Source organism: Callithrix jacchus, chromosome 5 (assembly GCF_049354715.1).
Source record: "Callithrix jacchus isolate 240 chromosome 5, calJac240_pri, whole genome shotgun sequence".
Taxonomy (NCBI): Eukaryota; Metazoa; Chordata; class Mammalia; order Primates; family Cebidae; genus Callithrix; species Callithrix jacchus.
Window position 1 is genome coordinate 102326547 of NC_133506.1, and position 70782 is coordinate 102397328.

The 70782-nt window shown below is 46.2% G+C and overlaps 1 protein-coding gene, 1 long non-coding RNA gene, 1 other non-coding gene and 1 pseudogene across 5 annotated transcripts; 2 read left to right on the forward strand and 2 right to left on the reverse strand.

Annotated features, from left to right (window-relative positions):
• Positions 1 to 1910: 1910 nt before the first annotated feature.
• Positions 1911 to 2913, reverse strand: LOC118153805 (uncharacterized). The gene is made up of 3 exons (XR_004743392.3): positions 2765 to 2913; positions 2499 to 2590; positions 1911 to 2023 (listed from the first exon to the last, which is right to left on the reverse strand). It is a non-coding gene; the product is annotated as an uncharacterized LOC118153805 (long non-coding RNA).
• COPRS (coordinator of PRMT5 and differentiation stimulator) lies at positions 2745 to 11217 on the forward strand. 3 transcript variants are annotated; one of them, XM_008997129.4, is made up of 5 exons: positions 3108 to 3311; positions 3551 to 3690; positions 5471 to 5537; positions 9891 to 10109; positions 10892 to 11217. In XM_008997129.4, the coding sequence occupies exons 2-5, from the start codon at positions 3661 to 3663 to the stop codon at positions 11059 to 11061; spliced, it is 486 nt and encodes a 161-aa protein (XP_008995377.1). In that variant the 5' UTR covers positions 3108 to 3311; positions 3551 to 3660; the 3' UTR covers positions 11062 to 11217. The 3 variants fall into 3 exon arrangements, with proteins under 3 accessions (XP_008995376.1, XP_035156764.1, XP_008995377.1); XM_008997128.4 differs by lacking the exons at positions 3108 to 3311; positions 3551 to 3690 and adding an exon at positions 2745 to 2960; XM_035300873.3 differs by lacking the exon at positions 3551 to 3690 and having other exon boundaries at positions 3022 to 3311.
• Positions 11218 to 16411: 5194 nt separating this feature from the next.
• LOC118154104 (U2 spliceosomal RNA) lies at positions 16412 to 16592 on the reverse strand (annotated as a pseudogene).
• Positions 16593 to 18594: 2002 nt separating this feature from the next.
• LOC118154145 (U4 spliceosomal RNA) lies at positions 18595 to 18734 on the forward strand. Its single transcript, XR_004744042.1, has one exon. It is a non-coding gene; the product is annotated as a U4 spliceosomal RNA (small nuclear RNA).
• The last annotated feature ends 52048 nt before the right edge of the window (positions 18735 to 70782 follow it).

Genomic DNA, 70782 nt, shown 5'->3' on the forward strand with positions numbered 1-70782 from the left:
ACTAAAGCCTTAACTTCTAGGCTCAGGTGATCCTTCTGCCTCAGCCTCCTGAGTAGCTGGGACTACAGGTGCACACCATCATACCTAGTTAATTTTACATTTTTTTGTAGAGTTGGGTCTTGCTAAATTGCCAGGGCTGGTCTCTTAAACTGCTGGACTCAGGCAATCCTACATCAGCCTCTCAAAGTGCTGGTATTACAGGCATGAGCCATTGTGCCTGGCCAGAGTTTTGGAGACTGTTGCCCATGCTGCGTGCAGCGGCTCACTGCAACAACCTCCACCTGCTGGATTCAATTGATTCTCCTGCCTCAGCCTCCCGAGTAGCTGGGATTACAGGTGCCTATCACCACGCCTGTCTAATTTTTTGTATTTTTAGTAGAGACAGGGTTTCGTCATGTTGGCCAGGCTGGTCTCGAACACCTGACCTTGTGATCTACCCGCGTTGGCCTCCCAAAGTGCTGGGATTACAGGCAAGAGCTACTGCACTGACCCAGAGTTTTTAGAAATATATTAAGTATATGAATGTCTTGTTTTTCATTTGTTGCAAATAATTTTACCTTTTTTTTTTTTTTAAAGACGGGGTTTTACCATGTTGGTCAGGCTGGTCTTGAACTCCCGACCTCAGGTGATCCACCCGCCTTGGCCTCCAAAGTGCTTGGATTACAGGTGTGAGCCACCACGCCCAGCAGTGCAAATAATTTTACTCCCAGCTTTTTTTTTGTGGTAATTTTTTTGTTTTTGAGACGGAGTCTCGCCCTGTGGGCTAGGCTGGAATGCAGTGGATCCAGTGGAGTGCATCTCACTGCAACCTCTGCTTTCTGGGTTCAAGTACTTCTCCCTCCCTCAGCTTCCCAAGTAGCTGGGATTACAGGTGCCTTTTGTGGCAATTTTTGATGCCCTGGGGTATTTGTGTGTGTGTGTGAGTGTGAGCGCTTATGTGCATATGTGTGTGCGCGTGCACCTGTGATATCTGTTTTTAAAATGCTTGAAAGTTCTTTCTGGTGCTGATAACAACTGTCTTTTTCGCCAAGCAATTAATTTTTCCAACACCGTTTGGCTGGTTATTTTTCTCTCTGCTGATTTGTAATGTTAACATTACATTACAAATAAATAAATAAACACACAAAATAAAGGTAAATTATTTTATTTGTGTGTTTATTTATTTATTTATGGAGACAAGAGTCTCACCCTGTCGCCCAGGCTGGCATGCAGGGGCGCCATCTCAACTTACTGCAACCTCCATCTCCTGGGTTCAACCAGTTCTCTGCCTCAGCCTCCCAAGTAGCTGAGATTACAGGCACGCGCTACCATGCCTGGCTAATTTTTTTGTATTTTTAGTAGACAATGGAGCTTCACCATGTTGGCCAGGCTGGTCTTGAACTCCTGACCTTGTGATTCACCTGCCTCGGCCTCCCAAAGTGCTGGGATTACAGGTGTGAACCGACGTGCCCAGCCTATCTTTATTATATATTAAATTTCTTTGAATATTAGAGTCTATTTTGGAACATTTGTATTTTGAACTTTTGTACTGTTTTCTTGTCATTTGTTTTAAAATAAGAAAAAAAATCCTCTTTTTCCTCTCCCTTAATTAAGTCTTTGGAAGTTTCACATTCTAAATCTTATTTGGAACTTTATTTACAAGAGAGATATGTGTTGTACAGAGTAGGGAGCAAAGAGGATAGTGGTAGTCTCCTTAACACAAGGCTATAAAGGTGGCCACCTGGTGTCATCACATCCCTATATCTGATTCTAACTATTGCAGGTTATGACAATGCATCTAGCTGGTAAACCTAGAGTTGCACTGTTAGAAAGAGTAGCTCCTATGCACATGTAGCAATTTATTACAATTACTCAGTTTATCATTCACACTGGTCACATTTCAAGTGCTCAGCAGGTATATGGTTACCATATTGGACAGCACAGATAGTATAACTTTTATTTCCACCATTAAAGAAGGTTCTACTGGACATTAATGACCTAGAGGCAGTTCGCCTTGGGGACACTGACTCCTGTGTAGGAACATCTGCATAGAGAAAAAAACATAAAATTGAACATTGTGTGTCAGTTTTATGCTAAATTTTTACAGATGCCGTTTGTACTGTACAAACAATAGTCTTTGAGGGGATGAAGGAAGAGGGTCTCTCATGTGTTGATGGAATGGGCACACTTTAAGCTGATTTGTTTGAGGTTAGGTACTGTGGGAAAGGCAGGGAAGGCTGTCTTTCCATTTGGGTTGTTCCTAGCTCAGGCCCTGCCTATCCCCAGAAGCCACCTTTCGAGGCAAAAAGGAAAATAATGAGGTTGTCGAGTATCAGGCGTTGAGCGTCAAAATACAGGAGCCCCGAATGTTAGGGTTATGAGAAGCGTCGTGGCCTGTATTCTGTGTCCACCGCACATTGTAGTTTGTGTTTTAATCATCTATCGTGGTTTCTAATGGATTAACTTCGAAGACGACATTAGCTCAAGGCAGAGGTCACTAGGTTGCTGATGTGTCTTACCCACACGAGGTTTTAAAGCTGGAGCACACCCCGAGGGGCCGCGTAGGACACGCTTGGCGTTTCGCTCCCAGCTAGTCGTCCAGCCTTAGGATCTGCACGGGGAGGTGTTACCAAAATCAGTCCGGGAGATTGTTTCACATTTCGCGCGGGAGAGGGAGGGGAGGGCTCTGTGAGGCCGCGCGCCCCGCCTCCTGCGCCGCCCCGCCCCCGTTTCCTCTTGACCCTCCCCCTGCGCCCCGCCTCCTCAGCCGGGACCCCCCCCCAACCTGATTGGCCCCTCTACGGCGGATCCTCAGGGCGGTAGCCGGGCCGGTGCGTCACGTGGGCCACGGCGTCCAGGGCGCCGACCCGTGGGCAGCCGGCATGGACCCTCAGGCCGCCGGGGCCCAGGCGCAGGGGGCCGCGGAGCCGTCTCAGGGCTCGCCGCTGCAGAGCGCGCGGGAGGCGACCCCCAGCCCGGAGGTGAGCATCGCGTGGGGGCTGGGCGCTACAGCCAGCCGCAGCCTGGGGCTGGGGGTCGCGGGGCTCACGGGCCGGGCTGGGCGGGGGCCGCCGGGCGGGGGAAGCGCCTCAGGCCGACCTCGGGCCGCCCCGCGACACCGAGCGCCGTTTGGGCTCGCGCTCGAGCTGAAAACGGCCAGGCCTAGGGGCCGCGGTGTTGCGGGACTGGGAACTCAGAGGCCGTGGGTGGGCGCGCTGGGTCGGGAGGGAGGGCTGTCCCCCCGCCGGGCTCCGCTGCAGATTTAGTAAATGGAAGGGGACGCTGGTGACCGAGAGCCGGGGCCCGCTGCCAGGAGCCTGGGCGAGGGCCAGGTGAGGGCGGTGAGGAGAGGGACTTGAGTTGACGGACCTGTGGACCTCTGTCCGTTGGTGGGAATGTCCGCTAACCCTGAGCCCCAGATGATGTCACGTGCGCGCTCTCCCTTCTCCTTACTGAAACCAAAAAGGCCCTGTTTGACGCAGGGTTTCCAGAAACTTGTTTTCATGTACGTTAGACAGCTCACGGTTTTCCCGAGACCGTTATTACAGTCATCACCTGTCCTTGTTTACAGTCAGTTCCCGACTGATGGTGAGCCGCTGGACAGTAGGAACCCTCTGTTAGGGCTGTTTGTCCAGCCTAGCATAGTGCCTGGCACAGGAGATAGACATACTGACTGGATGAATGATGCCTCAAAGATGGTACTCAGCCAAAGTAAGATATGAAAAATGCAGCGACACTTATAAAGCAAATTACTTTGGAGTGCAGAACAGAATGGGACTAATTTTGTCAGGGCACAGCAGGAAGGGATAAAGGTGAGAGGCTGGTGGTGTTTGCAGAGGCGTGGAGATGAAAAAGTGCAGGGCACATGGCTTGGAGTTGGGTCCCAGAGCATGCAGAGCACTATGTTCAACAGGTTGATGGGAGTGGGGGAGGAGGGGACGTGTGAATGCCATGGCTAATTCTGTGCTCCCTCAGTGGAGGGCTGTTGAAGGTTTTGAGCAGAGTAATGATTAATTTTGTAACGCTGGGCCAGATGACTGGATGAGAAGATGGTTAGAAGGCCGTGGCAGTGATTTAGGTGAGAGGTCTGACTTCTCCTTGGGCTGCAATGACCAGCGGTTGTCACTGACTACAGGGGGTGGAATTGAATGATTAAACACAGACATGACTACATAATGAATTCTGATTGGAGCAGGTGCCAAGTGCAGTTCAGATGTAGCAGAAAAGGTGAATTTAAATTCAAGAAATGTTACACTCTTGCTACATTCCATTTTTCATAAATGGTACCTCATCAGCCCCCTGCAGGGTTACAACAGTCATCCCCAATTTCTGGAGAAGCAAACTTAGGCATGGTAATTGAAGTGATGTGTTCAAGGCCACACTCTGAATGGGTGGCAGGGCTGTGATCAAAATCAGGTCTCTTTTTTTTGAAACGGAGTCTCTGTTGCCAGGCTGGAGTGCAATGGCATGATCTGGGCTCACTGCAACCTCCACCTCCAGGGTTCAACTGATTCCCCTGCTTCAGCCTTCTGAGTAGCTGGGACTACAGGCGTGCACCACCCCCCCTGGCTAATTTTTTTAATTTTAGTAGAGATGGGATTTCACCACCATGTTGGCCAGGATGGTCTCGATCTTATGACCTTGTGATCCACCCACCTTGGCCTCCCAATGTGCTGGGATTACAGGTGTGAGCCACTGCCCCCAGCCAGAATCAGGTCTTTTTATACAGGTGGAAATATTTTGTTTTTCTTTAGAAAGAGGTCTTGGAGGTCATAGGGTTCCAAGAACTGAGTGATGGGAGCAGAGAAGCATTTGGTTGGCTGTGTGGGAAGGTCTTCAGTTAGATTAGAAATATTGCCTTCAGTGCTCAGCATTGCAGAGGAACTAAAGCTTCCCCACCTCAATGTGTCAGTGAGGAAACAATTTGATAGAGTTGCTATAAAGTTATTAAGTAACTGAAAAGGTAAAACATGGAAATGGAGGTGGCAACTGCCGGGAACAGCTACCAACCCTGTGGCTGAAGGAACAAAGAGATGAAGTTGATTAAAATTTAAAAGCTTAGAGTAAAGGCTCTGCAGAGCTGAAATTCCAACCTTTAAGGAGGAGGCACTGCCCCAGCTGGTGTAGGGGTCTCTGAGCTTGGAGGAGGGTCCTGGGACCCAGACCTTTAAAGAAAAGGCTCAGTGTTGAGGCTGGCTCTGCAAGAGTTCTCAGAACTGTGTACCGGATTCTGTGGCTGCTATAGGAAGGCATCCCTGCCACCACAGTGAAGTGTCCTGAGGTGATGCCTACATGACTAGAAAGGAACAAGGCCCCTCTCCCTCCAGCCTTGCCCAGTTTAACAGGGCAAAGCAGAAAAGTGGGTGGCAGAGTCCCAGCCCCGCATCACCAAGGGGAGTATGGAAGAGTGGGTGAAGTTGAAAGACAATAGCTGAATACTGGGCATCTCCCAGATACCCAAGTCCTTGGTAATCATTTCTTCTTCCTGCAGGCTGACTTTGCTACAGTTGACTACTCCAGTCGGGAGAGAGAGACTGAGAAGGCTATGGATCGACTAGGCAAGTAGATGGCAGAGACAGTGGAAGTTGGGGAGACCAAGGACGTGAGGAGAGGGATAGTCCTCTGTCTCATTTACCTCCTCTTTTAGCCCGTCTTCTCTGCTGCTTAGTGGCCTTTTCTGCCCAGTGTTGAACAGTACCCTCCTTTGGAAGCCTTACTTGGCGCTTCCTTAAGGGAAGTCCTGGACTTTCCTTATGTTCAAACGCATCCTTCTACCAAGAGAAACAGCTTGAAATGGTGAAAATAGTACACCAATTTCCCCTTTTTCCTTGGGGGTACATTCTAAGAACCCCCCCAGTGGATGCCTGAAACTGCTTTATTTCCCTGTATATACTATCTCTGATGAAGTTTAACTTATAAAGTATGCATATGTGGTTAATAACAATGAGAATGTGGAACAGTTATGCCAACATGCTGTAATACAAGTTAGGTGAACGTGTCCTCTCTCAAAGTATCTTACTTGTACCTTACCATGGATAATTGAAACCATGGAAAGCAAAACTGAATAAACGGGGAGATTACTTTATAGGCTTTGGAGCCAGGCAAATTGTTTTTGGTTTCCCTGCTGGGTCAGAGAGTCATGGGCTTGATTTTTATGGCCTTAGATAACTCACTTAGCCTTTCCCATCTTTAAAATAGGGCTAATACGTGCCTCATTGGGGTCATTATGAGGTTTGGGTGAAAGTATCTAGAGCGATACTATCTAATAGAATAGCCATTAGCCACTGATGCTATGATAATTATAACTTAATAAAATGAGAAATTCACTTCCTTGTTTGCGCTATCAACATTTCTGGTGCTCAGTAGCCACGTGTTGCTAGCACTGGCCTGCTGGACAGCACAGCTTATAGAATACTTCCCTCATTGCAGATAGTGCTGGTCTAGATCAAGCACATAATATAGTCATGGGAAATAATGCTTATACAGGACTCACTATGTGCCAGGCACAGTTCTCAGTGTCTCTTTCTCTCCTTTTTTTTAGAGAGAGCCTGTCTGTTACCCAGGCTGGAGTGCAGTGGCATGATCTTGACTCACTGCAACCTCCACCTCCTGGGTTCAAGTGATTCTCCTGCTTCAGCCTCCCGAGTAGCTGGGACTGCAGGCTCGCATCACCATGCCAGGCTAATTTTTGTGTTTTTAGTAGAGAGAGATGGGGTTTCACCGTCTTGGCCAGGCTGGTCTCAAACTCCTAATCTTGTTATCTGCCCACCTGGGCCTCCCAAAGTGTGAGATTACAGGCATGAGCCACCATGCCTAGTCCCCTCCCTGGCTTTTTTCTTTCTTCCTTTCTTTTCTTTTCTTTTTTTTTAAGACGGGGTTTCACCATATTGGTCAGGCTGGTCTTGAACTCCTGACCTCAGGTGATGTGCCCGCCTCAGCCTCCCAAAGTGCTAGGATTACAGGTGTGAGCCACCGTGCCTGGTGTTCTTTCTTTTCTTTGTTTTTTTTTTGGACGGAGTTTTGCTCTTGTTGCCCAGGCTGGAGTGCAATGGTGCGATCTCGACTCACTGCATGCAACCTTCACCTCCATTCTCCTACCTCAGCCTACTAAGTAGCTGGGATTACAGGCATGTGCCACCATGCCCGGCTAATTTTTGTATTTTTAGTAGAAATGGGGTTTCATCATGTTGGCAAGGCTGGTTTCAAACTCCTGGCTTCGCATGATCCTTCTGTCTCAGCCTCCCAAAGTGTTAGGATTACAAGCGTGAACACCCGGCAACCCCCCCTTTTTTCCTTTTTTTTTTGAGATGGAGTCTTACTCTGTCGCCCAAACTGGAGTGCAGTGGTGTTCAGTGGTGTGATCTTGGCTCACAACCTCTGTCTCTTGGGTTCAAGTGATTCTCGTGCCTCAGCCTCCCGAGTAGCTGTGATTATAGGTGTGTACCACAGCGCCTGGCTAAGAGATTTTTGTATTTTTAGTGGAGAGGGAGTTTCACCATGTTGGCCAGGCTGCTCTCAAAATCCTGACCTCAGGTGATCCGCCCGCCTCGGCCTTCCAAAGTGCTGTGATTACAGGTGTGAGCCACTGCGCCTGGCCTTTTTTTTCTTTTAAAGCAACTCTTACAACAACCAGGAATGGTGGCTTATACCTGTAACCCCAGCACTTAGGAAGGCCAAGTTACGAGGTCAAAGATCGAGACCATCCTGGCCAACATGGTGAAACCCTGTCTCTACTGAAATATAAAAAATTAGCTGGGCATGGTGGCAGGCACCTGTAGTTCCAGCTACTTGGGAGGCTGAGGCAGGGTAATCACTTGAACCCGGGAGGCGGAGATTGCAGTGAGCGGAGATCGCACCATTGCACTCCAGCCTGGGTGACAGAGCAAGACTGAGTGTCAAAAAAAAAAAAATCATGGTAAAAGATACATAGCATATATTTACCATTTAACCATTTTACAGCATATAATTCAGTGGCCTTTTAGCACAATGGCAGTGTTGTGCAACCATCACCACTGTCTAGTTCCAGAATCTTCGTCACCCTAAGAGGAAACCCTGTGCTCACCAAGTAGTCATTCTCCCTTTCTTCCTTCCCTGAGCTCCTGGCAACCACTAATTTGCTTTCTGTCTCTGTGGATTTATCTATTCTGGATAGGCAAATGTGAGTTGCCTATAAATGGAATCATAACCAAATGTGGCCTTTTGTGTCTGGCTTCTTTCACTTTGTATATTTTCAAGGTACATTGTCAGCACTGCATTCCTTTTTATGGCTGAATCATTCCATGGTTTGGATATACCGCATTTTGTTTATCCGTTCATCCATTAATGGACATTTGTGTTGTGGTTACTTTTTGGTGATTGTAAATACTGCTGCTGTGAGCATCCTTGTTTTATTTGAACACCTGTTTTCAGTTCCTTTGGGTATATGTTTAGGACTGGGATTGCTGGGTCATATGGTAATTCTATATTTATGTTATGGAACTAGTTAAGTAAATTTCAGCTCAGTCACACTTTTTTTTTTTGAGACAGGGATCTCACTGTTGTCCAGGCTGGAGTACAATGGCACGATCTTGGCTCACTGCAGCCTCTGCCTCCCAGGCTAAGTGATCGTCCCACTTCAGCCTCCTGAGTGGCTGAGATTACAGGTGTGTGCCACCGCACCCAGCTACGTTTTTGGAATTTTTTGTAGAGACAGGGTTTTGCCGTGTTGTTCAGGCTGGTCTTGAACTCCTTGAGCTCAAGCAATCCACCCACCTCGGCCTCCCAAAGTGCTGGGTTTACAGGTGTGAGCCACTGCACCTGGCCCAGTCACATGTTTAGTAATTGACAAAACAGGAATTTGAAACCAGACAGTCTGTCTCTAGACCCCTTGCTCTGAATTATCACTTTATCGCTTATCACAGTTACTGTTGTTTCAGTATTCAGAGCATGGCTGTTTTTAGGCTGAATGTCTTGTCTCCTGGGACCTGGCATCACCATAGCACTAAGTGCTTGGAAATCCATTATCTTTTCCCAGTCTTTCTTCCATTTTTATGAGGTCTTTTGAAAATGTACCTTCTGGCCTCCCCGATGTCAGAAGGAGCCACTAGGTACTGCCATTGTGACTAGACAGGCTCTGGTCTTCTGTCTGCAGTGCCCCTGCTCCCCTTTGTCCTTGTGCTCACCTTTAACATGCTCTTTGAGGCAGAAGGGAAGAATAAAAGAGCAAAAGCTCAATTCAAGCTTGTATTTTGAAAGTGTGTTATTTATTAGAGGCCCTTTGCCCCAATGACATGCAAACCACCTGAAAACATAAACTGTCCCTGGCTTTCTTTGTAAATTAAAGGACTTGACAATTACTGGCCTTATATAAGACAAAACATCTTATTGAAAATAAATTATCAGCTCTTCTAAAAACATACACGGAACAGCATTTTTTTTTCGGGGGCGGGGACAGAGTCTCGGTCTGTTACCAGGCTGGAGTGCAGTGGCACGATCTTGGCTCACTGCAACCTTTGCCTCCTGGGTTCAAGCGATTCTCCTGCCTCAGCTTCCCAAGTAGCTAGGGTTACAGGCTTCTGCCACCATGCCCAGCTAGTTTTTGTATCATTAGTAGAGATGGCGTTTTACTGTGTTGGCCAGTCTGGTCTCAAACTCCTGACCTCAGGTAATTTGCCTGCCTTGGCTCCCAGAGTGCTGGTATCACAGGCATGAGCCACCGTGCCCAGCCCAGAACAGCATTTTTTAAGAAGTGCTCATTCCTGTTGCATTCTAAAGAATTAAAACAAACAAACAAACAAAAGGTGCTCATGTGACTAAAGAACACTCTATACACTTGCTTACTACCTTCTTAGTAAGTTTGCCAGAAATTTACTGAGCACACAGCAGGTCCTCTTTGGTTTGGCACTAAGGCTATCTTCTCTTTGATTTCTTAGCCTGCAGAGCACAGAGCGTCCCTAATGACAGTCCTGCCCAGGGTGAGGGTACCCATTCTGAAGAGGAAGGCTTTGCTGTGGATGAGGAGGACTCTGATGGAGAACTGAATACCTGGGAGCTGTCAGGAGGAACAAATTGTCCACCCAAGGAACAGCCTGGTGGTCTTTTTCATGAGGACTGGGACTTGGAGTTGAAAGCAGATCAAGGGAATCCATATGGTAGGTGTGGAGTCTCTGGGGTCCTGAACTGGTCTTCTCAGATACACCTATCAGACTAGCCCTGAAGGCAGACAGTTTGGAACAGCGGTCCACATCTATGAGCTTAGGCTGGTATCTGTTACAGGTCTGCAATTTCTGTGACATCTTCTCTTTTTTATTGAAAACAAACATATATGCAAATTTTGCCTTTGACTCTGTGATGTATCGCTGTTTTTTTTTTTTTTGAGATGGTGTCTTGTTCTGTTGCCCAGGCTGGAATGCAGTGGCATGATCTCGGGTCACTGCAACCTCTGCATCCCAGGTTCAAGTGATTCTCCTGCTTCAACCTCCCAAGTAGCTGGGACTACAGGTGTGTGCCACCACACCCGGCTAATTTTTTGTATTTTTAGTAGAGACGGGATTTCACCATGTTAGCCAGGATGGTCTCAATCTCCTGGCCTTGTGATCGCCCGCCTCAGCCTCCCAAAGTGCTGGGATCACAGGCATGAGCTACCGTGCCCGGCCATTTATTGCTGTTTTAACTTCAGAACTATTACTCTCTCCAAAAATCTCTGCTATGACTTGAGCAGCTGCAGATAGAAGTGCTGTGTTATCCAGTTTGCTTCCTCTCCACTGCTAAGAACCCTTGTCTGAGAAGCACAGCTTCTCAGCTGTTCAGAATGAACACATTTACAATTCTTCAGGAAAGGAGGATTCTGTGTTTTTAAACAAAATAAGTCCAACGTTTTGGCTGTCCGTTTTTACCTTCCTTCCCTTAATCTGTCTTTTAAAACTGCCTGCAGATGCTGATGACATCCAGGAGAGCATTTCTCAAGAGCTCAAACCTTGGGTGTGCTGTGCGCCACGAGGAGACATGATCTATGACCCCAGCTGGCACCATCCGCCTCCATTGATACCCCATTATTCCAAGATGGTCTTTGAAACAGGACAGTTTGACGATGCTGAAGATTGAGTGTGGAGCTTTCTGCCTTGTAGATGGGTGGGCCTCCGTGTCAGGATCTCTTTTCCTGTCTTGGAGGTGAAAAGCTGTATCTGAGAAAATGTTCACGGTGATCCCTAGTCTGGGGTACACAGACCAGTGTTCAATAAGGCCCCATTGTTCTCCTCAGTCTGTTGCTGTTCTTAATGGGCTCCTCCTTGGAATGTGTGTGTGTTTGTGTCAGAGGAGTTGTGTTCTTTGTAAATAAATGTTAAAAAAAAAAAAACCAGTATGCTTCGTCTGCATTTTTCCCATTTATTTATTTATGGAGACAGTCTCACTGTTGTTGCCCAGGCTGGAGTGCAGTAGCGCAATCTTGGCTCACTTGCCACCTCTACTTCCTAGGTTTAAGCAATTCTTGTACCTTAGCCTCCTGAGTAGCTGGGACTATAGGTATGCGCCACCATCCCCTGGTAATCTTTTGTATTTTCAGTAGAGACAGGGTTTCACCATGTTGGCCAGGTGTGAGCTGCTGAGCCTGGCCTGCTTTTTTCCCTTTTAATTAGATACTTCTGAGTAGTCCCTCCATCCCTCCCTTTCTTTCTTCCTCCCTTCTGTCTTGCTCTGTTGCCCAGGCTGGAGTAGTGGTGCAGTGTTGGCTCACTGCACCCTCTGCCTCCCAGGTTCAAGCAATTCTGCCTTGCCTCCTGAGTAGCTGGGATTACAGGTGCCCACCACCATGCCCATCTAATTTTTGTATATTTAGTGGAGACTGGGTTTTGTCATGTTGGCTGTGTTGGTCTCGAACTCCTGACCTCAGGTGATCCAACTGCCTTGGCATCCTGAAATGCTGGGATTTACAGGTGTGAGCCACCTTACCCGGCCTTCACTCCTTCACTTAAAGTCCCTGAATGACATTTTTTTTTTTTTGGAGATGGAGTCTCAATCTTGCCCAGGCTGGAGTGCAGTGGTGTGATCTGGGCTCACTGCAACCTTTGCCTCCTCAGTTCAAGGGATTCTCTTGCCTAAGCCTCCCAAGTAGCTGAAACTACAGGCTCGTGCCACCATGCCTGGCTCATTTTTTGTATTTTTAGTAGAGATGGGGTTTCACCATGTTAGCCAGGATGGTCTCAGCCTTCCAAAGTGCTGGGATTACAGGTATGCCCTGAATGACATTTTAAGAATTCAAACGTTTGGATGCCTTAAACAACTCTGTGAAAGAAAAAAATTTAGTTTTGCTTCTGTAGATCTAGCACTGTTGATCAAGGATGGGAATCTAGGAGACATTGGTGATTTTTGTAGCTGGTTTATTTTCCTGTTCATAGAAAATGGAACATATACTTAGTTAACAGGCTCCCTAGGCCGATAAACTAAATGGGAAATTAGTTAAACCAGTGGTTGCATAATCCTTAGTTGACATGAAACTCAGTTTTTCATTTAATCTTTTTTTTTTTTTTTGAGATGAAGTCTCGCTTTGTCACCCAGGCTGGAGTGCAGTGGTGAGATCTTTGCTGACTGCAACCTCCGCCTCCCGGGTTTAAGCAATTCTCCTGCCTCACCCTCCCCAATAGCTGGGACTAAACGTAGTGTGCCACTACTCCCAGCTAACTTTTGTATTTTTAGTGGAGATGGGGTTTCACAATTACTTACTTGCAGTTCCTCTTAAAAATTTACCTCATTTTAGAGATGGGAATGAAGACTCAAAATGTTTTGACCAGGCCGGGCATGGTGGCTCACACCTGTAATCCCAGCACATTGGGAGGCTGAGGCAGGTGGATCACCTGAGGTCAGGAGATTGAGACCATCCTGGCTACATAGTGAAACCTTGTCTCTACTAAAACTACCAAAAATTAGCCGGATGTGGTGGCACGTGCCTGTAGTCCCAGCTATTTAAGAGGCTGAGGCAGAAGAATTGCTTGAACCCGAGATCATGCCACTGCACTCCAGCAGGGGCAACAAGGCAAGACTGTCTCAAAAAAAATCACACAGTGAGCAGCAGAAATAGGACCTAGATGCACATGTGACTCAAGGTCCGTTCTTGACCCTGCATATGTGCGAAGATAGCAGCATGGTCTGGGCCACGCCCTGGCAGGTCTAGGATACACTAGAGTAAGTCACCTTTGTGTCTCACAGGCTCAGGAATTGTTTCATATCTTCCTGCCTCCTTATTGAAGCTGACTCAAGAAAAGCTTTCAGATAAGAAATTTTTAGTATACCCCATAGCAGTTAATTGAGCATTTAACTATTTAAACTGTTTTTCTTTCTTTTCTTTTTTTTTGTGATAGAGTCTCACTCTGTTGCCCAGGCTGGAGTGCAAAGGTGCAATCTCAGCTCACTGCAACTTCCACCTCCCAGGTTCAAGCGATTCTCCTGCCTCAGCCTCCCAAGTAACTGGGATTACAGGCACCTGCTGCCACACCTGGCTAATTTGTATTTTTAGTAGAGATGGGGTTTCACCATGTTGGTCAGGCTGGTCTAGAACTCCTGACCTCGTGATCCACCCACCTGGGCCTCCAAAAGTGCTGGGATTACAGGCATGAGCCACTGCACCCAGCCTCCTTAAACTGTTTTTCAAAGGTCCTGCAAGGGGTATGAACAAGGCAGAACCTTGTGAGGGAAGGCAGTGGCTTTGGCGGTGAGGGGAGTCATGGCCAAAGCTGTCCTAGGGAGGAAAAAATGTCCCTTCCACTGTCTTTGCTAAAAGGGCAGTGGTAGATCATATCACCATACCCCCCTTTCCTCCTCCTCTCAAGGTCATAGATGATGAGACCATGAGTATGTCTGGCATGAAAAGGTAAACTTGAGAAATGGAGCCAGGAGATATTAGGGGCTTGAGGAGGATGGCAGAACTGCTGAAATGGAAAGGTCATGTTGAAAGGTAGTGTTGGTCCACGTGTGAGCAGGAGCTATGAGACGGCTGAAACTGTGAGTAAAGGTGGAAGTTGTGAGTTGGGGTATTATATATATAGGTGGGCGGGAGGGAAAGAAAAAAATAGAATGAAAAGCATATGTGCATGAGTAGCTAAGCAAATAAAATTCACACAGTGTTAACTGCTGTGATCTGTGGAAGAGTTGTGAATTTAGGACTCTGTTTTGCTTTTTATTTTTTATTTACTTTTTTTTTTGAGATGGAGTTTCGCTCTTGTTACCCAGGCTGGAGTGCAATGGCACAATCTCGGCTCACCGCAACCTCCACCTCCTGGGTTCAGGCAATTCTCCTGCCTCAGCCTCCTGAGGAGCTGGGATTACAGGCACGCGCCACCGTGCCCAGCTAATTTTTTGTATTTTTAGTAGAGACGGGGTTTCACCATGTTGACCAGGATGATCTCGATCTCTTGACCTCGTGATCCACCCGCCTCGGCCTCCCAAAGTGCTGGGATTACAGGCATGAGCCACTGCGCCCGGCCTTTATTTACTTTTTTTGAGACGAAGTTTCGCTCTTATTGCCCAGGCTGGAGTGCAGTGGTTCGATCTTGGCTCACTACAGCCTCCGCCTCCCAGGCTCAAGCAATTCTTCTGCCTCAGCTTCTCTAGTAGCTGGGATTACAGGCGTGTACCACTACGCCTGGCTAATTTTTGTATTTTTACTAGAGACAGGGTTTCACCCTGTTGGTCAGGCTGGTCTCAAACTCCTGACCTCGTGATCCTCCCGTCTTGGCCTCCCAAAGTGCTGGGATTGCAGGCATGAGCCACCATGCCTGGCCTGTTTTGCTTTTTAAAAGTTAATCTTTGCTGTACCTCCTTCTGGTAGTTTCTGTCGGGGTGGGTAGGAGGGAAATAGGGTTTACTGGAGTAAGAAGGTAGGATTTTTTTTTTTTTGAAGACGTAGTCTTGTTCTGTCACCCAGGCTGGAGTGCAGTGGTGAGATCTTGGCTCACTACTGCCTCTGCCTCCTGGGTTGAAGCTATTCTTCTGCCTCAGACTCCTGAGTAGCTGGAATTACAGGTGTGTATCACCACGCCTGGTTAATTTTTGTAATTTTAGTGGAGATGGGGTTTTGCCACATTGGCCAGGCTGGTCTCAAACTCCTGACCTCGAGTGATTCGCCTGCCTTGGCCTCCCAAAGTGCTGGGATTACAGGCATGAGTCGCCAAAATATTTTCTTAAAAAGGACATTAAGGCTGGACGTGGTGGCTCACACCTGTAATCCCAGCACTTTGGGAGGCCGAGGCAAGTGAATCACCTTAGGTCGGGAGTTAGAGACCAGCCTGACTAACATGGAGAAACCCCGTCTTTAAAAAAAAAGAAAGACATTAATGGTTTTTATGGTTGAAAGTTGAGTGTTAGGAGAACAAGAAAAGAGGAGAGGAACTAACCAATTGTTTTTTTTTTTTTTTTTTTTTTTTTTTAGATAGAGTCTCACTCTGTCACCCAGACTCGAGTGCAGTGGCACCATCTTGGCTCACTGCAACCTCCACCTTCTGGGTTCAAGCAATCCTCCTGCCTCAGCCTCCTGAGTAGTTGGGACTACCGGTGCATGCCACCGTGCCCAGCTATTTTTTTTTTTTTGTATTTTTAGTAGGGACAGGGTTTCACTATATTGCCCAAGATGGTCTTGAACTCCTTACCTGAATCAATCTGCTCACCTCAGCCTTCCAAATTGCTGGGATTACAGGCATGAGCCACCACACCTCGCCCAATTGTTCTAATTTGAATATTGTTCTGGTGCCCTACCATTGGGTGATTCAATGAAGAGAAAAAGGTAGAGTATTGGTTATCTGAAGGGGATGAGGTGGGAGTAAGAAAAAAAAGTAGTGAAATGGAAAAATACTAATGATATAAGACGTGAAAAGGTGACTCTCAAACTATTCTCATAATATTGCATATATGAATTAATTGCATGTATACGTATAAAGGTTAGAAGCTATGATGGATGGGTGGAAACGATTTGATGATGAAATTGTGACAATTTTGCTTTTACCTTTTTGTTATCTTAAAATTTTGCAAGTCGAGTACAGTGGCTCACGCCTATAATTCCAGCACTTTGAGAGGCCGAGCTGGGCAGATCATGAGGTCAGGAGTTCGAGACCAGCCTGGCCAACATGGTGAAATCCCGTCTCTACTAAAAATACACGAAAAAAATAGGTGTGTGTGGTGGCGCGCACCTGCCATCCTACTACTCAAAAGGCCGAGGCAGGAGAATTGTTTGAACCCAGAAGGCGGAGGTTGCAGTGAGTTGAGATAGCACCATTGCATTTAAGCCTGAGTGACAGGGCGAGACTCCATCTCAAAAAAAAACAACAAAAAAAGATTTTGCAATTAGGTATTATTTTTAAAAATTTCAATAATTTTTGGGGGACAGGTGGTTTTTGGTTACATAGATCTTTAGTGGTGATTTCTGAGATTCTGGTGCCCCCATCACTGAGCAGTGTACACTGCACCCAATATGTAGTCTTTTTTTTTTTTTGTCCCCTGAGGGGTTGCACCATTCCTAGAAGTACTGCAATTCCATCTCCCTGCTCCAAAAATCCATTTAGTATATTGTCCTCGGATAGAGATATTAGATATTAAACTGATAAGAACAGATACTACACTTGATCTTAGCCAAAAGGCCGAGAAGCAGTAATGTGTAGTCCTCACCTCTCTGTGTTTAGGTATTTAAACAAGACCTTATTCTTTTTTTTGTTGTCTGAGACAGGGTCTTGCTCTGTCTCCTAGGCTGGAGTGCAATGATATTATCTTGGTGGCTCACTGCAACCTCTGCCTCCCGGGTTCAAGCCATTATCCTGCCTTGGCCTCCTAAGTAGTTAGGGTTACAGGCATGTGCCACCACACCTGGCTCATTTTTGAATTTTTTTTTTTTGAGATGGACTTTCGCTCTTGTTGCCCAGGCTGGAGTGCAGTGGTGGGATCTTGGCTCACTGCAACCTCCGCCTCCTGGGTTCCAGCGATTCTCCTGCCTCAGCCTCCCAAGTAGCTGGGATTATAGGCCCTCACCACCATGTCTGGCTAATTTTTGTATTTTTAGTAGAGATGGGGTTTCTCTATGTTGGTCAGGCTGGTCTGGAACTCCTGACTTCAGGTGATCTGCCCGCCTCGACTTCCCAAGGTGCTGGGATTACAGGAATGAGCCACCACGCCCAGCCAAGACCTTATTTGTAAGTGTCCTCTGTCTAGATTTCCCTGTTCTCGCTGACAGACATCACAATGGTTATCTTACTCTCCTGTGATCATTGGCTCATGGGTCTGCTTCCTCTTTAGGCCAAGAGCTCTTTGAGGACAGGACTATGACTTACTCAACATTGGTGTTTCATAGCATGGGGCCCAGCATGAAAATGTTCAGTAAATATTGCCACAAATTCATTTTCCTTCAGTAATGGTGCAGTATTTGCCTTGACTGTATTCAGGGTTGCCTGATAACATCCCAGGCTGGTGATGAAAAAAGGGGCCGGGTGCAGTGGCTCATACCTGTAATCCCAGCACTTTGGGAGGCCAAGGAGGGTTGATCACGTGGTCAGGAGATCAAGATCATCCTGGCCAACATGGTGAAATCCTGTCTCTACTAAAAACACAAAAATTAGCTGGGTGTGGTGGCTCATACCTGTAGTCCCAGCTACTTGGGAGGCTGAAGCAGGAGAATCGCTTGAACCCGGGAAACAGAGGTTGCAGTGAGCCAAGATTGCACCACTGCACTCCAGCCTGTCGACAGAGTGAGACTCTGTCTCACAAAAAAAGAACAAGATATTTGAAGAACCTTTAAAAAGTCTTTGTGTTGGCCTAGGGTGGTGGCTCATGACTGTAATCTCAGCACTTTGAGAGGCTGAGGTGGACAGATCACCTGAGGTTGGGAATTTGAGACCAGCCTGACCCTGACCAACCCAGAGAAACTCCATCTCTCCTAAAAATATAAAATTAACTGGACGTGGTGGCACATCCTCTTCTCCCAGCTATTTGGGAGGCTGAGGCAGGGGAATTGCTTGAACCTGGGAGGCGGAGGTTGTGGTGAGCTGAGATTGCACCATTGCACTCCAGTCTGGGCAAGAAGAGCAAAACTTTGTCTCAAAATGTTAAATCGAATTTGGATTTAATTAGAATTCCTTATCTGTTACCTTCCTATCTTTAAAAACAGTGTTTGGGAATAGAATGGAGAAAAATGTCCAGAGGCAGTTGGTGTGTTTGCAACTGTGCTTTAATCTGAAAGCCTTCAATCAGTGACCAAATAGACTTTGTTCTGTAAAAACTAGAGTGTATGTATAAGACAAATGACTTTGTAATGCAAAGTATGGCCGGGTTTGGTGGCTCACGCCTGTAATCCCAGCATTTTGGGAGACCGGGGCAGGTGGATCTCCTGAGCCTGGGAGTTTGAGACTAGCCTGGGCAACATGGCGAAACCCTATCTCTACCAAAAATACAAAAAAAAAAAAAAAAAAAATCAGCTGGACATGGTGGCACATGCCTGTAGTCCCAGCTACTTGGGAGGCTGAGGTGGGAGGATTGCTTGAGCCCAGGAGGCAGAGGTTGCAGTGACCCGTGGTTGTGCCACTGAACTCCAGCCTGGGTGACAGAATGAGACCCATCTCAAAACAAAACAAAAACCCCAAAAAACAAAGTATTTGATAAATAAACAGCTTTGCGCAGTGGCAGTATCGTAGCCAATGAGATTTATCCGAGGAGCGATTATTGCTAATTGAAAATTTTCCCAATACCCTGTCTTGACGACTTGAAATATAGGTGGCATTGGCAATTTTTGACAGTTTCTACAGAGACTGAAAAAAAAAGATGAATAAATCATGATTGTTTAAAAAAATCGAATAAAAAGGAAATATCACAATGATTTCTAACCAGTGTCCTATATTGAAGAATTGTAATTTTAGGTACTCAATTAAAAAAAAATCTTTCAATTACCTGAATCCCTACTGAGCTGAGAAGTTTCAGTCTGAGAATGGGGGAAAACATAGACGTTTAGTTTGGCCTTGTGCCATCTGCAGAAATCCGCCATGCCTACTTCTAGTCACAGGGATCTCACTGCCTCAGAAGGAGCCCCCTTGTTGTTGGCTAGTGCTGTTTGTTAGAAAAGTCTTCAGTGGAGGCTGGGTGTGGTGGCTCATGCCTGTAATCCCAGCACTTTGGGAGGCCGAGGCAGATGGATCACCTGAGGTCAGGAGTTCAGGAACAACCTGGCCAACATGGCAAAACCCCATCTCTACTAAAAATACAAAAATTAGTTGGGCATGGTGATGTGCACCTGTAATCCCAGGTACTTGGAAGGCTGAGACACGAGAATCGCTTGAACCCAGGAGGCAGAGATTGCGCCACTGCACTCCAGCCTAGGTGACAGAGCAAGACTCCATCTCAAAAAACAAAAGTCTTTAGTGTGCTGAGCTGAAATCTACCCATTTGGGCCTGTCTGCTCTGTGGTCCTGACACTCTTTCAAATACTGAAAATTATCCATTTTATCCTCTCCCTGGCTTTTTGTTTTCCAGGCTAAACAGTCAACAGGCAGTTGCATATATGTGTATAGAGTCGGAGAGACAGAGGGATGCTGGCGGTGCGAATTTGGGAATTGTTGAGGTCTCAGTAGGCGTTACAATATTGTGAGAGGTTGAGGGTGTTCAGTGAGTGCACGCAGTGAGAGAAGGGGGCTGAGGACAGAAACTTGGGGAGCAATGGCAGTGAATGGGTAGGTGGAAGGATCTGGCCACAAAGGCAGGCTGTGGCAGCAGAGGAGGAAGACCAGGTGGGTGGAGGTGACTTTCAAGCCAAATCTAATAAGAGTAGGATTTTTAAGGAAGTGGGAGTGGCCATCTTCGATAGATGCCAAGTAAGATGAAGGCTAAAAGGGGTATTTTGGGATGTAGAAATAAGGAAGTGCTCACATGTGTCATGGTTGGGAGTAGGGACAGGGATATTGTGGGCTGAAACACGGGGATGTGTATGGCCACCTGAGCTGCTGCCTTTGTCATCATTTCTTCTCTTTGTTTTTTGAGACAGAGTCTTGCTCTGTCACCCAGGCTGGAGTGTAGTGACCCGAAGTGCTCACTGCAACCTCCACCTCCGGGGTTCAAGTGATTCTCAGTAAATTACTTACTGTAATCCCACCTCCCGAGTAGGTGGAATTACAAGTGTTTGCCACCATGCCCGGCTAATTTTTTGTATTTTTAGTAGAGACAGGGTTTCACCATGTTGGCCAAGCTGGTCTCACACTCCTGACATCAGGTGGTCCACCTGCCTCGGATGTTGGGATTACGGGAGTGAACCACTGTGCCAGGCCCATTTCTTCTCTTGACTGGGGCAATGGTGACTTCTGGCCAGCTCCTCTCAGAATGTCAGCCTGAGAAGAGACAGTGATGGGAGAGAAAGGGAAGGAATGGGGAGAAGGTCAAAGGTCGCCAGAGGCGGTTGAGAAATATAGGTACTAGGGGCCTGTTAGGAGGAACAAAAGAGTAACTTTTATTCTAACTTTTCTTTCAAATGATATCGTTTATCAAGAAAGAAATCACAACTGAGCACCGCCAAACTCTTGAGTGACGGGAGAGGAAATGTGTGTGGATCAAGCATCTGGGTGATCATTTGAGATGTGTATTTGTTTTCTCTCCTTCATTCCCCTCTCCATGCAAACAGGCAGTTGGCTCTGTCATTGCCTGAGTGGAGGCACGCGCAGAGTTGAAAGCAGCTAAGAAATCTTCCTGGCTTTTGTTTTACAAAATGGATTTACTCATTTGTTTTTTGGTAAGGAGGCAAAGAGGTTTTGGGCTAACAGACTGTGCATCTTGAAGAAATTTGGAAGGAAATAGTTTTCTCCAGCAGCCCCCTTGCTGCAAAAAAACCCCAAAAAAACACAAAAAACCATATCTTGGGTTATGAGATATGGTAGAGAAGACAGAAGAGAGAAGATCGGGCAATGCTAAGGGCAGATGGAACAGAAGCCCTGCTTCTTGGAGTGTCCTGGGGGAGCCAGGTCCTCAGAGAGTGATAGATGTTAGTGCTTGTAGGCAGTCAGGACTATCTTGCAAAAGATGCCCCCAGGCCTTGGCTGGGGACAGTGGCTCATGCCTGTAATCCCAGCACTTTGGGAGGCTGTGGCAGGCGGATCACTTGAGGTCAGGAATTCAAGACCAGCCTGGCCAGCATGGCGAAACCCCGTCTTTACTAAAAATACAAAAATTAGCTTGGCATGCTGGTGGGTGACTGTAATCCTAGCTACTCAGGAGGCTGAGGCAGGAGAATTGCTTGAACTCGGGAGATGTAGGTTGCAGTGAGCCGAGATTGCACCACTGCATTCCAGCCTGGGCAACAGAGTGAGACTCTGTTAAAAAAAAAAAAAAAAAAAAAAAAAGCCCAGGCCTGAGAAACTGATGGACCAGAAGGGCCCAGGAAAGACCTCTGAAGATGGTTGGTGGATGACCTGATGCCCACCCCGGCTTACCTCCCTGGCACAACTCGGAGTAAGTGAGGAGAACCCAGAAGCCCTGGATGGAAGCCCAGGGGCAGAAATTAGCATAGTTAGGAGGACAGAGTTGCTCCTTGTGAACCCCCAGGATGCAAGAGATGCCAGGTCACAGAAGCCTGGACATGAGTGTTACAGCTGGGATCCTGGGGGTGTCATCAGCTAGGTTGAGATGATATATTTGAGGTATCATCATTGGTTGATTAATACCAGTATGCTAATAATTTTTCTTTGTTTTTATTTTCTATCTTGATGAAAAACTTGCAACTTTTGTACTGTAGTGGAACCAACAGAATTGCACTGTTCACAATTTTTATATGTAGTTTTATGGCTTTTTTTTGAGACAGTCTCGCTCTGTTGCCCAGGCTGGAGTGCAGTGCTGGGATCTCAGCTCACTGCAACCTCTGCCTCCTGGGTTCAAGCAATTCTCCTGCCTAGGCCTCCTGAGTAGCTGGGACTACAGGCGCCTGCCACCATGCCTGGATAATTTTTGTATTTTTATTTATTTATTTTTTAATTTTTGATACAGAGTCTCACTCTGCTGCCCATCTGGAGTGTAGTGGCACGATCTTGGCTTACTGCAACATCTGCCTCTTGGGTTCAAGTGATTCTCCTGCCTCAGCCTCCTGAGCAGCTGGGACTATGGGTGCCTGCCACCATGCCTGGCTAATTTTTTGTATTTTTAGTAGAGATGGGGTTTTACCATGTTGGCCAGGCTGGTCTCAAACTCCTGACCTCAAGTGATCCAGCAGCCTCAGCCTCCCAAAGTCCAAGGATTACAGGTGTGAGCCACCGTGTTGGGCCTTTATTTTTTATTTTACTTATTTATTTTTGAGTTGGAGTCTTGCTCTGTCACCCAGGCTGGAGTGCAGTGGCCCAATCTCTCAGCTCATTGCAACCTCTACCTCCTGGGTTCAAGCAATTCTCTTGCCTCAGCCTCCCAAGTAGCTGGGATAACAGGCGCCCACAAGCATGCCCTGCTAATTTTTGTATTTTTTAGTGGAGACAGACTTTTACCATATTGGTTAGGCTGGTCTTGAACTCCTGAACTCAGGGGATCTGCCACCTTGGCCTCCCAAAGTGCTGGGATTACAGGTGTGAGCCACTGCTCCAAGCCAATTTTTGTATTTTTAGTACTGACTGGGTTTTGCCATGTTGGCCAGGCTGGTCTCGAACATCTGGCCTTAGGTGATCTGCCCACCTTGGCCTCCCAAAGTGCTGGGATTATAGGCGTGAGGCACCTGTTTTATGTATATTTGATGGCTCCTACTTGTTTCTGTTTTATGGCTTTTTTCCTTTTGGGAAATTCTGGGGCGACACAGCCCTTCATCCTGCCCCTAACTGAGCTTGCTGCTGCGTTTCCAGTGGGGTTGGTGGTCATGAGACCTCTAGAGGGTATGGTGAACGGTGCTTCCTCAAGCTTTACTCTCCACACTTGTGTGCCTGCTATAACAGGCCTTTCCAGAAAGGCTTTCTTTTTTTCTTTCTTTATTTTTTGAGATAGAGTCTAGCTCTGTCACCCAGGCTGGAGTGCAGTGGCGTGATCTCGTCTCACTGCAAATTCCGCCTCCTGGTCAAGTGATTCTCCTGCCTCAACCTCCGGAGTAGCTGGGACCACAGGCACATGCCCCCATGCCTGGCTAATTTTTTGTATTTCTAGTAGAGACGGTGTTTCACCGTGTGTTTCACCAGGATGATGAAACTGTTTCACTGTATTTCACCAGGTGTTTCACCAGGATGTGTTTCACGGTGTTTCACCGAGATGGTCTCAATCTCCTGACCTCGTGATCCGCCCACCTCAGCCTCCCAAAATGCTGGGATTACAGGTGTGAGCCACTGTGCCCAGCCTCCAGAGAGGATTTCTTTGCTTTCTCAGAAAGACTGTGTAGAGGCTGCAGAGACCACACTGTGTCCAGAAGCAACTGGCTGGATTCAGCAACGCGCTGCTGCCCTGAGGAAATCTGAGACTGCCTCCTCAGGCGATGGAAGTAAACTCATGGGCTAAGTAAATATCTTGGCGGTGCACTGCCCTGGGTTTTCCTGAGTTTGCATTCTTGGGCCCAACTTTTCACGGGATGGTTGGAATATGGAGAAAGAGAAAAAATAACCCTGGTGTGGCCCATCTGGATTCTGCCTCCCAGTTTTCCCAGATCAGATTTTCCATCCAAATGACTGAAATGGAGGACTCGTGTGTGTGTGTGCGTGTGCGTGTGCGTGTGTGTGTGTGTGTGCGTGCAGGCCAAGGAGAAGAACCACCAGGTGGAGGGAAGAGAAGTTGGAGGGTGGAACAGGAAGGCAGGAGGCAGGGCTGGCTCCCACTTTGTTGACTTAGCAAGTCTGGCTGCAAAGCCAAGGCCTTTGGAAAGAAGGGCCTCCCTGCTTCGGGCAGTTTTCCAGGACTGAGCTAGATCCTGCCTGGTTTACGGGCAGGACAGTTCTGTTGGGTTCCTGCGCACCAAGGTTTGGAAAATGTCACCAGGATTTGCCCTTTGTGATGGCCCGTGGAGTAAAGCACCACCATGGTTTTAAAAGAAGATACTCCTCCCACCTCACAGGGTTTTCCAGTCCTTCTAGCCTTTGAGTCAGGAAGAGAAATTTCCCCTGGAGGCACGCACCACGTTGCAACCTTTGCAAAGTGCAGTTGTTTTTCTTTTTCTTTCTTTTTTTTCTGATATGGTAGTCTTGATTTCAAAAACGATCCCCTCTGACACCCTCTCATTAGCTGTTGAACAAATGTGGCAGATGTAAGTTAGACCCGGGCATTTGGCAGCTCCAGGCAGGCGCCTGAATTTCTCTGGGCTGCTGCCTGTGGCCTTATCCTATTTTTCCACCAGGTGGCAGTAAAGACCCACTGACTCCGCTGTCTCCGTACGAAACACCGACTCCGCAGTCTCCGGGACATCCAAGGGCTTCGGAGGAGAGGCTGAGGCTGACTCATCGTTACCTTCCTGTTAGTTGCCGTCCTGCCGTCCTGTGAATCCTCAGGATTTACTCCGGATTTACAGCTGAGTTTTCTCAGACGTGGTACTGTGAAATCTAGGGTCAGGGTGATCATCATTACTCCCAGCACCTGCCTGAATCTGGCACGTGGTAAGCGCTTTATAAGTGCCTGCTGACATCAGCCAAAGTGTATGCACATGGGAAGGAAGGTGGACGGCATCGTGCTGAGTCCCACCTGCCAGGCAATTGTTGTTATGAAGTAGGGTTTATAATTCCCACTTCAAAAAGAGAAATCGGGGCTCAGGGAGGTGAAATAACTGACCAAAGGTCACAAAGGTAGGATGTGACCCAACTCATCTGACTCCACGTTTTCAGCCTTGTATGCTGGCTGTACTGAGGCGGGAAACATTTCGATTCAGCAAGGGTCTAGGATGAACTTAGTTTCAGAAAAGCAAGGGAGTCTAGCATAGGTGTGATCTTTATTCATCAACATTTATCTCAGCACCTGCCACATGCTGTGTACTCAGGAGGAAGAGGTAGAAGCCATAGTTCCTGTTTTCACGGAGCTCAGAGGGGATGGGGAGATGATGGCACACAGGTCATTACAACACCATCCATCCATGAACTATGGTAAGGGTAAGCCTGGGGTGTGGGGGGATCCCAGAAGGGGTGGGGGATAAAGGAGGCCCCTCAAAAGAAATGGCCTCTCAGCTGAATTCTTTTTTCTTTCTTCTTTTTTTTTTGTTATGGAGTCTTACTCTGTTCCTTAGGCTGGAGTGCAGTGACATGACCTCAGCTCATTGCAACCTCTGCCTCCCTGGTTCAAGCAATTCTCCTGCCTCAGGCTCCCGAGTAGCTGGGATGACAGGCTTCTGCCACTATGCTTGGCTAATTTTTGTAGTTTTAGTAGAGACAGGGTTTCACTATGTTGGCCAGGCTGGTCTCAAACTCCTGACCTCAAGTAATCTGCCTGCCTCGGCTTCCCAAAGTGCTGGGATTACAGGCTTGAGCTACTGCGTCGGCCTCAGCTGAATTCTTTAGGACTTGCTAGGCACGTAGTGCTGGGGGGTCATCTAGGCAGAGAGAAGCTGTGTGTGCAAAGATCCCAGGAATGAGAGGACTTGAAGTGTTTGGAGGAGCTGGCAAGGGAGGGGGTGAGCAATGACGTCCGGTAATCACGGGGCCTTGGAAGTCATGCTGAGGGGCTTGAAAAGTTTTTAACAGGCATGTGACGTGGGCAGATTTTCATTTTTGGAAGATTCTTCTAGTTTCTGGTGGGGAGTGGCAGGAAAAGGCTGATACTGAAGGTAGGGAGGCCAGGCTGGGGGCTGTAGTCTATTGAGAGGATGGTGACCTCGACTAGGGTGATGGTTATGGAGATGGAAGGAGGTGGACAGACTGGAACTATTTATAGAAGGCAGAGATGACAGGAGTGGGGTTAGATTGCCTGTGAGGGGAGGGTGAGGGAGAGAGAAGAATATGGGATGACCTTGAGGTCCTGGGTTGGGCAACCAGGTGGATGGAATAAGCTTTTATTATTTGTTTGTTTGTTTTTTGAGATGGAGTTTCACTCCTCTTGCCCAGGCTGGAGTGCAGTGGTACAATCTTGGCTCACTGCAACCTCTGCTTCCCGGGTTCAAGTGATTCTCCTGCCTCAGCTTCCCGGGTAGCTGGGATCACAGGCATCTGTCACCGAACCTGGCTATTTTTTTTTTGTATTTTTAGTAGAGATGGGGTTTCTCCATGTTGGTCAGGCTGGTCTCAACCTCCTGACATCAGGTGATCTGCCCGGCTTGGTCTCCCAAAGTGCTGGGATTATAGGTGTGAGCCACTACACCCAGCTGAAATAACCTCTTAAGTGTGAATGATCTTTATAATTTATATGCACTTTCACATCCACTCTTTCAAGAGGATGGCACTCCATGTTCCTACATTCTTGGGGTCTGGAAGACCCACCCCCACCCTCAGGATGGTGTAGCCCTCAGCCTTGACCTCGTGCAGGTCTTGCCTCTAGGGTACTGTTTTTCCTATGCTCTCCTCTCTCTCAGAGCAGATGTTTAGGGAATGGCACTTTTCTTGCACAGGGTGCCTGGAGTGGAAACTCTGCTTGCCTCTCCCATATCCATTCCCCTTCTCTTGGTGACCATACCTTTCCCAGGCAGTCCATGAGCTTTGGGGAAAGCTAATTCCCCCTCCTGCCACACATAGGGGCAGGGCATAGGGCTCAGGACTCAGCTAACTCTCATAATTGAGTCCTTGTCTTCTGCGTTCATTTCCTAGGCCTGCCATAACAAATTGCCACAAATTTAGTGGCTTAAAACAACAGAAATGTATTCTCCCATGGTTCTGAAGGGCAAAAATCTGAAATCAGAGTATTGGCCGGGCTGTGCTCCCTCCAGAGGTTCTAGGGGAGTTTGTTTCTTGCCTCTTCCAGCTCCTGATGGCTGCTGGCCTCCTTGGCTTATGGCTGCTTCCAATCACTGCTTCATGTTTACATGGCTTCCCCATCTCTCTTCTCCTCTATCTCTTATAAGGATACTTGTCACTGGATTTAGGGACCACTTGGGTAATCCAGGATGATCTCATCTTAAGACTCTTAATTATACCTGGAAAGACCATTTTTCCAAATCAGGTCACATTCACAGGTTCCAGGGGTTAGGAAGAAAACATAACTTTGCAAGGGTGTTGTATCAGTCCATTCTCATACTGCTAAAAAGAACTGTCAGAGACTGGATAGTTTATAAAGGAAAGAGGTTTAATTGATTTACTGTTCTGCAGGGTGGGGGAGGCCTCAGGAAACTTACAGTCATGGTGGAAGGGGAAGCATACACTCCTCCACATGGTGGCAGGAAGGAGAAGTGCCGAGCAAAACGGGGGAAAAGCCCTTATAAGACCATCACCAGACCTTGTGAGAACTCACTATCATGAGAACAGTGTGAGGGTAACTGCTGCCCCCATGATTACATCACCTCCCACCCGGTCCCTTTCCTGGCATGTGGGGATTATGGGATTTACAATTCAAGATGAGATTTGGGTGGGGACACAGCCAAACCATATGAATGCCATCCAACCTTCTATAGCCTTTGTAGATGGCAAGATAGGACAAAATTGGGACTGTGATGATACTCTTGAGCCCCTGTCAACTAATCCAGAAGACTGCCTGCTTCAGGGCTTTGAGTTATTTAACAACAAATCCTCCTTATTGCTTTAAGCCACTTTGACACAATCTGCCACGCCCCATCACTGGCTGCTGAATGAGCCCTACTGAAACACAGCGCCCCTCTGGAGTCCTGCAGGCAGGCAGTGGCATGTGGTGGAGATTGGAATTCTTCTTGGTTGGGCTCTGTTGTGGACACTCTGTGTGACCTTGGGCAGACCACAGCTTTGCTGACCATCAGTTTGAATATATAAATGGGCCCTTGTCCCTGCAAAAGGCTCTTCAAAATGGAAGCCTCTGTGGTTTCTGTTGTTATGGCTTCTGCATTCCAAGAAAGACGTAATAGGACTGGAAAAGGGCCAGACAATGGAATGATGAAGGGCTTTTACCATGAGGGCAAGCTCCACAATTAGAATTCTCCAGCTGGGAAAGATGGAGGCCGAGCAGGGAGCATAATTAAATCCTTTTCTATGGTACAGCATATCCACAAGGCAGGCCGGACTCATCCAATTCTGGAATCCTTATCATATTCATATATATATATATATGTATAGTAGCCAAATACAGCAGCCCAGCCACTATATATATATATAGTGTGTGTGTATAATCTATATAAAGAGAGGCACTTCTGAAAGTTCGAGAAGTTGTTTTAGGGTAAACAATAGAAAGTGCCATGTTCCATGGTGGGGCTGAACTCTAGGCACTCGGACAGCTTGGTGTAGTGCACCTGGAATCGGGGAGACCTCAGCTCCACTTCTGGCTTCAGTTGTGTGACTGTGAGCAAACCCCTTTTCTCCCTGAGTCTGAGATTGTGCGTTGGTAAGCTGGGGGTAATAATTCTGGTAACAGACCAGAAGCGAGCTGCCACAGATGCCCACTGTTCTACCCACCCACCGGCACAGGCCGCCCTGTGCCTCCGCCTCCTGCTGGTCCTCTCAATGGCCAGCGAGGATCTCCCCATTCAGGCGTGAGGTCTCATCCCCTCTCCCTTGCTCAAGGACCACTCAGGCGATTCTCCTGTCTTTTCCACACCATCTATTACCCACTCTCTGCTAGATTACTCTCACATTTGCAAAAACAGTATTACTTCTTCCATCTTAAAACCACCCTCCTGGCCGGCCATGGTGGCTCACGCCTGTAATCCCAGCACTTTGGGAGGCCAAGGTGGGTGGATCACAAGGTCAGGAGTTTGAGACCACCCTGGCCAACAGAGTGAAACCCCGTCTCTACTAAAAATACAAAAACTAGCTGGGCGTGGTGGCAGGTGCCTGTCTGTAATCCAAACTACTCAGGAGGCTGAGGCAGGAGAATCGCTTGAACCCAGAAGGCGGAGGTTGCAGTAAGCTGAGATCACACCACTGCACTCCAGCCTGGGTGACAGAGTGAGACTCTCAAACAAACAAACAGACCACTCTCCCTTGATTCCACTCTCCCTCTAGCTACTGCCCACGTTCTCAGCTCCACTCTGCAGCAAAACCCCTTTAAAGAATTGTCTCTACTCATTGTCTCTTACAGCTCAATGAATCTTTACAAAATGAATGTGCCCATGTAAGGACCACCCAGATTAAAAAAAATATTACCAGTTCCCCAGAAATCTGGCCCTCTCCCTTTCACTTACACCTCTTTATACTCTAAGATAAGAACCATTCTGATTTATTACATTATCCTGATTTCTTCATTTTATCTTACTTTATTGTAAAATACACATAAAAGTTACCATTTTAACCATTTTAAAATGCACAACTCAGCGGCATTTAGTACATTCACAGTGTAGTGCACCCATTACCACTCCCCAGTCGCAGAACACTTTCATCGCTTCAAAAGGGAAGCCCATATCCATGAGCAGTTCCCCATCGGCCTCAGCCCTGGCAACCACTCAACTGCTTTTTGTCTCTGTGGACCTGCCGATTCTGGGTATTTCATATAAAAAGAATCATCTTTTGTGTCTGGCTTCTTTCACTCCACATAATATTTTCAAGGTTCATTCATGTTGTAGCATGCATCGATACTTCCTTCTTTTTTTTTTTTTGAGATGGAGTCTTGGTCCATTGCCCAGGCTGGATGGAGTGTGGTGGCGCAATCTCAGCTCACTGTAGCCTCCGCCTCCTGGGTTCAAGCAATTCTCTTGCCTCAGCTTCCCCAGGTAGCTGGGATTAAAGGTGCCTGCCACCACGCCTGGCTAATTTTTTTTTTTTTTTTTTGGTATTTTTAGTAGAGATGGGGTTTCATCATGTTGGCCAGGCTGCTCTTGAACTCCTGATCTCAAGTGATCCGCCTGCCTTGGCCTCCCAAAGTGCTCGGATTACCAGCGTGAACCACCATGCCCAGCTTCAATATTTAATTCTTTTTAAATGGCCGAATAATCTTCCATCACATGACTATACCACATTTTGTTTTGTTATTCATTTATTTTTATTTTTTGAAGAGATGGGTTTTTGCCATGATGCCCACGCTGGTCTCAAACTCCTGAGCTTAAGTGATCTGTCTGCCTCGGCCTCTCAAAATGCTGGGATTACAGGTGTGAGCCACCATACCTGGCCTCTATTGTGTATTTCAAAGTAGCTAGAAGAGAGGACAATATTATACTCCCTAATATGAGATAACAAGGTTAGGAGTTTGAGGCCAGCTGGGGCAACATGGCAAAAACTCATCTCTACAAAAAAAAATATCTGGGTGTGCTGGTGCATGCCTGTAGTCCCCACTACTCAGGAGACTGACGTGGGAGCATTGCTCAAGCCTCAGAGGTTGAGGCTGCAGTGAGCTGTGATCCTGCCACAGTACTCCAGCCTGGGTGACAGAGCAAGACCCTGTCTCAAAGAAAAAAAGACAATAGATAGTTGTTAACTATAGTCACTCTACTTCGCTGTCAAACATCTGAACTTACACCTTTTACTTAACTGAATGTTTGTACCCATTAACCTGCCTCTTTTCTCCCCGCTTCAATGTTATACTCTCTAAGGTGCGATTCATCCGCGTTATTGCAGGTAGCAGTTTTCTCACTGTCATTGCAGGGTAATAGGTCATTACGTGAATATATTACCATCTACTAATCTATTTTTGATTGGTTGTTTCCAGTTTGTGGTTATTATGAAGAATGTTACGAATGTCTTTGTTCATGTCTTCTGGTGAACATGTGTACAGATTGCTATTAGACATATACCTAGGAAGGGAATTGCTGGGTCATAGATTATAAACACGTTCAGTTTTAGTAGATACTGCCAAAGGGTTCTCTTAAGATTGAGACAGTTTTCACTCCCATATTAAGTGTAAGGGCAGCCGGGGGCAGTGGCTCATGCCTGTAATCCCAGCACTTTGGGAGGCTGAGGTGGGTGGATCATGAGATCAGGAGATCGAGACCATCCTGGCTAACTCAGTGAAACACTGTCTCTACTAAAAATACAAAAAATTAGCCAGGCGTGGTGTCATGTGCCTGTAGTCCCATCTACTTGGGAGGGTGAGGCAGGAGAATTGCTTGAACCCCGGAGGCAGAGGTTGCAGTGAGCCGAGATCACAGCCCTGCACTCCAGCCTGGGCAACAGAGCTAGACTGTCTCAAAAAAGAAAGAAAAAAAAAAAAAAAAAAAAAGAAAGCCTTTCTGGAAAGACCTGTCTTAGCAGGCACACAAGTGTGGATAGTAAAACTTGAGGAAGCATCGCTCACCATACCCTCTGGAGGTCTGCATCTAAATGAGAGACTCCATCTAAAAAAAAAATCTGATGGCTGGTGGTTTACTTGAGGCAAACTCTCAACTCTGCTGTTCCACCAAGCCTGCTCTTGCCAATGGTCAGTGCTCAGTCATTGTTTTGTGTGGACCACCACCTTGAGAGTTTCGAGGAGTACTGGTTAGGTACTTTTTAGGATAGTCCACTACTGGGATTTCCTCTGCTTTTCTCACGGCACGACTGGATACTTGATGTCTATTCCTATATGCTAAGTAAGATGCTCAGTCCTGATTCATAGATAAAGCCTAGGTTCTTTTCTTTCTTTCTTTTCTTTTTTTTTTTTTCAGATGGAGTCTCGCTCTGTTGCCCAGGCTGGAGTGCAGTGGCACCATCTGGGCTCCTGGGCTCACTGGACTCCCAGTTCCAAGCGAGTCTCCTGCCTCAATCTCCTGAGCAGCTGGGACCACAGGTGTGTGCCACCACAGCTGGCTAATTTTTGTATTTTTTTTTTTTTAGTAGAAACAGGGTTTCACCATGTTGGCCAGGTTGGTCTTGAACTCCTGACCTCGGGTGATCTGCCTGCCTCAGCCTCCCAAAGTGCTGAGCCTATGTTCTTAGCTTGTGCTCACCCAACAGCCTTGGATACGTCCTCCTTGTCTCAATTCCCTCAGTGTGGCTTCTAGGGCCCCACACTCTCTTGTTTTTCGTTTAACCACAGCGGCTGCCCCCTCTTCAACCCTGCGTTTTGGTTTCTCTTCTCTCCGACCTCAGACTGTTGGTTGTGTTTCAGGACAGCCTTTAATTCTCTACTCTATATTCACTCTGCTGGTGAGCTCATGCAGCCTCATGGCTTCAAACACCATATGTATGCTGATATCTCCCAGATTTATATCTATAGCCTGGAATTCTCTCCTTAATTCTATCTATCTATCTATCTATCTATCTATCTATCTATCTATCTATATCTATCTATCTATCATCTATCTATTTTTTTGAGACTGGGTTTCAGTGTGTCACCCAGGTTGGAGGGCAGTGGGATGATCACAGCTTACTAAAGCCTTGACCTCTCAGGCTCAAGCGATCCTCTCACCTCAGCCTTCTGAGTAGCTGGGACTACAGACTCATGTCATCATGCCCTGCTAATTTCTGTATTTTTTTTGTAGAGACAGGGTTTTGCCTTGTGGCCCATGCTGGTCTTGAACTCCTGAGCTCTAATAATCCTCCTGCCTTGACCTCCCAAAATGTTGGGATTGCAGGTATATGCCACTGTGCCCAGTCAATCCATATATCTCACTGCTGACTTGGCATTTCCCCTTGAATGTTTAATAGCTTAAATTTGGCTGGGTGTGGTGGCTCACACCTGTAATCCCAGCACTTTGGGAGACCGACGTGGGTAGATCATGAGATCAGGAGTTCAAGACCAGCCTGGCCAAGATGGTGAAACCCCATCTTTACTAAAAATACAAAAATTAGCCAGGCGTGGTGGCAGGGGCCTGTAATCCCAGCTACTTGGGAGGCTGAGGCAGGAGAATCACTTGAACCTGGGGGATGGAGGTTGCAGTGAGCCAGGATCACACCACTGAATTCCAGCCTGGGTGACAGAGTGAGACTCTGTCTCAAAAAACAAAACAAAACAAAACAAAAACACAAAAAATAGCTCAAATTCAGCAACTCTAAAACGTACCTTCTTTTTTTTTTTTTGGGACAGAGTTTTACTCTGTCACCCAGGCTGGAGTGTAGTGGTACAATCTCAGCTCATTGTAACCTCCACCTCGTGGGTTCAAGCAATTCTCCTGCCTCAGCCTCTAGAGTAGCTGGGACTATAGGTGCATGCCACCGTGCCTGGCTAATTTTTGTATTTTTAGTAGAGATGAGTTTTTGCCATGTTGGCCAGGCTTGTCTCGAATGCCTGACCTTGTGATCTGCCTGCCTCAGCCTCCCAAAGTGCTGGGATTACAGGCATGAGCCACTGTGCCCAGACTCCCTTTTTTTATACCTTACATCCAGTGTCAGGAACCTATTTGGTTCTGCCTTTAACACAGCCAAATATAATCTCATTTTTCTCTTGCTACCATCCTTGCCAGAGCCACTGCTAATATTCACCTGGATTACTGGAATAGTTTCCTATTTGGTCTTCTTGCTTTCATTCATATATTCTTTTTTATTTTGAGACGGAGTTTTGCTCTTGTTGCCCAGGCTGGAGTGCAATGGTGAAATCTCGGCTCACCGCAACCTCTGCCTCCCTGGTTCAAGTGATTCTCCTGCCTCAGCCTCCTGAGTAGCTGGGATTACAGGTGCCCACCACTATGCGTGGCTAATTTTTTGTGCTTTTAGTAGAGATGGGGTTTCTCCATATTGGTTAGGCTGGTCTTGAACTCCTGACCTCAGATGATCCGCCTGCTTTGGCCTCCCTAAGTGCTGGGATTACAGGCATGAGCCACCGCACCTGGCCATTCATATATTCGTAGCAGAGAAGCCAGGGTGATCCTTTTACTATATATGATAGTACCAATGTTCACTCCCACAGGAAGTGTGTGAAAGTTCTTCGTTAGATCTTATTCCCCTGCTCAAACTCCTCCTGTGGCTACATATTTCTGAGGAGGATCCACGTTTTGACGATGGCACACCAGGGCTTGTACGACCTCTTGTTATGTATGTGACTTCATCGCTTACTTTTGCTTGGCTCTCCACACTCCACACCTTTCTCGTGTTCCTGGAGCAAGCCAGGCATGACCCTGCTTTTGGGCCTCCGTGTTGGCTATTGCTGCTGCCTAAATTGCACCCCCATAGACAGTCCTATGGCTAACTCCCTTGACTCCGTAAAGCCTTGCTCAGCTGGCTTGAAGGTTTCTGCCTGATCTGTGAATTTAAACATAAGGGCTGGCTTGTGGTTTATATAAGGGTAAACATGTTTTTCTTTCTATACACTTTCTTTTTTTCTTTGAGACGGAAGCTTGCTCTGTTGCCTGGGCTGGAGGGCAGTGGTGCAATCTTGGCTCACTACAACCTCCACCTCCTGGGTTCAAGTGATTCTCTTGCCTCAGCCTCCAGAATAGCTGGGACTACAGGTGCGTGCCACCACACTCGGATAATTTTTTTATTTTTAGTAGAGACGGTGTTTCACCATGTTAGCCAGGATGGTCTTGATCTCCTGAACTGGTCATCCACCCTCCTCAGCCTCCCAAAGTGTTGGGATTACAGCTGTGAGCCACTGCACCCAGCCTTTCTATACACTTTTTCCTTGCTCTTTTATGGGATGTGTGTCTATTTCGAGCCTGCCCTTCTATGTATTGGAGATGCAGCCCTGCTTTACAGGTGGGCTCTCTTGTTTCATCTCCAGCTCGATGGGCTGGGGTTTGTTTCCTCTTTGTGCACTCTATGGGGGATTAAGAATTGAAGCTCGTGATCTGCCCGCCTTTGCCTCCCAAAGTGCTGGGATTACAGGTGTGAGCCACCGTGCCTGCCCTCCCCTTAGTTCTTTAGCCCTTAGTCTCTTTTAGCTTTCATTTGAAATATATGTATATATAAAATAATAATAATATATAAATAAAATCTATTCATTAAAATTGTATTATACCCACATATAATTTTAATGAATATGAATATATTTTTAATGAATGAATTATAAAATTATAAAATTATATATATTTTAAGTAATTTTTTTCTGAAAGTCTAAAATAAAATATATTCATTAAAATTATATATATTAGGCCAGGTGTGGTGGCTCGTGCCTGTAATCCCAGCACTTTGGGAGGCCGAGGCAGGCAGATCACTTGAGGTCAGGAGTTTGAGACCAGCCTGGCCAACATGATGAAACTGTCTCTACTAAAAATAGAAAAATTCCAGGTGGCGGTCACCTGTAATCTCAGCTGCTTAGGAGGCTGAGGTGGAGGATCACTTGAGCCTAGGAGGTGGAGGTTGCAGTGAGCTGAGATTGCCCCACTGCATTCCAGCTTGAGCAACAGAGTGAGACTTTGTTTCCAAAAATAATTATATCTATCCACATACAATTTTAATGAATAGATTTTATTTTAGATTTTCAGAAAAATTGAGAACATAGCTCTACAACAATGTGAATATGTGTAATGCCACTGAACTGTAGACTTGAAAGTGCTTAAAATAAAAAATTGCATGTTATGTATGTTTTACCATTGTTTTCAAAAATCAAACAAAAAGCCAGGCACAGTGGCTCATGCCTTTAATCCTAACACTTTGGGAGGCTGAGGCAGGAGGATTGCTTGAGCCCAGGAGTTTGAGACTGGCCAGGGCAACATAGTGAGACTCTGTCTCTATAAAAAATAAAAACATTAGCTGGGTGTGATGGCACAATCTGTAGTCCCAGCTACTTGGGAGGCTGATGTGGGAGGATTGCTTGAGCCTGAGGCTGTAGTGAGCCGTGATTGCGCCCTGCATTCCAGCCTGGACAACAGACCAAGATTCTGTCTGGAAAAAAACATCGAACAAAGCAGTGAAGAAAAGTCTGAGAAACTACAGCACAGAGTTCCCATATGCCCCGCACCAATTTCCCCTATTATTAGCATCTGAGATTACTGTGATACATTTGTTATAATTAATGCACCAAGAATGATACACTATGATTAACTGGAGGCCATGGTTTATTTAGATTTCCTTACATCCGATCTGGTCTCTTTTCATTCTTTTCAGGATCCTGTCAGGGATACCTCCTCACAATTAGTTGTTGTACCTCTTTAGGCTCCTGTGGTGGTTTTTCAGACTTTTTGACTGGTTATTTTGTTTTGTTTGATTTTTTAAAAATTTAGGCTGGGTGCGGTGGCTCATACCTATAATCCCAGCACTTTGGGAGGCCGAGGTGGGTGCATCACTTGAGGTCCAGGAGTTAGAGAGCAGCCTGGCCAACAGCATGAAACCTTGTCTAATAAAGATACAAAAATTAGCCAGGCATGGTGGCGCAGGCTTGTAATCCCAGCTACCTGGGAGGCTGAGACATGAAAATCGCTTGAACCCAGGAGGCAGAGGTTGCAGTGAACTGAGATGGCACCACTGTACTCCAGCCTGGTCAACAGTGTGAGACCCTGACTCATATAACATTAAATTTACTGTTTTAACACTTTTTAAGTGTAGAGTTTGGTGGCATTAATCACATTCACATTGCATAGAGCCATCACCACATCCATCTCCAGAACTTTTTCAACACTCCAACTGAACCCATCAAACACTCCTGTTTCCTCCTGCCCCTCCTGTGGTAAGCATGCCTCTGCTTCTGTCTCTACAACTCTGACTATTCTAGATATCCTACAGAGGGGGACTCATTCCAGATTCGTTCCTTTCTTCTTCTTGCATTTGTTGACCTTGACAGTTTTGAGGAGTGCTGGTTGGGTATTTTGTAGGATTTCCCACTATTGGCATTTGTCTGTTTTTCTTGTGACAAGACTGGATGCCCGATGTCTGTTTATTACTGTCTGCAAAGTAAGATGCTAAGTGCTGAGGATTCAGAGATACAGCCTAGGTTCTTAGCTTGTGCTCATTTTGCAGATGTGGACTTGACTTTCAGAGAGTTTTCGTTATATGCTCAGGGTCACACAGCCAATAAATGGCAAAGATGAGATTTGAATTTGCCCTTCTAGTTTAGACCTGCACCTTTACTCCTTTTATGCAGGCCAACCAGAGCCAGGGTCCCTACCCTCCTCCTGGGCCATTTACAATTAGTGGGGCTGGTTGGAGCCAGCCAGGTTGCTGGGTGCTGGGCCATCTCCATGTAGCAGGCAGTAGCTCTCCACTCAGATTTTTCTATTTTTAAAAATATGTATTTATTTATGAGACAGGGTCTGCCTCTGTCACCCAGGCTGGAATGCAGTGGCACAGTCATGGCTCAATGCAGCCTCAACTTCCCTGGCTCAAGTGATCCTCCTGAGTAGCTGGGACTATAGACACCTGCCACCACAGCCAGTTAATTTCTGTATATTTCGTAGAGATGGTGTTTTGCCATGTTGCCCAGCCTGGTCTTTAACTCTTGAGCTCAAGCAATCCTCCCACCTAGGTTTCCCAAAGTGCGGGGATTATAGGCATGAGCCACTGTGCCCAGTCTTCCTTAAAAAAATTAAAAAAAATTTTTTTCTTAATTTTTTTGTTTGTTTTTTTGAGAGAAGTGTTGCTCTGTCAGCAGGTTGGAGTGTGGTGGCATGATCTCAGCTCACTGTAGCCTCTGCCTCCCAGCATCAAGCAATTCTCCTGCCTCAGCCTCCCGGTAGGTAGCTGGGACTATAGCGTTGTGCCACCACGCCCATCTAATTTTTTGTATTTTTAGTAGAGATGGGGTTTCACCGTGTAGGCCAGGATGGTCTCGATCTCTTGACCTTGGTATCTGCCTGCCTTGGCCTCCCAAAGTGCTGAGATTACAGGTGTGAGCCACTGTGCCTGACCAATTTTTGCTTATTTTTTAAAAATTTGAAATATTTTATACATATATGAGTGTGTGTAATGCATGGGGTCAGTTTAAAGGATAATAATAAAAATCAATGCCCATGTTCTCAGCACCTAACTGAACAATTCTGTTTCCAGTACTTTCTAAACCCGCTGGGTGCTCCCCTCCCTTTAAGTCCCACCTTTTCCCCTTGCCCCGGCAGGTCATCACTGTCCTGAATTTTGCGTCTGTCATTCTGTTGATTTTCTCTATGGTCTTGCCGCATAGGCATACACCCCATACGTCAATATGTCGTTTAGTCTGGAGACATTGTTGGGCTTCTGTTGAATGAGGTCACACTGCATGTGTTATATTATGATTTGTCCTTTTCAGTCAACATTATGTTTATGAAAGTCATTCATTCAGTTGTAGCTTATTCATTTTCACCACTGTTAGTATTTCGCTGTATGAATATGGTATGTATATTTTAATCCATTCTCATGGCTGTGGGGGTTTGGGCTGTTTGTAGTTTTTGACTTTCTAAGCAGCCCATGTGGTGGGAGAGTTTCTCCAGCTGTCTTATGAAGAGCGGATTTACTGGCTCGTAGAGTATGTGTGTTCCAGATGACACCAAACTATTTTCCAAAGGCCTGGGTCCACCTCCACTCTGGCTAGCCGTGTATGAGGGTCCTCACCCCTCCGTATCCGCAGAGCTGTCTTTGGTGCTGGTCTGTCTTTCACCTCAGCTAAGTCCACATCTCAGAGGCCTTTGGCCGTACTCGGCACTCAGGCCTTACTTGGCCTCTGGCCTGAGTGTCTCTGGTTTAGTCACTTGGACTTCCTGCTTCCCTGAGCGTTTAAGCCCATGCTTGTATTATTGGCTCCTGCCCCAGGTCCAGGCACAGAGCTCCAGCCCTGGCTCCAGATTCTGGGTCCCGATAGGTCTCTCTGTCTCCAGAGTGGTCAAGGAGACTAGATCTCTCCTTCTCTTGCCAAGCAAGGTGGCACTGGAATTTTCCACCATGCAGAAGACAGTGTTTCCCCCACCCCTGGCCTTCTTCCCACCCTTAGAACCAGGAATCCTTAAGAGGGCTTTAATGGTTTTTCTTGAGGCCTTTTGGCAGGTGAACACCAGAACTGTCAGTACTGGCAGGAGGACATGACATCTGTGCTGGCCCTAGGCCAGGCCACATGGACGTCTCTGTGCACAGAGCCAGATCATCCAGCCCCAGGCCTCAGGTGCGTGGGCATGCACAGAGCCCGACCCCACCCAGTTCAGGACAGCCCCAGAGCCCACTCCTATGACCTTCACTTACTTACCAGATGCTCCTGTTTTTTAAAAAGTTATTTATTTGTAGAGATGAAGGCCTCACTATGTTTCCTAGGCTGGTCTCAAACTGCTGGCTTCAAGTGATCTTCCCACTTCAACCTTCCAAAGTGCTGGGTTGATAGGTGTGAGCCACTGTGGCTGGCTTAGATGCTCCTTTCCTTAATAGTGGCTGCACCAGGGATGGTGCCTTCTGTCCCAGACTCAGAGTTTCTGGGTTTTCCTTTTCTTGGTAACCATGACAACACAGTGGCTACCAACATAGACCAACCCGGGTTCGAATCCCAATTCTACTTCTGACTAACTTTGGTATCTAGCACTAGTGACAAGACTTGCCTTAGCTGCTGTTTCCCAATTGTAAAATGTGGATACCATCTAAATCTCCAGGATTATTGAAGGAGAAAATGTGCATGGAGTGTTAGCACCCTTCCTGCCATGCCTGGGACCCCAAGAACTGTTTTGGGTAGTTATTGTGATGCGGTGGACCTGGGCTTCAGTCCTGATGCTATTACCTCTGAGTTGTGTCATTTAGCCTGCCTGAGCCTCAGTTTTCCCATTTGCAAAATGGTAGTAAGGATTTTTACTTCATTGGGCTCATTGATCTAAAATATGTAAAAGGTACAAAGTTGCTCAATAAATATTAGTGACTGTTATATGAGATGCAAGATCTTACTTTTTTTCTCAAAGGAAATAGAGGCAGAGTGACATAGGGAAGACTCATTTCCTGTGAAACAGTCCGGACTTCAACTTTTCAAGTATTTATAAACATTATTCTTTTTGAAAAGAATATATGATAAACATTTTGGAAAAGAGAAAAGGAGGGGAAAAGACTCGCTCGTGATCCCACCACCTGAATGCAAGCACTGGGAGCAAGCATGTTGCTGTATTTCCTTCCAGGGTTTTCACATGCATTTTATTAAGTGGTTGTAATTACAGGATCTACGCAGTTTTGTATTCTCTTTCTTCTACTTAGCGGCATATCATAAACATTACCCCATGTGGCTACATGTTATTCGCAATTGTGATTTTTTTATGGCTGCATACCATCCTTAATTAAGACCTTTATGAATAAAATTTCCAGAGTTTCACATTTTTTTTTTCTTGAGGATGGATTCCAGAAGTCAAGTTACTGGGTCAGACGGATGTAAACACTTTTTATAGCTTTGGATTCATACAGCCAAACTGCTTTCCAAAAGGGTGGTATCAATTTGCAATGTAGTGATGCCTGTTAATGCTCATCCAACTGCATATTTATTGGTATTGGGTATTATAAATACAGTTTTTTTGGGGGGGTGGGGCTGACTTATATGCTATGTCTTGTCAGCAGCAGTTACCAAACTGGAAAAAAGTTAAAAGGAGTTAAGAAACTGCAACAAATTTCATTAGTGCAGAATCATGGCGTTGAAAAAGACCTTGAGCTGTGTATTAATTTTTTGTTCCCCCTGACTTTACTATCTGCAATTGAACTATGAAGACGTTTAGATATTATATTTTAATTTAACACAATTTTAAAAAGTTTATTTTTTTTCTATTACAAGAGTAAAATGTGCAAACCTGAGCAATATGCCAAACTCCTTCTCTACAAAAAATTCAAAAATTAGCTGGGTGTGGTGGCATGTGCTTGTAGTTTCAGATACTCGGGAGGCTGAGCTGGAGGACAGCTTGAGCCCAGGAAGCAGAGGTTGTAGTGCTGTGATTGTGCCACTGTACTCCAGCCTGGGTGACAGAGTGAGACCCTGACTCAAAAAAAAAAAAGAGTAAAATGTGATTAGTAAAGATATGTTGGAAACTATAGAAAAAGTTGAAAGATATGTAATCACTGATCATCGCAATGCTAACATTTTGGTACATATCCTCATTTTCTTCCAATTTTTTTTCTTGTTTGTTTTTTGAATCAGAGCCTTGCTCTGTTGCTCAGGCGGGAGGGCAGTGGTTCAATCTCGGCTCACTGTAACCTCCCCCTCCTGGGTTCAAGTGATTCTCCTGCCTCAGCCTACTGAGTAGCTGGGATTACAGGTGCCCACCACCACACCTGGCTAACTTTTGTATTTTTAGTAGAGATGGGGTTTCACCATGCTGGCCAGACTGGTCTCAAACTCCTGGCCTCAATCCGCCCACCTTGGCCTCCCAAAGTGCTGGGATTACAGGTGTGAGCCACCTCACCTAGGCCTCTTCCAGTGTTTTTTTCTCCAAACATTTTTCTCCTTTTATATAACTGTGACTGTACTACATAAACAATTTAAAATTTATCTTTTTTCATTTAACATAACTATACAGGTATTTATGTAATTATAAGTGTATATTGATACCCTTTTGACAGCCCATGTATTTTGTTATTTTTATTTTATTTTTAGAAAGAAAATACCCATGATTTTAAAAAACTCAAATAGTACAGAGTGAACAATGAAAAGTCTCCTTCCCACCCCTGGCTTCAGTAATCCTCCCCTAAGGGACTGTTGTCATCATTTCCTTGTGGATCCAGAGATGTTCCATGCAAATACAAGCAGAAGTGAGCTTTTCTACACACATAAATAGGGGATACCATTCATCCTGCTTGGCACCTTGCTTTCTTGTCTTTCTCACTTAACATATTTTGGACACTATCCCACAATGGCACATATGGTTTTAACATGGACTTTCTTCTTAATAGTTAATAGTGTACATTGTGTGGATATACCGTAACGTGTCATCCAGTCCTTTCTTTCATTTCTGTAGACCACGTTGCAAGCAACAGTCCTGCCCTTTAGGCACATGTGTGAGTAGTCTCTGTAGGATAAATTCCTAGCAGTGAAATTTTGCTAGGTCAGCAAATGCATTTTTAGATGTACATTTTGTATTTTGGAAGTCACTGTCAGATTGCCTTCTGTAGAAGTGGTACTAATTTAAACTCTACCCAGCAATATGTAAAAGTGCCTGTTTCTTCATACCAACAGAGTTAACGTCTTTGATCTTTGACAAATTAAAAGGTAAAAATGGCATTTTAGTATGTTTTTCTGATAAGAAAGACTGAATAGGTGGGTCACGCCTGTAATCCCAGCACTTTGGGAGGCTGAAGTGGGTGGATCACAAGGTCAGGAGTTCAAGACCAGCCTGGACAACATGGCAAAACCCCCTCTCTACTAAAAATACAAAAACTAGCCGTACGTGGTAGCTCATACCTGTAATCCCAGCTACTCAGGAGGCTGAGGCCAGAGAATTGCTTGAACTCAGGAGGCAGAGGTTGCAGTGAGCTGAGATGGCACCACTGCACTCCAGCCTGGGTGACAGAGCGAGGCTCCGTCTTGAAGGGGGGGAAAGGTTGAATAATCTTTCAAAGCCACTTACATTTTGTTTTCTGTGAACTGACTAGACATCATTTTTAACTGCTGAAGAATAGCCCATGGAGATTTATCAAAATGTACTAATAATTCTTTTATGTTGTTTCAAAACTGTCACTGTTACCAATAATACCTGGTGTCATCTTTTTTGCATATATCTTCTATCTTCTTCAGTTTTTTTGGATTTTTTTTCTTTTTTTTTAGATGGAGTCTCACTTTGTCTCACTCAAGCTGGAATGCAGTGGCACAATCTCAGCTCAATGCAACCTCTGCCTCCTGGGTTCAAGTGATTCTCCTGTCTCACCCTCCCAAGTAGCTGGGATTACAGGCATGCACCACCACACCTGGCTAATTTTGTATTTTTAGTAGAGACAGGGTTTCACCATGTTTGCCAGGCTGGTCTCAAACTCCTGACCTCAGGCAATCCACCTGCCTTGGCCTCCCAAAGTGCTGGGATTACAGGCGTGAGCCACCACGCCAGGCCCACTTTCTTAGAACAGATTCTTAGAAATGAAATTTGTCCGTCAAACGGTATTGGAATTTTAAAGAGATGATTGCCAAATTGCTGTTGGAAAGGCTTTTATACTGCTTTACAACTCCACCAACGATGTCCATGTGTACTCACTTTTCTTTTCATTGCCAGCTTACCATATTAAAAAAAAAAATCTCCCAAGATGCAGCTTCTGTAGATTTATTCTGTCCTGTAGTCCAGTATTAATCTAACTTTAAAGCCAGGAGACTTTTTCCCCTTTGTATTGCAAACCAAATCCTTCCTGTCAAATCGAGGCCTGACTTTATTCTGGAAGAATTTAAGAGTTCTGCATCAGAGATGCTGATGTCTGTTTTCCTTCCTTTGTAAAGTCCCATGGCCAAGTTTGTATGAATCATTACAGAAAAAAAGATTGCCATTGTTCCAAGAAGTGTTCAAAGGCTTCTCAACTGCATTACCAATTGGAATAAATAATCTGTGGTCACGGAGGTGTGGGGCGGCGAAGGGGTTAGGCTCTGCCTACTGTCTGATTCACTCTCCCTGGGATATGGCAAAGTCAGCGAGGGTGACACTGGGGAAGGGTCTTGTGCGCGGGCCTACATCAGAACAGGTGTCACCTGAAAGAGTAGACACTGTTTATATCTGCTTGACATCTCTTTCCTCCTCTCGCAAGAAGGACTTCTCTCTTCCTTGCAAACCCAAGAATGGCCAGTCACAGTCCTTCCTGACATTTGACATATGAATGCTAGAGAAAGAAACTCAGTTTTCCCATAAAGCTTGGTAATGGGGGATGATATAGGCCTAAGCTATTGGTGGTTTCTCTTTTTTTTTTTTTTTTTTGAGCCAGGGTCTGGCTCTGCTGCCCAGGCTGGAGTACAGTGGCACAATCACAGCTCACTGCAACCTCCACCTCCCAGGCTCAAGTGATTCTCCCACATCAGCCTCCTGAGTAGCTAGGACTACAGGTGTGCACCACCATGCCTGGCTAATTTTTGTATCTTTTTTTTTTTTGGTAGAGATGGGGTTTTACCATGTTGTCCAGGCTTATCTCGAACTCCTGAGCTCAAGCTATCCACCCGCCTTGGCCTCTCAAAGTGCTGGGATTACAGGCATGAGCCACCATGCCTGGCTGGTCTCTTTTTCCATATGGAAAAAGCTGCCTGCAATAGAAGCCTGGGAATATGAAACTAAGAAAAGGCACACAGGTGAGGCAGGATAGGGGAAACAGGTGGTCTTTACGCCAGACATTTGAGTACTCACCAGCCTGGAATTCCTTCTGCACTTACAATGGGAGAATGCTGGTGCACCAGGGGAGGCCAGAGAACTTACGTCTGAGACGAGCACAGTGAGTTCTAGTTACAGGGAACCAACAGTTGGTACTAGGAGAAAATATCCCTTGTCAGATTCAAACATCTCAGATATCTGAGATGATAGGATGAGGCAAGGTAAGAACCGGTGCTGGGACTATGAGAAGCAAGTCAGGAAGTATAAAGGCAGGGAAGAGAAAGGAGTCTATTGTATTCATCTGGGCACAAGATGGTCTTGAGCCAGGTTGGCAGTGGAATGGTGCGGAATATTGTGGAATGGCTGCAAGGAGAATTGCAGTGGAAGAACTGATAGGACTTGGTGACTGGTTGGCTAGCTGTGTTAGTCTGCTTAGCCTGCCATCACAAAATACCACAGACTGGGTGGCTTAAATAATGGAAATTCACTTTCTCATAGTTCTGGAGGCTTGGAAAGTCCAACATTAAGGTGCCAGCAGGGCTGGTTTCTGCCAATGCCTCAGCTTGCACACAGTGCCTTCCCACTGTGTCCTCAGATGACCTTTTCTCTGTGCTTGTGTGGAGAGAGATCTCTGAGGTCTCTTCCTCTTCTTATAAGGACACCAGTTCTGTGGGGTTAGGGCCCCACCCCTCATTTACCCTCCTTAAAGGCTGTCTCTCCAAATGCAGTTACGTTGGTGGTTGGGGCTTCAACATATAAATTGGTGGGGAGACACAATTCAACCCGACACTAAAAAAGTAGAAATAAATTTTGGGGGTAGAATGATTAATTTGTTTAGGTTTATTTTTCCTTGTATCCTTAAAAAGATATTTGTAACCATAAGTACATGAGACTTTAAAAATTCTCTTCTTTTCATTTATCAGTATAAGCATTTTCCCATATTGCTATGTAGTATTTTTATTACTTATTAATTTTTTTTTGAGATGGAGTCTCGCTTTGTTACCAGGCTGGAGTGCAGTGGCATGATCTTGGCTCACTGCAACCTCTGCCTCCCAGGTTCAAGTGACTCTCCTGCCTCAGCTTCCCAAGTAACTGAGACTACAGGTACACACCACCATGCCCAGCTAATTTTTTTTTGTATTTTTAGTAAAGATGGGGTTTTATCATACTGACCAGGAAGGTCTCGATCTCTTGACCTTGTGATCTGCCCACCTTGGCCTCCCAAAGTGTTGGGATTACAGACTTGAGCCACTGTGCCTGGCCTGTTTTTTTTGAGATGGAGTCTCAGTCCATTGCCCACTAGAGTGCAGTGGCACGATCTTGGCTCACTGCAACCTCTGCCTCCCAAGTTCAGGCGATTTGCCTGCCTCAGCCTCCCAAAGTGCTGGGATTACAGGCATGAGCCACTGTGCCCAGCCATATTGCTATGTAGTTTTTATAATTATCCTTTTTTTTCTACCTGCTCCTTCTGGAGCAGAGCTACCCCATAGGCATTGTGCTCAGGGTAGCCTGTAACTATCATCTGTAAAGGCTGCAATGCCTTTGTGATGGTGCCCTATATTATTCCTAATCTCTCTCTCTTTCTTCCCTTCTTTCTTCCTTCCTTCCTCTTTCTTTTTCTGTCTTTCTTTTTATCTTCTTTCTTCTTTTTTCCTCTTTTTCTCTCTTCCTTTCCTTCTCTCTTCTTTGTTCCTTTCTTTCTTCATTTCTTTTTTCTTCTTTCTTTCTTCCTTTCTCTCTTTTCTTTTCTTTCTTCCTTCTTTCTCTCTCTCTTCTTTCTTTCTTTTCTTCCTCTCTCTCTTTGTTTCATTTTGAGACAGAGTCTTGCTCTGCGACTCAGGCTGGAGTACAGTGGCGCGATCTTGGCTCACTGCAACTTCTGCCTCCTGGTTCAAGTGGTTCTCGTGTCTTCGCCTTCTGAGTAACTGAAATTACAGGTGTGCACCACCACGTCTGGCTAATTTTTGTATTTTTGGCCAGGCTGGTCTCAAACTCTTGACCTCAAGTGATCTGCCTGCCTCAGCCTCCCAAAGGGCTGGGATTACAGGTGTGAGATACTGTGCTTGGCCTCTAGTCTTTATCTTAACTAGTTTCCCTCGGCTAGGCAACCAGCTGTGAGCCCATTCCATCCATCTTTTCCCAGTTCCTGTAACCAGCTTCTCTACCTGACTGCTAGCAGCCTGCCTTAAGGCCAGATCCTTGCATGCTGGACACTTCCTCGCTGGCCCACTGTCAGCCTGCCCCTAGTTGTACCCACTCCATTCACCTGGCACAGAGGAGCCAAATGATGCTTAAGGCTGTGCTTTTCATGCCACTCCTCTGCCCTTAACATTAATGGGATGATGAAGCCCAAGCTCATTAGCTAGGCAGGGCGTAGGGTGCATGCCTGTAATCCCAGCACTCTGGGAGGCCAAGGTAGGCAGATCACTTTAGCCCAGGAGTTTGAGGCCTGGGCAACATAGTGAGACCTCATCTCTGCAAAAATTTGAAAAATTAGTTGGGCATGGTGGTGTGCACTTGTGGTCCCAGCTATTCAGGAGGCTGAGGTGGGAGGATTGCTTGAGCCTAGGAGGTAAGGCCGCAGTGAGCGTTGATCACACCACTGCACTCTGTCTAGCCTGGGCGACAGAGCAAGACCTTGTCTCAAAACAACAACAACAAAAGAAAGTGTGTAAAGCTCTGTAATTCACATTGCTGAAATTGGCAAAATAGTCAATATGACCAAACTTAATCATAATTGTGTCTGGATGTTCTGTAAATGGACCGGTGATGTTTAAATAAATATAATAAAAACTTAAAATTGTTTTAATATGTGTTTTCAAAAGTTAATTTTGAATATTTTATTTTATTTTTTTGAGATGGAGTTTTGCTCTTGTCTCCCAGGCTGGAGTGCAATGGCACCATCTCGGCCCACTGTAACCTCCACCTCCTGGGTTCAAGTGATTCTCCTGCCTCACCCTTCCCAGTAACTGGGATTACAGGTGTGTATCACCACACTTGGCTAATTTTTGTATTTTTAGTATAGATGGGGTTTCACCATGTTGGCCAGGCTGGTCTTGAACTCCTGACCTCACATGATCTGCCCACCTCAGCCTCCTAAAGTGCTGGGATTACAGGCATGAACTACTGTGCCCGGCCTTAATTTTGAATATTTTAGAAGAAAATATGTTAAAATTAAAAGATATCTTGGAACCTCCCCATTTATTTAGGTCTTTTTAAGTGTTTTTCAAAAGGATTTAATTTTCTCCATAAATCACTTTTGTTAGATTTATTCATTTCAGTTTATCTTTTTAGCATGACTATTTTTTTTTTTCAAGGAATGAGGTCTTGGTATGCTGCCCAGGCTGTACTCCAATTCCCAGGCTAGCAATCTGCTCACCTCAGCCTCCCAAGTAAAGACAACAGCATGTGCCACTGTGCCCAAACGATGATTATCTGTTTAAAAATTACTTTTTAATTTCTTGCTGGTTATAGAAATTAATTGACTGTTGTAATTTTTTTATTCAGCAACTTGCTAAACTCTCTTATTAAAGCTAATAATTTCTCTGTAGGTTTTTGTGTTTTCTATGTAGCCCAATCGTATAAATGAATAATGAATATTTTATTCTTTTCTGATTCTTATGCCTTTATTTCTCTTCTCTTCATCCAATATAATGTTGAATAAAAATGCTATAAGCAGGCACTGTTTTCTTTGGTCTCAAAGGGAGAGCATTCAATGCTTCACTATTAAATGAGATTTCTGCATTTTTTTAAATTGTTGTTGGAGAAAGTGCTCTGTAGGATACCAGTATACCAGTCCTTTGAAATTTGTCGACCTGAATGTAATTATTATTATTATTATTATTTTGAGACAGAATCTTGCTCTGTCGCCAAGCTGGAGTGCAGTGGTGCAGTCTTGGCTCACTGAAACCTCCGCCTCCTGGGTTTAAGCAATTCTCCTGCCTCAGCCTCCTGAGTAGCTGGGACTACAGGCACATGCCACCATACCCAGCTACTTTTTGTATTTTTAGTAGAGATGGGGTTTTGCCATATTGACCAGGATGATCTCGATCTCTTGACCTCGTGATCCGCCCACCTTGGCCTCCCAAAATGCTGGGATTATAGGCATGAGCCACTGCGCCCGGCCATAATTAAATTTCTTAAATATTCCACGTATTTCTGGAAAAAAAGTATATTCTAAAATAGATGGGTGCAGTGATTTATATCACTTTAATAAGTTAAACATCCTGTGTATATGAAAACTTCCAAACTGTTTTCTAAAGAGGTTTCATCACATTACAGTTCCACCAGCATCATCTGAAAGTGGCATTGTCAACACTTGGAACAGTCAGTGTTTTTAATGTTAGCTGGTCTAGTGGTGTGTGTGGTGTCTCATTGTGGTTTATGTGAATTTACCTAATAACAGATGATGGTGAGCCTCTTCTCATGGGCTTATTTGCCATCTGCATATCTTCTTTGGTGAAGTGTCTCTTCAAATCTCTTGCCCATTTTCTAACTCAATTATTTGTTTTATTATTGAGTTACAAGAGTTCTTTGTATAGTCTAGATATAAAAATTTTGTCAAATATATGCTTTGTAATATTTTCTCCTAGTCTTGCCTTCTACTGTGCAATAGGACTAGTTCCGGAACCATCAATGACATGTGAGTGGAAATATGTGTGACTCTCAGGTCAACTTTTAAGAAATAATGAAGCTTTTCCACTCTTCTGTTATCTTTACATTGGCTATAAAGAGGCCCCAGGGAACAGCAGAGCCACAGGAAGGAGCCTGTATCCCTTAAACCCCACATGGAGAAAAGCTGCCTGTCCACTAGGACCGCTGAAATTAACAGTAGTGAGAAATACATTTCTGTTGTGTTAAGACACTGACATTATGGAGTCTATGTGGAGTTTACATGGAGAGTAAAAACAAATTTCTAGGCTGGGGGCACAATGGCTCAAGCCTGTAATCCCAGCACTTTGGGAGGCTGAGGTGGGCAGATCACTTGAGGCCAGGAGTTCAAAACCAGCCTGGCCAACATGGCAAAACCCCCGTCTCTACTAAAAATACAAAAAAACTAGCTGGGCATAGTGGTACGTGATGGTAATTCCAGCAAGTTGGGAGGCTGAGGCATGAGAAACACTTGAACTCAGGAGGTGGAGGTTGCAGTGAGCTAAGATCATGTCACTGCACTCCAGCCTGAGTAGCAGCATGAGACTTTGTCTCTAAATAAATAAATAAATTTTTAATCACACTGATATATGTGACTTCTGTTCAATACATTTTTGTTTCAAGAGGCCATCTGAAACAGTTTCCAGAATTTGTTCTTCTAACCAGGTCAATTTATTCGTTAAGGAATGATGATAATCTAGTTTGGGGAAATATATATTTAAACATTTTATTAAGTCTTTCAAGTGTTTCTTTGTAAAAAAATTTTTTTTTGAGACAGGGTCTTGCTTTGTCATCCAGGCTGGAGTGCAGTGGCATGAACATGGCTCATGGCAGCCTCTACCTCCTGGGCTCAAGTGATTCTCCTGCCTCAGTCTCCTGTGTAGGTGGGGCCACAGGTACATGCCACCATGCCTGACTAATTTTTTTTATTTTTTTTGTAGGTATAGGGTCCTCCTATGTTGCCCAGGCTGGTCTTGAACTATTAGGCTCAAGTGATCCTCCTGCTTCGGCCTCCCAAAGTGTTAGGATTACAGGTGTGAGCCACTGCACCCGCCCTCCTTCATAACGTTAAAATAATTTCAGTGAGTTCTTTTTTCTGTTTTCCTTTTTTTTGAGACAGTCTTGCTCTGTCACCCACGCTGGAGTGCAGCGGTGCCATTGCTGCTCACTGCAACCTCCACCTCCCAGGTTCAAGGAATTCTCCTGCCTCAGCCTGCTGAGTAGCTGGGATTACAGGTGCCTCCACAATGCGTGGCTAATTTTTGTATTTTTAGTAGGGATAGGGTTTCATCATGTTGGCCAGGCGAAACAAAATAGCCAGGCGTGGTGGCTCGTGCCTGTGGTTTGAGCTATTCAAGAGGCTGAGGTGGGAGCATCGCTTGAGCCTGGGGAGGTGGAGGTTGCAGTGGGCTGAAATTGTTCTACTGCACTGCAGCCTGGGTGACAGAGCAAGATCCTGTCTCAATAATAATAATAATAATAATGATGATGCATTGCAAGGAGGTTTTAAAAATGATTTAAAAAGTTTTGGTAAAATATACATAATGTAAAATTTACCATTTTAATCTTTTTTTTGGAAACAGTCTTGCTCTGTTGCCCAGACTGGAGGGCAGTGGCATAATCCTGGCTCACTGCAAACTCCGCCTCCCACGTTCAAGTGATTCTCCTGCCTCAGCCTCCCGCGTGGCTGAGATTACAGGCACCCACCACCAGGTCTGGCTAATTTTTTTCCTATTTTTAGTAGAGACAAGGTTTTACCATGTTGGCCAGGCTGATCTTGAACTCCTGACCTCAGGTGATCCTCCCACCTCGGCCTCCTAAATTGCTGGGATTACAGGCATGAGACACCATGCCCAGCCCATTTTAATGAGTTTTAAGTGTAGAGTTCAGTGGCATGAAGTACATTCACATGGTTGTACAACCAACAGCACTGTCCATCTCCAGAAATTTCTTAATTATCCCAAACTGAAACTTTATACCCATCAGACACTAACTTCCCTTTTCCTCCTCCCCCCGCCCTTGGCAACCTCTATTCTACTGTCTCTATGAATTTGAGTACGTGAGGTCCCTCACGTAAGTGGAATCATAGCATTTGTCCTTTTTTGTCTGGCTTATTTCACTTGGCCAGTGTCCTCAAGCTCCATCTATGTTGTAGTGTGTGTCAACATGTGTCCTTTCTTAGCCCAAATCTGATTTCACTGTATGTACAGAGCATATTTTGTTTATCCATTCATTTGTCAGTGATCATTTGGGTTGTTTCTACCTTTTGGCTACTGGGAATAATGCTGCTAAGAACATGGACATACAAGTATGTTCGAGTCCTTGCTTTCAATTATTTTGGGCATATACCTACAAGAGGAATTGCTGCTAAAGAGCTTCTTAGGACTCATTTTGGGGACTTTCCCAGGTCATTATTTTGAATTTCCTCAGCTATAGCCACTCTATCTTTTAAATGTAGATTTGATTCTTAGAAACTCCCAGCACAAAATGGAATGAGAGGCACGATCCTGGCTCACTGCAACTGCTGCCTCCTGGGTTCAAGTGATTCTCCTGCCTCAGTCTCCTGAGTGGCTGAGATTATAGGCACCCCCACCACGTCTGGCTATCTTTTTTTCTCTTTTTATAGAGACGGGGTTTTACCATGTTGGCCGGGCTGATCTTTCCAAAGACTGCTTTGGATGTTTCCCTCCTAACTCCGTCTCAGCTTGAATAAAGCAGTGTGAAGGAGGAAAGTCACATAACTTCCTTTCCAGATGAAGAAACGGAGGCTAACAGAGGGTCAGGGCCTGCCCAGTGAGCAGGGTTGGAGTAACAGGGCTGGGGTTCAGGCTCAGGTCTGTCTGAACTCAAAGCCTATGCTTGGTCCTTGACCATGTTCTTTTTCTTGGAAGCAATTTGTTGAGCTACTAAGTTGGGGAATATAATTTTAGATTAAAAAGTGATATTATGGTGACTGATTTTAAAATGTTCATTATATATTTTTCTCTTCAAAAAGAAAATTATTTTCTAAAATTTTGGATATAAAGAAAAGCAGAAAGAAGTTACCCATGTTTCCACCACGGTTCATCAATGACATCTCTCTATAAAATGTTTGATTGCATTCCCCCAGTTCAGCTGGGCATGGTATTCACTTGGTCACTCCAGGCCAAGAATAGACAAGTATTTAGTAACCTTAGGAAGCTGCCTTTTCACCTATAAAGGCTTACATTAGCAGGAGATGGGAGGAGGCAGCATGGGAGCCGTGGGAGAGCATTGCTGGGATCTCCCTTCAAGAACAAACCTGCCATTCAGCTGCGAGGAATGAGGTGAGTGGATTGCCTGCAGCTGCAGCACCTGTGGGATTCTCCTCAGCAGCATTTGTTTTTTGTAGAGATGAGGGCTTGCCATTTTGCCTAGGCTGGTCTCGAACTCCTGCCTCAGCCTTCTAAAGTGCTGGGATTAGGCCGGTACAGTGGCTCACGCCTGTAATCCCAACACTTTGGGAGGTCGAGGTGGGAGAATCACTTGAGGTCAGGAGTTTGAGACCAGCCTGATCAACATGGTGAAACCCTGTTTCTATTAAAAATACAAAAATTAGGCTGGGTGCGGTGGCTAACACCTGTAATCCCAGCACTTTGGGAGGCCGAGGCAGGGTGGATCACCTGAGGCCAGGAGCTTGAGACCAGCCTGACCAACATGGTGAAACCCCGTCTCTACTAAAAAAAAAATAAATAAATACAAAAAATTAGCCAGGCATGGTGGCACGTGCCTGTAATCTCAGCTACCTGGGAGGCTGAGGCAGGAGAATTGCTGGAACCCAGGAGACAGAGGCTGTAGTGCGTTGAGGTGGCGCCACTGCACTCCAGTCTGGGTGACAGAGCAAGACTCCCTCTCAAAAAAAAAAAAAAAAAAATTAGCTGGGTGTGGCGGTGAGCACCTGTAATCCTAGCTACTCAGAAGGCTGAGGTAGGAGAATTGCTTGAAGCCTGGAGGTGGAGATTGCAAGAACCAAGATTGTGCCACTGCACTCTGGATTGCCCCACTGCACTCTGGCCTGGGCGACAGAGTGAGACTCTGTCTCAAAAAAAAAGAAAGAAAGAAAGAAAGAAAAAAAAATAAATAAAGCACTGGGATTATAGAGCGAAGCCACCACATTCAGCCAGTAGCAGCATTTGAGCTGAGGTCCTTCTCTCCCCAGGTAGCCCCCAAGCCAATGGCTGAACATGGCCAGGGTCACCAGAGCCTGATCATTTCTGCCCAATGTGGGAGTCTTCCATTGGGCCATTTTGTTTCACTCCCCCATTGGGCTGCTGGAAGCTTTGAAAATTCTGTATTCTACCCTATTTTTCTTCCTCCCCTCTTTCTTTTCACAGGATGAGATCTGCATTGCACTTGGAATGCTTTCCCTGCCTCACCCCACAACCCTTGACTTTTGTAATTATTGCCCCTTAATAAATCTTTCGATCTCAGCATCTGCTTCTTGGAGGACCCAGATTGACACAGGCAGTGACTATTGATGAGAAAATCTGTGCCTGTTTCTAAGCTTTTATTCAATCTTTGAAAAGTTAAGCTTGGCGTTTCCACATCAAATAATGTTCAACCGCTATCAATTTTGAACTTACTACAAAGCATTAAAATATTGACAAGAATTATGTCTTCTGAATATTTTACCTAATTCGATAATCTTGTCTTTGTCTTTACCTATTTGTGTAAAATGTTTAGGAAATTACAAAAAATGGTGGAATAGTATGTAAGAACTCTGAAAAACTACAGAAGAAATACTAGTGAAAGATCAGAGATAAAAGAGATTTCGATGTGTAAACGGAATCTCACAATGGAGAGAAAATATTGAGAAAGGGGAATTCTTGGAAACAAGACAGCTGGTTTCACAAATACTGGTTGTGAGTAATCAGTGAAGTCTGAGTAATGTGTAAACATAGCACAGTAAAAATGTGTTACAGCTGAGTGTCTTGCAATGTATGCTCATGTGAATTAAGTGCTAAACACATAAAATAAATATATGAAACTAGTTGTATCTGCTGTAACTCACACACTGCAGGAGCTTTTAAGAGTTGCTTATAAAATAAACTGGGTATAGTGGTTCATGCCTGTAATCCCAGCATTTTGGGAGGCCAAGGCAGGCAGATCAACTAAGGTCAGGAGTCCAAGACCAGCCTGGTCAACATGGTGAAACACTGTCTCTACTAAAAATACAAAAAATTAGCTGGGCATGGTGGCACGTGCCTGTAATCCCAGCTACTCAGGAGGCTGAGGGAGGAGAATTGCCTGAACCCAGGAGGCGGAGGTTGCGGTGAGCTGAGATCACGACATTGCACTCCAGCCTGGGTAACAAGAGTGAAACTCCGTCTCAAAAAAAAAAAAAAAAAAAAAAAACACACAAAAATTAGCTGGGCGTGGTGGTAGGCACCTGTAGTTCTAGCTACTCGGGAGGCTGAGGCAGAAGAATCACTTGAACCTGGGCAGCAGAGGTTGCAGTGAGTGAGATTGGGCCACTGCACTCCAGCCTGGGTGACAGAGTGAGACTCTGTCCTGGGTGCAGTGGCTCACACCTGTAATCCCAGCACTTTGGGAGGCTGAGGCAGGGATCACTTGAACTCAGTTTGAGACAAGCCTAGCTAACATAGTGAGATTAAAAAAAAAAATTAGCTGGATATTGTCGTGCCTGCCTGTAGTCCCAGCTACTCAGGAGGCTGAGGCAGGAAAATCACTTGAAGCTAGGAGATTAAGGCTACAGTGAGCTGTGATCTTGCCACTGCACTCCAACCTGGGTGACAGAGTGAGACCCTGTCTAAAAAAAAAAGAGTTGCTAATAAAATAATGCATTTTATTTATCGGACTACACTTGAAAATGCAAAAGACCAGAGGTCCCCAACCTTTCTTGCATCAGGGACTGGTTTTGTGGAAGACAATTTTTCCATGGATGGGGGTGGGGGAGATGGTTTTGGGATGATTCAAGTACATTACATTTATTGTGCACTTGTTTTCCTGCAACTGGATGGTCTCATCTGGGGGTGATGGGAGACAGTGACAGATCATCAGGCATTAGATTCTCATAAGGAGCACGCAGCCTAGATTCCTCACCCAACAGGGTCTGCCTTCCTATGAGAATCTAATGCCATCACTATTCTGACAGGAGGCGGAGCTCAAATAGTAATGACAGCCATGGGGAGCAGCTGGAAATACAGATGAAGCTTTGCTGGCTTACTTCCTGCTGTGCACCTGGTATTGTGGCGGGGGTGGGGTGGGGACCCCTGCAGTAGACTGTTTCTAGGTAGCAGTGGTAACTGTGCAGCTCACTTCCATGGTCAGGAAGGCCACTCTGGCTGTAGTCAAGTGTGTATTCACTGGAGCATTTGCATTTCCCTGTAGCGCCAGTTGTTTCTTGTTTTGTTTTTGATTTTTTTTTGAGACAAGGTCTCACTCTGTTGCCCAGGCTGGAATGTGGTGGTGTGATCATGGCTCACTACAGCTTCCACTTCCTGGGCTCAAGTGATCCTCCCACCTCAGCCTCCCGACTAGCTGAGACTACAGGCACACATCACCATACCCAGCTAATTTTATTTATTTTTTGTAGACATGAAGTCTCACTATGTTGCCTAGGCTGGTCTTGAACTCCTGGCCTCAAGTGCTGCCCATGTCCCCACTCCCACCCCTTTCCCTTTCCACCTGGGCCTTCCAAAGTGTTGAGATTACAGGTGTGAGCCACCACACCTGGATTCTTGGTTCTGACAATAAAGGACATGTCTCAGGCTGAGGGAAGCCTCAGTTTCCCAAAGTGCTGGGATTACAGGTGTGAGCCACCACGCGTGGCCAAGCTCTGTTTTAATGAACTTGTCAAGCCCCAGCGCTTTCCTTGTCTCTCCTTGACTTCATTCCAGATGGGGAGGGCTCTGGGATGCAACTGGCTCCCCCTTATTGTTGGGGTCCTTGGGAGAGAAGTCATTTTCAGAAACTGGTGCGGGGAGAAGGGAGCCATGGTGGCCTGGCCTGTGGGGAGGTTGGCTCCTGGTTATTTTCTTCTTTATCCACAGAATGTTTGTGTGGACACAAGGCTTACTGTGAGCCACTCACCTTGCTTTTCTATTAAAGCTTTCTGCTGGCTTTTCTTTCTTTTTTCTTTTTCTTTATTTTTTTTGAGATGGAGTTTCACTCTTGTTAGCCAGGCTGGAGTGCAATGGCGCGATCTTGGCTCACTGCAACTTCCGCCTCCTGGTTTCAGGCAATTCTCCAGCCTCAGCCTCCTGAGTAGCTGGGATTACAGGCACGCGCCACCGTGCCCAGCTGATTTTTTGTATTTTTAGTAGAGACGGGGTTTCACCATGTTGACCAGGATGGTCTCAATCTCTTGACCTCGTGATCCACCCACCTTGGCCTCCCAAAGTGCTGGGATTACAGGCTTGAGCCACCGCGCCCAGGCTTCTGCTGGCTTTTCAATATTGTTTCTTTGGAGAGCAAATTTCAATATTGTTTCTCTGTTGAGAGGCACATTTGAGGATGGGAGGCAGGTTTTTCTTCTTTCTGTTGGGAGGTACAGAGAAAAAACATTGAAGATTCCCCAGAGTTCCTTTCTGATCCCTGAGGTCCCAAATATTCTTGTACCTCAGCTTTCCCTCTGCAAAATGGGGCTTGGTTTCCAGGTTCATACATCACATGATTATTGAGCCCCTTTTCTCTGCTAGGATCATTCTGGAGACACAATCATAAGTAACAGGTTTGGCCTTCAGAACTCATAGCCTAGCGGAAATGGGCAAACATCCAAGCTTCAGCTAGTAGCTTCTGAAAAAATGTACTTAATATTCATATTGTAGTCATTTAAGCCTCATCTTACTTGTCCTCTCTGAGTATTTTTGGGACTCTCTAGAGGATGCTTATGTGTAGTTGTTCTGTCCTGGTTGTCCCTTGCCACCCCTGCCATCCTAGACAGAGTATGGGTCAGGGAGCATGTCACAGAGCCCAGCTGACCTCTGCCCAGTTGGTCTCTCCCCTACTTCTGCAGATAAATGGAGATGAGTTTCTTTCCCTTTTAGGTGAAAGCCTGCAGCCCCAGTCTTGTATATTCTGGGATGACCTCTTCCCAGGATGATTGACAGTGGGGATATCTACCCCCACATATGGGAACAACTCACTCCCTTCTTGGTGTGTTTTTGCACTCAGAGCACAACATGAGTATACCACAAGACTCAGTGATCCAGCCTCAGCCACCGGCCTCATCTGGAATAGCATCTCGCGGATGCGAACAGCAGACGGGGCAGCGATGCACTGAAGTCTGAAGTCTGGCTCAGGTTCTTTCTGTAGGTTCTTTTCCAGCTCTAGGTAAAGACTGGGCCTGCCTCAGATTCTCATCTCCTGTAGTGTTGCCTACACAAGACTATACATCTTCCTAAGTGGAAGAAATGGCTTTCTAGCACAGGACAGTTCAAAGCCATGCCTACTCAAGAAACATTTTCCACTTACATAAATAACCTTCCCTGGCACCTTGTGGACTCATTCGATTCCCGGGAGCCAGCTGTCTCCACTATCTCCATAGCTACAGGGGCATTTGCTTTACATCCTCACAAGAGTCACACAGAGTGAATTTTTCCTAAAATAAAAGGCTATCTTCTCCCAGGGGTTAATTTAACTCTTGTAAAAGAGAGGCCTACTTGAAACTTTGAAAACATAGGCTGTCTCTCATTCCTAGTGAGGTCTCAAGGGTCTTGGCAGGAGCTTTTAGTTAGCGTGGTTTTTGTTTGTTTGTTTTTTGAGACAGGAGCGTGTGCTCTGTTGCCCAGGCTGGGGTGCAATGGCACGATCATAGCTCACTGCAGCCTCGACCTCCCAGGCTCTAATGATCCTCCTACCTCAGACCTTCAAGTAACTGGGACTACAGATTGCACCACCAAACCTGGATAATTTTTTATTTTTTGTAGAGATGGGGGTCTCACTATGTTTCCCAGGCTGGTCTTGAACTCCTGCGCTCAAGCAATCCTCCTGCTTTGGCCTCCCAAAGTGTTGGGATTACAGGCATGGGCCACTATGCACAACCTTGGTATTTAATCTCAGAGTGTACCATGCTTTTCTTCTGTAATGGGCCAAACTGTGTCCCGCTCAAATCCATATGTTGAAGTCCCAACCCCCAATAGCTCAAAATGTCACTGTATTTTGAGGTGGGTCTTTAACGAGGTGATTAAGTTAGAATGCTGTCATTGGGGTGGGCTCCAAACCAGCATGATCAGTGCCCTTATAAGAAGAGGAGATTAAGACACAGATAAGCAGTGGAAAGACCTCGTGAAGACAAAGGAGGAAGATGGCCATCTACAAGCAAGAGGGAGGCCCCAGAACAAGCCAACCCTGACCTCAGACTTCCAGCCTCCAGATGTGTGAGAAAATAAATGTCTACTGTTGAAGCCACCTAATCTGTGGTACTTTGCTATGGCAGCCCTAGCACACCAATACGTCTTCCCCTTCAGCTATCTTTGCAAAAGCCTTTCCCCTACTATTAATAAATACCGTGTCTTTTTTTTTTCAATTTTTATTTTTTAGATGAAGCCTTGCTCTGTTGCCCAGGCTGGAGTGCACTGGCATGATCTCAGCTCACTGCAACCTCCGCCTCCTGGGTTCAAACAACTCTCCTGCCTCAGGCTCCCATGTAGCTGGGATTATAGGCACCCCACCACCACGCCCAGCTAATTTTTTTTTTTTTTTTTGTATTTTTAGTAGAGACAGGGTTTCACCATGTTGGCCAGGCTGGTCTTGAACTCCTGACTTCAAAGTGCTGGGATTACAGGCATAAGCCACCATGGCTGGCCTGTGCAAGTCCTAAGACCATGCCCAGCTAATTAAAAATTTTTTTTTTAATTTTTAGTAGAGATGGGGTTTCATTATGTTGGCCAGGCTAGTCTTGAACTCCTGACCTCAAAGTGCTGGGATTACAGGCATAAGCCACCACGCCTGGCCTGTGCAAGTCTTAAAACCTAACATGTACATTCCTGCAAATGGGCCTGTGGATTGGACTGGTTTAGAGACTCCAGAAGGGGGCAGACTACATTTGCACCCATTCTCTATTTGGGAGGACATCTCCGTTGGGTATGTGGCTTCAGGAGGGACATAAAGTGCTGATGAGGACAGAAGGGGACACTATTCTTGCCAGCTATAGAAACTGCGTCCACTCTGGCCATGGATGAGAAGGATATTCATCTCTCACATCTGACCCCAAATCAGACCTTCTAAAACCGTGCCATGTGGTACAGGAACGTCAGCCATATGCAGCTTCTGGGCACTTGTGGCTTGTCTGAATTGCGATACACTGTAAATGCATAATACATAAAGACTTAGGTGAAAAAAAAGCAAGCATCTTATTAATTTTTATACTGATCACACACTGAAATAATATTTTGGATATATTGAATTAAATAAAGATATCTTTTTTTTTCTTTTTACATTTTATTCACTCAGATTCCTCTAAGGAAAGCAGCACTGTTTTCTTGCCAAGGAGCAAGGAACAGTGGTCAATGTGCATAAATAAATATATCTTTAAAATACATTTTACCTGATTCTGTTTACTTTTTTACTGTGGCTACTATAAAATTCACAGTTATGGAGTTTGCTTTTATTATATTTCTTCTGGACAGTGCTGTTATAAAGAGGCATGAGCCTAGCCACCCAGTTGCCAGCCAGCTCTCTGGAGGGTCACAGGCAGTCACATGTTAGGACTTAAATGTTTGAGACCTGGGCCTTGCCTTTGAGGGGAATCCAAGTCTCTAGCCCCTGTTGAAGGAGTACCTGCTGGATGCCCAGTTTGCATTCTTTTTTGTTTTTCTCTAAATCCCTTTTGCCATCTACCCAGATTGTATTTTTTTTTTTTTTTTTGAGACGGAGTCTCACACTGTCACCCAGGCTGGAGTGCAGTGGTGCAACCTCCACCTCCCGGGTTCAAGGAACTCTCCTGCCAGGGATTACAGGCTTCCACCACCACACTCGGCTAATTTTTTGTATTTTTAGTAGAGACAGGGTTTCACCGTGTTGGTCAGGCTAGTCTTGAACACCTGACCTCAAGTGATCCACCTGCCTCAGCTTCCCAAAGTGCTGAGATTAAAGGCATTGAGCTGCTGCACTGGCCTGGCTCTTATCTTTATTTGATGACAACCCCTCTTTCCTGCTCTTGCCTGTTGACATTTTTGTTCTTTTGGTGGTTGTGATCATTAGCTACTCTCAGACCTCTGACCTCTGACCTCTGCCCTATGGCCCGGTTATTGTTCCTGCCTCCCACTCTCTCTGCTGGGGATTCCACAAACAGACTTCTGGTTCCTTCTCCCGGGCTCTCTTGGGCCCAGGGCTCCCCAATAGGCTCATGCCCCACCCCCCTAGTCTTTCTCTACTAGACTCCATCCAGGACCCCGGGGAGCCGGATCCAGGTCACCTGGGGCTCATTGAGCTCTCGTTCAGGACACGAGATGTGGGACGGAGAGAGAAGGCCAGGAAAAAAAGGCAGCTCCCTTCCTTGAAGAAACCTGTGATGTATTTTGAACTAATCCCATAAACAAATGCAGGATTCAGCATCTCCAACAAGACTCTAGTCACCTCCTGACCTCGCTTATGTAGCTATGTCAAGCTGCTGTTCAACACAGAGAACTCAACTTTCATGTGATGAATTCCTGAGGCCCAGGGGAAATGTTGTAAGTACTGGGAATGTGTGAATTGAGGAAATTGAATTAAGAAATATAATTCGGGCTGGTCGTGGTGGCTCATTCCTGTAATCCCAGCACTTTGGTAGGCCAAGGTGGGTGGATCACTTGAGGTCAGGAGTTCGAGAGCAGCCTGGCCAAAATGCTGAAACCTTGTCTCTACAAAAATTACAAAAATTAGCCAGGCATGGTGGTGGGTGCCTATAGTCCCAGCTACTCAGGAGGCTGAGGCACGAGAATCAGTTGAACCTGGGAGGTGGAGGTTGCAGTGAGCCGAGATTGTGCCACCTCACTCCAGCCTGAGCAACAGAGCGAGACTTCATCTTAAAAAGAAAATCAAGAAAATATGGAAACAACATTCAAAGGGAGGCAAGACTCTTCTAGTGGTCACTCGGGGGAGCCATGAAGACAGAGGAAGACTGGGGTCCTTTCACTGCTGCCTGGGACTCTCCGAACCCACTCTGTTCCTGGGCTTTGGCCACACTGTCTCAGCTTTGGACCCTTCCAGACATGCTTTTTGCCTCTTCTGCCTCCTACCGTTGCTCACACAGTTCCCTTCTCCTGTGATGCCTTTCTGTCCCATGTCTGCTCATTAAAATATACACATCTTCCCTTTAAGTCCAAGTTCAAACATTACTTCTTCTTGAAGCAGCCCCTGATTGATAACCAGCAATGATGTGCCCTTTAGGGAACGCCTTGTTTCTGCTTCCCTGGCGTCGGCTCCCTTCCCCTCTTTGGCCTTGTATTGTGGTTGCTGCTCTCCTCCTCTCCTCCTAGACAGGAGGACTTAACCTGGGGCAGGATGGCGCTTGATCCTTGTCTCTGTCGTCTAAGGCCCTGTAAGGGTCAAGCGCAGTGTCTGACCCCAGCGCCTGCATGTTCATTGTCAACACTTACCTCTGTTATGGCACTTCTCACGCTGCGTATCTGCTTACACGTCTTTCTATTTTTTCCTTTTTCAGCAGAGAAGGAAGTTAAATCATGAGGCTGCCAAATAAGGAGACAGGAGGAAACCTCAAATCTGCCTGTCCGAGCAGTTTAGGTCTAGGTATTTTAAGGGGCTTGGAGTGCCGAGGTGGGAGATCACTGGTTGAAGAATGCAGGATGAAGTCACAGGATGGGGAAAGGAAGAAACTGCATTTTCATGCTGATTCAGTTCCTCTTGGGGGGAGGGTCTTCAAACTGGTTGGCATTAGCCAGTTTGCTGGAATTCAGGATCTGAAAAACATCTGTGTCACTGAAAGTAGACCCGCAAAGCTTCTGCTGCCGTTTCCTCCTCTATTCTCCAAGAGGCCCGGGATTCCTCCTCTTCCCTGTCATGTTTCTGGAGAGTTCCACGTGGCTGTGGAGGCCTCACAATCATAGCAGAAGGTAAAAGGCATGTTTTACAGGGTGGCAGGCACAGTGAATGAACCTATCTGTTTACGTGTCTTTCTGCCCTGATAAACTATAGCCTCCACTGAGGACCCACCAGGTGCTAGTGACTAGGGTTGCAAAGATAAACTAACCACAGTCCAGACCTCCGGGACAGCTCCGACTAGAAGAACAAGTGATTGCCAGCATTATTATAAATGGGCCAGAAGCTGCATGTCCAGGGACAATGAGGAACAAAGGGCAGAGGGTGGTGCTGCTTTTTGGCAGAGTCAGCTCAGAGCAGGGTCTTGAAAGAGGAGCAGAGCTGAGGGCCCGGGGTTCTTGGGGAGGAACTGGAGATTGTCTGTATGGTCAAGTGGACCTTCCCATGTAGCTGGAAAATGCAGAGACTTGTGTCTCACCAACTTCCATCCCAGGTATTAGCAATCTTTGTTGTGGAACAGATGTGCAGAAAATGTTTGTTGACTATGTGACTGACAGAATGAACTCTTCAATTTTTTAGGGGTGGAGAATCATGACTCATTTTACTCCTGGTTAACTTTGTTTATGTATTTATTTGAGATGGAGTCTCACTCTGTCACCCACCCAGGCTGGAGTGCAATGGTGCAATCTCGGCTTACTGCAACCTTTGCCTCCTGGGTTCAAGTCATTCTCCAGCCTCAGCTTCCCAAGTAGCTGGGACTACAGGCATGTGCCACCATGTCCTGTATTTTTGTATTTTTAGTAAAGGCCAATTTTTGTATTTTTAGTAGAGACGAGATTTCACCATTTGGCCAGGCTGGTCTTGAACTCCTGATATCAAGTGATCCACCTGCCTTGGCCTCCCAAAGTGTTGGGATTACAGGCGGGAGCCACCGTGCCCGGCCTCTCCTGGTTCATTTTAGATGGACTCCCAGGTTTCACAATACCTTAGCTCAATTTTCCCATACATGCTTTGTCCTAGAATCAACTGAAGAGCTTGTTGGATACGAGGTTCTTAGGTCTCTTTCATGAAGATTCAGGTTCAGTGGGTCTGGGGTGGAATCCAGAATCTCTCTCTTTAACAAATGTCCTAGAAAGTCCTTATGATTGGGCAAGTTTGGGTGACTGCTGCTAGCAGGAAGGTAAGCAGGACCTGGGTGCTTTTTAAAAACACAGACACGTGCCAGGCACGGAGGCTCATACCTGTCATCCTAGCACATTCGGAGGCTGAGGTGGGAGGATCGTTTGAGCCTAGGAATTCAAGACCAGCTTGGGCAACATAGGGAGATCCCATCTCTACAAATAATAACAATAAAAACAGCCAGGCGTGGTGGCATGCCTCTGTGGTCCCAGCTACTTGGGAGGCTGAGATGGGAAGATCTTCTCAGCCTGGGCAGTCAAGGCTGCAGTGAGCCGCGACTGTGCCACTGCACTCCAGCCTGAACGACAGAGTGAGACCCTGTCTCAAAAAAGCCAAATAAAACAAAACAAAAACCCCAAAACAAAAACAACAACAACAACACCACCACCACCAACAAACTCAGTTCTTAAAATTAGCAGAACGTGGTGACTTGCACCTGCAATCTCAGCTACTCAGGAGGCTGAGGTGAGAGGATGGTTTGAACCCAGGAGTTCAATCAAAGCTGCAGTGAGCTGTGATTGTGCCACTGCACTCTAGCCTGGGCAACACAGCAAGGCCCCGTCTCTAAAAAAAAAAAAATGGTCCTGAAATTCACTCAAACCTATTGCGGACTCTTCAGAGCAGGAGCTGTTGTGTTTAATGGGCTCTCCATCACACTGGCTGGGTGACGCACTGCTTCAGCCCAGTGAGTTTCATCCCTGGCTGCTCAGATAATTACAGGCTCTCCAGATAATTCTGTTATGTGCTCAGGGCTGAGGACTACTGTGAGTGCCCAGGACTCTGGCCCTTCTGGCAGGGGGGTGAGCATTTTAGCCCAGGGATTCCCAGCATCCCGCAAGTCACATGCTGTGGATCAGTGCTCCTCACAGCTACCTATATATTAGAGCCACCTGGGAGCACCTTTAAACTCCCAATACCCAAGTTCCCACCGAGACCAATTAAATTACAACCTACCGGGGAAATGAGAGGACAGAATGGAGAGGCCTGGCCTCATTGTCTTTAAAAAGCTTCCCTGGTTGGCCAGGCACGGTGGCTCATGCCTGTAATCTCAGCACTTTGGGAGGCTGAGGTGGGTGGATCACCTGAGATTGGGAGTTCAAGACCAGCCTGACCAACATGGCGAAACCCTGTCTCTACTAAAAATACAAAATTAGTTGGGTGTGGTGGCACATGCCTGTAATCCCAGCTACTCGGGAGGCTGAGGCAGGAGAATTGCTTGAACCGGGGAGGCAGAGGTTGCAGTGAGCCGAGATCGTGCCATTGCACTCTAGCATGGGGAACAAGAGCAAAACTCCATCTCAACAAGAACAAAAAAGTTTCCTAGGTGTCTCTGGCAGGTGGCCAGGGTGGGGTCCCCGGAAAATGGCTGCGTGTGACAGGTAAGTTGGATGGTGCAGAAGCAGCCACAATTGAAATGTTCATAAACCTTACGTGACAGGCGGGCACAGCCTTTTTCACAGCCCCAGTTCTAAGAGTCAGGATTTAGCACTCCTGCCAGATTCAATAAACCTGCACTTTTGCTTTTAAAAAAGGCTACAAGAGCCCTCCTTGTCAGAGGCCCTCTCCAGGCCATCATTTCATTATTTATTCAGTGTTTCCATAACTGGTCCATCAGCCCATTGGTAAAAATGCCAAGGAAAAAACTGTTTAATGATCATGAATCTCCATAATTTCTGGGGAGCGACCATTACCCTTGTGTCTGGCTGTTCTTCCTCTGAGTGTAGCATCCTTCCAGCTGGTTTAGAGGGAGCATCAGTCTCCCTCTGTCTTTCCCTGGGACCATCACTTACTGCATGCTAATGTCCAGCCTCTGCGTGGGCTTTGGGACCACAGCCGGAGAGTCAGATTTAGGAATTCGCTCATTCATGTATTCGTTCATTCAACAAATCTCTGTCAGCGCCTCCTATGTGCTGGACACTGCACCGGGTGTTAAAGTATAACAGCTGCCACTCTAGAGATATGCACAAAACCCTAAAGGAGAATTGAGAAGTGAGGACTTAATTCTGGGATGTGCATGTGTGTCTTGGGAAGCTTTCTCCAAGGAGTGACATTTGTCCTGGGTTTTGAAGGGTGAATAGGAGCTACGCTGAAAAGGGAGCATAACTCTCAAGACAGCGTTTCTCAGCCTTGTTGAATGAGTAGAAGCACGTTGGGGGCCCAGGCCACACTCCAGACCATCTAATAAGGACCTCTGGGGGTGAGATCCAGGCATCGGCGTTTTCTACAGCTTCCCAGGTGATTCCAAAGAGCAGCCATGTTTGGAAACCACGCATTAGGGTAATGGAAGTAGAGGTTGCCGAAATGTGCGCTCACGCACACACACACACACACACACACACACACACACACGGTTAGGATAGGCTTGAAGGTAAACTCCCAAAGATTGTCAGTAGCCTTCTCTTCAGCCCTTCCCATGTGTTCCCGGGGAATAAAAGGACATAGGTTTTGGAGGCAGATGGATCTTGTGCTGACTGCGTGTGACCATTCAGGCAGTTGATAATTTGACAAATGTTTATTGAGTGCCTACTATGTGCTAGGTGCTGGGAACCCAGAAAGGAATATCATCAAGTTCTCGCTCTCAGTGAGATCACTCTTTAGGGCAGGAGACAAGCAGACACACGTTTCTCAGGCAGTGTTAGAAGGAGGGACATGGAGCTTCGGGAGCCCCAGGAGGAGTGTCTGGTGCAGTCTTGTGGGGTTAGGGAGACTTCCTCCCAGAGGAAGTGACTGGAAGGAGATACCGCAAAGGAGTGGAGGGAAGAGATGGAAACATGGGTAGAGGAAACTGCACGTGCAAAGCCCAGAGGCAGGAGTGAGCCTGATGAACTCAGGAATAGCAAGTATTGACTCTGTGTGAAATGTGATCTGGGAGAGGGATAAGAGAAGCTGAAAGAAACAGGCAGGGCCAGATCATAAGAGGCCTTAAAAGCTGAGGCATGGAGTCTGTACTTGATCCCGATGACAATGGGGAGCTTCAGAAGTAGAGCAGTGCCTTAGGGATGTGTTTATCTGTGCAGTGTGATTAGGTGGGAGGGATGCTATAGGAATCTGCATGAGAGATGATGGTGGTCTGGGGTCGGGTAGTGACAGTGGGGATGGAGAGAAGCAGAGGGAGTCAAGAGATTTCAAGAGATTTAGTGTCTCTAGAGTTCTCTCTCTGCACAGTTCTCTCCCCTCTGGTACTCTGCCCTGTGAAATCCAGCTGCCTTAGTCTCCCTGGACTCTCAGCTCTGACTCCTCAACTTGGGGCTTTGCCTGGGTTTCCTTTGCTGTTGTGGCCTGAAAACCCAAGCTGTAAACTGGACAACTCGGGGGCTTGTCTGGTCTGTTTTCCCCTACTCAGAAATCACTGTCCTTTGTTAACCATGTCCAATGCCTTGAAAACTCTCGTTTCATATATTTTTATCTGTTTTTTGATTGCTTCAGTCAGGAGTATAAATCTGGTTTCTATTAATAATTTCATCAATTGGAAGCGAAAGTCCTTCTATTTCACTTTTGTATGCTAAGAATTATTTAAGAAAGTTGTGGCTGGACACAGTGGCTCACGCCTGTAATCCCAGCACTTTTGGAGGCTGAGACAGGTGGATCACTTGAGGCCAGGAGTTTGAGACCAGCCTGGTCAAGGTGATGAAACCCCATCTCCACTAAAAATACAAAAATTAGGCTGGGTGTAGTGGCTCATGCCTGTAATCCCAGCACTTTGGGAGGCTGAGGTGGGCGGATTGCCCGAGGTCAGGAGTTCGAGACCAACCTGGCCAACATGGTGAAACCCCGTTTCTACTAAAATTACAAAGAATTAGCCGGGCTTGGCTTGGTGGCACACGCCTGTAATCCCAGTTACTTGGGAGGCTGAGGCAGGAGAATCACTTGAACCCAGGAGGAAGAGGCTGCAGTGAGCTGAGATTACACCATTGCACTCCAGCCTGGGCAACTGAGTGAAACTCTGTCTCAGAAAAAAATCAAAAACAAAAGCAAAAAAAAAAAAATACCAAAAATTAGCGGGGCATGGTGGCATGCACTTGTAGTCCCAGCTACTTGGGAGGCTGGGCAGGAGAATTGCTTGAACCCAGGAGGCGGACGTTACAGTGAGCCAAGATCACTTTCACTGTACTCCAGCCTGGGCAACAGAGCAAGACTCTGTCTAAAAATAAAAATAAAGAAACAGGGAAAGAATTCTAGATGGTAGGAACCAAAGTCTCAGAATCAGAGATGAGAAAATGTAGGCCTCTTTCAGAGAGGCATATGCTGTCTGATATTGTGGAGGCTTGGCATTCTCAGAAGGGCTAGCAGAGAACAGTGGAAAGCTACACTGGAACAGATCATGGCAGGTCTTGAAGGAGAGGCAAAAGATACTGTGTTGTGAAGGCAATGGGAAGCCATGGAAGGTTCTAGAGTGTGTGGGGGGAAACAGCATGGGGTTTTTTTTTGTATTTTTTTGTGCTTGCCAGGTAGATAGTTTTGACAGAAAAGCTAGCCTCAGTATACTTCGAAAGTCCAGTTTTAAGGCTGGTTCCAGAGGTTGAGAGCTACTGCATACCTTAAAAGAACTGGTATAAAAACTTTTTATTATAGGCCAGGTGCAGTGGCTCACACCTATAATCCCAACGCTTGGGAAGGCAAAGGTGGGACGACTGCTTGAGGCAGGAGTTTGAGACCGGTCTGGGCAACCTAGTAAGACCCAGCCTCTAGAAGAAACAAAAATAAAACTAGCCAGGTGTGGTGGTACACACCGGTAGTCCTAGCTATTCAGGAGGCCGAGGAGAGAGGACTGCATGAGCTCTGGAGGCTGAGGGTTCAGTGAACTATGATCGCACCACTGTACTCCAGCCTGGGCAACAGAGTAAGACCCTGCCTCAAAGAAACAAATAAACAAAACCAACATAACCACATTATCACACCTACAAAAAATGAACATATTCTTTAATATCATGAAATCTCTATTAAGATGTTCACATTCTAATTATGTTATAATTGTGATGACTTTGACACATAAAATTGGTTTTGAAATACTTACGTTTCCTTCTTCCATCTCAGATGTCACACTCATCTAGACCCCAGCTCAAGTTTGGCTCAGGGAACATGTAGCTCTTCCTACTGTGCTGCAGCTCACTGACTTTGGCAGTTTCACTGACGATGGTGGAAGTAATGAGTTACAGCACTGGTCCCATCTCCCACTGTTGGATTCAAGCACATCTGGTGAACTGGTAGGGGCATCTCTGCACAGCGAATCCATTGAAGGAAGTGTCAGGAACCAGCCTTGACAGCTTGGCCTAGCAAGTAGAGCAAGGAATGATGCTGGGTGCCTTGTGGCCACTGTCCCTCTGATTTGTCCCTTGGCTTTGTCTCATTTTGAGTGAAAGCTGTGAGGACAGATTCTCTTACAACTCTTTAAGATGTTGGGGGGCTTGGCTGGGCACGGTGGCCCACGCCTATAATCCCAGCACTTTGGGAGGTTGAAGCATGTGGATCACAAGGTCAAGAGATTGAAATCATTCTGACCAACATGGTGAAACCCTGTCTCTACTAAAAATACAAAAATTAGCTGGGCATGGTGGTGAGCACCTGTAGTCCCAGATACTTGGAAGGCTGAGACAGAGAATCGCTTGAACCTGGGAGACGGAGTTTGCAGTGAGCTGAGATCACACCACTGTACTCCAGCCTAGTGACAGAGTGAGATTCTGTCTCAGAAAAAAAGATCTTGGGGGTATGAGCTGAGTAGAGTTGGTACCCCCATAACTGAGAAGCGGGAAGTGGTGTGGTGCTCTCCACCAGACTCCCTTGATCAGAGACTGGTGAGTTGGGCAGAGGAGGGGCAGGGCTTCTGCAGGTGCAGTGTCATCACGGGGGATCCCTGGAGCCAGACGAGGGGAAAGCCCCTCAAACACCCCCCCTGCCAGACACTACCCCGCTTGTTTGTGAGCATATCTGACATCTGAGATGGCCCCTGGGGACTGCAAGCTCCTTGGTGAGGGTAGGGAAGTATAGCACATCACTTAAAGTCACAAGCACCCTCTTCGAAGCTTCTTGTTATCCCACCTTCCCTGCGTGAGAACTGAATTCAAGTGGAGGAAGGGTCGCACAACCAGGAAGTGAGGTGTCTTTTCCTTTTTACTTATTTACTTATTTATTTGTTGAGACAGGGTTTTGCTCTGTTGTCCAGACTGCAGTGCAATGGCACAATCTGGGTTCACTGCAACCTCCGCCTTGGGGTTCAAGTGATTCTTGTGCTTCAGCCTCCCGAGTAGCTGGGATTACAGGCGTGCACCACCGCACCCAACTAATTTTTGTATTTTTATTGACTGATTGATTGAGACTGGGTCTTGCTCTGCTGTCCAGGTTGGAGTGCAGTGGTGTAATCTCAGTTCACTGCAACCTCTGCCTTCCCTGCTCAAGTGATCCTCTTACCTCAGCCTCCTTAGTAGCTGGGATTACAGGCATACTCCAACGCACCTGGCTGATTTTTTGTATTTTTAGTAGACAGGGTTTCACCATTTTGCCCAAGCTGGTCTTAAACTGGTGAGTTTAAGTAATCTGCCTGCCTCGGCCTCCCAGTGTTGGGATTACAGGCATGAACCACTGTGCCCGGCCAATTTTTGTATTTTAGGTAAAGACAGGGTTTCTTCATGTTGGCTAGGCTGGTTCTGAACTCCTGGCCTCAAGTGATCCACCTGCCTCAGCCTCCCAAAGTGCTGGGATTACAGGCAGGAGCCACTGTGCCTGGCCATGAGATGTGTTTAAATTCAAAGCCATCCCCCTCTCACTCTAATACTGCCTCCCACATGCAAGGGGAATGCTTTAGGGAAAGAATGCTGGTGGGCTGAGTCTGCCTCAGGGACCTGCTGGGACCATAAGCTGTTGCTCATCTTAACCTTCACAACCACTTTTATCCTTATTCTACAGATAGGGATGTGAGGCTCACAAAGCTCACAACTGTGGTCAAAATAGTTCATGGGATACTTCCTGGTAAAACCTGGCTTTGGTTTGTGGTTCAGAAAAAAAATTGTCTTTGGATTTTCATTTCAGGGTTCAGAGAATTAGGTTGGTTCTTTCTCATTTGGGGTTCAAGATGTAGTTTAAATATTTGGCTCTAAGAGCCTCTGGTTCCTCATAAATGTTAAGCAGATTAAATGCCATAAAGGGGACACGTTGTACTTGGGCATCCGGGGGCAGCGAGCTTGGGCTCTGGCCCGTGGCTCTAGGAGGGTGGTAGCTGGTATCCATTGAGATGGATGGTGGCTGCCGGGTGTGAATGCTGAGTGATGACTTGTATTAAAGTGGATGTGGGCAACTACAAATGAATTTTGCTTGGAACCACTTTTTATCATGTGACTTTCCACGCAGGATGATGTTTCACACGCATAGGCAACCTGGGCCTGAGCTGGGGCGGGGTTGGGGCAGATGAGCTGTGTCTTCTCTGCCCTTTCCAGTTCCAGGGTGAGGGCTGTGCCAGGATGTGCTTTTTGGCCAGTCTCCCTTAGGCACCTTTAAAGGAGCCTTTCCCCACCCTGGTCTGACTCAGAAAGTAGGGAAAAACACAGAGGTGGATGGAGCCAGGTGCAGGCCATGGCAAAACGTGTGAGGCTGAGTGTTTCCAACAGCAAGAAACTGGAAGTGATGCAAGTTCCCACCAGTCAAGGAGGAGAGGATGAAAACATTCCAGCAACCCAGCCTGTGCCTCCATTGGTGTAATCGCGACTCCCTGCCTCCAGTCTAGCAACCCCCCCAGCCATCATTTAGTGATTCAACAAACATCTATCAAGTACTTATTCTGTGCTGGGAGGGCATGTTGACTGCTACTTGCTCAGCCCACTGTTTCATTCCCCTGAGACCCTCCAAGATTCCTTTAAGTGACCAGGCAAGCCCTCCATGCCACCACTGCCTAAAAGTAGGCTCCATCTTGGGCTGCTGCAATGTGCAACCTACCCAACTGTACACAGCAGCCCTGCCTCAGGCACCATATCAATCACATTCTTACTGTACATATAAGTACTCTGTAAACTGCATGAATGTTAGATTATCCCTCTTACTATAATTGTGTGAGTCGTCTGGGATCCTGTCCTAGAAATGTCCCTGTCATA

What these genes read in the sequence shown, in the direction of transcription:
- COPRS (XM_008997128.4), top strand. Translation starts at nt 2,862, where the DNA reads ATGGACCCTCAGGCCGCCGGGGCCCAGGCGCAGGGGGCCGCGGAGCCG. An exon ending in GAAGGCTATGGATCGACTAG is followed by an intron (nt 5,538 to 9,890) that starts GCAAGTAGATGG and finishes TTGATTTCTTAG; the next exon opens with CCTGCAGAGCACAGAGCGTC. An exon ending in AGATCAAGGGAATCCATATG is followed by an intron (nt 10,110 to 10,891) that starts GTAGGTGTGGAG and finishes AACTGCCTGCAG; the next exon opens with ATGCTGATGACATCCAGGAG.